Source organism: Triticum aestivum, chromosome 1B, assembly GCF_018294505.1.
Source record: "Triticum aestivum cultivar Chinese Spring chromosome 1B, IWGSC CS RefSeq v2.1, whole genome shotgun sequence".
In the NCBI taxonomy this organism is placed as follows: Eukaryota; Viridiplantae; Streptophyta; class Magnoliopsida; order Poales; family Poaceae; genus Triticum; species Triticum aestivum.
The window spans coordinates 627,153,670-627,225,758 of record NC_057795.1 but is presented as its reverse complement, the minus strand read 5'-3'; the positions used below and the strand labels follow the sequence as shown (position 1 = coordinate 627,225,758).

General features: G+C 46.2%; 1 protein-coding gene and 1 long non-coding RNA gene across 6 annotated transcripts; one reads left to right on the top strand and one right to left on the bottom strand.

Annotated features, from left to right (window-relative positions):
- Positions 1-37,252: 37,252 nt before the first annotated feature.
- Positions 37,253-37,997, top strand: LOC123143251 (histone H2B.2-like). The gene has a single exon (XM_044562109.1). The coding sequence runs from the start codon at positions 37,335-37,337 to the stop codon at positions 37,794-37,796; it is 462 nt and encodes a 153-aa protein (XP_044418044.1). The 5' UTR covers positions 37,253-37,334; the 3' UTR covers positions 37,797-37,997.
- A 150-nt stretch (positions 37,998-38,147) lies between these two features.
- Positions 38,148-41,270, bottom strand: LOC123143258 (uncharacterized). 5 transcript variants are annotated; one of them, XR_006470768.1, is made up of 7 exons: positions 41,026-41,270; positions 40,647-40,940; positions 39,941-40,184; positions 39,622-39,727; positions 39,066-39,173; positions 38,544-38,709; positions 38,148-38,436 (listed from the first exon to the last, which is right to left on the bottom strand). It is a non-coding gene; the product is annotated as an uncharacterized lncRNA (long non-coding RNA). The 5 variants fall into 5 exon arrangements; XR_006470762.1 differs by having other exon boundaries at positions 39,605-39,727; positions 39,941-40,940; XR_006470761.1 differs by having other exon boundaries at positions 39,941-40,940.
- Positions 41,271-72,089: the final 30,819 nt, after the last annotated feature.

Here is a 72,089-nt window from a genome sequence, read left to right as displayed (position 1 = left end):
GCCTTTTAACCAGCTATCCCTTGGGCAGGAGTGGATAGCGCTAGCAAAACTGATACGGTGTCCGGCCCCCCTCCCTGAGACCACGCAGGATCCCGTGCTAATTAAAATGTTGGAGGTTGCGCCCTCGGAGGAGAGAGAAGGGGGGCACAGGGGAACTACCACCTCTGCCAAGGAGGCTTTCAGTAAGGGAGGAATCGAGAGTCCCTCCTTCCAGGGGGAGAAGAGGACAGCTTCCAAAGACCCGGAGGCCAAGGCCTCGAAGCGGGGAAAGAAATCTGTACTGGAAGGTCCTGTGCCAGGAAGAGTCCTGGCCGCACTATCTCCTCGGAGGAATCAGCCCTCCAGCGAGCCGTAAGTAGAAAAGGAGGAATTTTGTAATAGTGGATACCCCTGCTTAATTTTTAAGAGTAACCGAAGTTTTCATCTTGTAGTTCGGATCTCAGCCCGTCTCAGCACATCTCATCTTCGGGAGACCTTCGTCCGGAGATGGTGGAGAGTGAAACGCCTCCATCTGCCGCCCCATCGTGCAGGGCGGACAACCCTGAGGTGTCGTCACGGAGGGTCTCCCCGAGTTCGGCGGGGCCAGAGAGTTCGGCACCCATTGGAATACGGCCGGTGGAGCTGCAGGATTTACTTAAGAGGGCGTCCATCTCGGAAGATCACCGCACATTAATGAGTACAGTTATTGAAAGGATCTCGTCCGCCGAGAGCGGGTTGTATGAGGCCGTCAGAAGCTTGCTGACGGGCTTTGAGGTGTGCAAAAAATGACATACCTTTTGACAGTTTTGCACATGAAGTGCGCCCTGTATAGATAGTAGCCCCTGAGACTTGGTATGCTGTCGAAAGCGATAGCGTGCCAAGGATCATAATCTTAGTTATAGAATGTCGCCTTTCCTATGCAGGTGGCGGATCGTCCGGTGGCCAGCCGGACTGATGGATTTTCCGAGCTGAGAAGGCAACTCGACGTTGCGGATGCGGACATCTCGCTGGTCAATAAACGACTTGATGAGTCACAAGGTACATGGTTGCTCCGCGGTCGCCTAGTAAGGGAGCTGACGCCCATGCCTTACAATTTGTATGCTTGATGCAGATGGTGCTGCTGCTATGGAAGGCCTTCGAGCAGAACTTGCTCGGGCCAAGGAGCAAGCCAGAAAAAGCGAGGCGGCTGCCTCGAAGGCAGCGGAAGAGCTAGAACCCGAGAAGGCTGCTCACTGCCGAAGCAGGGAGGAGATGGCCGGAATGGCCGTGAAATTAAAAGTTGCTACCGACCGCCAGGAGGTTCTTGAAAGAGAACGCCGAGCGGAGCAAGAGGACCTGAAGAAGGCCGACGCCGAAGCCAAGGATGCCCGTAGTGCGATGCGGGCTATGAAGGAGGAACTGCATCAGGTCCGAGACATTGTGGCTAGAAAGCCCTTTATGCTGCGCAGGAAGTTCACGGATCCGAAGTATGCTCAGCTGGACCGATTGTATGGTGCTGAGGATCCTTATCTGGACTTGGCAGCGAGTGCGGCGGACGCAGTCGTGCACTTCCGAAGCCAAAAGGATCACGAAATGGAAGAGCTTTTCTGGTCTCAATTCCATAGTCTGGAGCGTCAACTTCCGCTGAGTGATCGGCTGGTTGAGTGGGCTGAGCTAAATAGATTGTCCAGACTTGCCATGACGGATGTGGTCGCTCATCTGTGGCCGGGAAGGCCCAAGCCGAAGAGTTATTTTGGCTTGTTGCAGCAATTCCTTGGGGCGGTGCCGCGTATTGGGGCGATGAAGCGATCGGCATGTATAGAAGGTGCGCGGATGGCTCTCGCCCATGGTAAGACATACTGGGCTGAGATGGATGCCATCGCTGTTGCATCTCGGGGTTCGGATAAAAGCCGGTTCCCCACCGAGCACTATTTTGAGGAAGTCCTGCAGGGCGCTCGTTTAATAGAGTCGCAGTGCTCAAAAAATGTTATGTTTGAATGACATGTATGATCTCTGAGATCATGTTTATAATACAATAGCTTTTTATACTTGTGCGTTCAAGTATTGAACTATCTCCTGTGCGGCCGTATGTTTATGTATAATCTGAAAGATGGCAGTCTTTGGCTTCATCCCCCACGCACATGGTGCGGGGGTGTTTGCAAAAAGAAAAACGCTTCTTCACACTTAATCCAATGTCTTGGTCCTTTTAAGGAGGTGATAGCGTAGCAAACTAGGCAACCGGACTATAATGCTTTATCACTTTCACTTAGCCATAGGAGCTCGAATGTGGGGCTACTATATAGCCCCTGGCGGCACCGCTCATCTCCGAACTCGGGGTGCGTATGTGCCTGACCGAGAAGCGGTCCTTCATCAAAGCGGAGGAATTCTAAACATTCCAATGGTCGATCGAGTGGTTGACCAGTCTCTCGCTATATCATGACAGTCAGTTTTCGGCTTTCTCTACTGAGGTGCTCGCCCGGCCGAACCGGGGCACAATTGCAGTAGTTCTCCTGGTGCCGCGTTAGCCGATGATACAGAACGTAAGGCAGCAAAACACAGGAGCCGGGCAAACCCAACATTTGACCAAAGACATGATTCGGAGCTGATGCATATAAGGCCTAACTCGAGATGCTGAACACTCCCTGAGGTGTTCGGTCTTTATGATACCGGGCAGAACAATGCCCTAAGCCCCTAGTGTCCAGGTACAGACGGGAACTTCTAACGCGGCCGATGCCAAAACGCCAGCCTCCTCCTCGGCTATGGTAGGAAATCGGGGGATGTGTATCAACAAGAGACAGTAAGAAAGGTTTACGCAGGGTCTTAATCTGAAAAGAATCCTTGCAACGGGTCCCTGCTGCACGTTTGCGCTTGTGTCTTCGTTGTGCTGTGTCCTGGACGGGTGTAGCACGTGCTTCATCTGTAAAAGAGAAGGACTTAGTTTCTAAGAAATATCATGCAAAAGTTGTGCTAAAATAAAGTATACTTTGGTAGATAAAGAAAGTTGAGCTTTATTGGCTCTCATCGTTGAAACGCGCGGCCCCTTATAAAGGGGGTATGCGGCTGGGAAGCCCCTTGTTTATTTACGCCGGACTCGCCTAACTGTGTCCGGGGTCTGAATGACCTGTGTTTAGGGGGCCCACGCTCTCCATGGTCGAGGAACACTTGTATTCACTCTTTAATGAGATTATGCCGTGTGGACCGGGCATTGTAAGTATAGGAGACGTGTAGTGTGGTATGGCGTTAAAGCGGGCGAAAGCTTTGCGTCCCAGCAGTGCTTGATGGCCACTGTATAATGGGGCGCGATGAAGGGTGAGCCTTTCGCGACGGCGGTTGTCAGATGAACCTAACACAACCTCTAGTGGTACAGAGCCCGTATAATTGGCTTAAAGGCCTGGCGTCGCTCCTTTAAAGGGAGCGCTGTTATGGCGCATGTTGGTAGGGTCTATCCCCATTCTGCGGACAGTGTCCTGATATGGCAGGAGCCGCGCTGTGTTGTCGTGTTATCACATGAAGTGAGTTCACTGTTTTGACTTCTAGTGGGAAAGTCTTCTGTTTTCCAGAGTGCTACTTTTGGGGTTTGTCACTTTCTCTTGGTGTATCGAGCCCCTTGTGTTCAGCATTAAGTCGGCCGGACTGCTTGAAGACCCAACAATCTCTGTGGGTATGGTTTGCAGGCTTTCCGGAGGTACCATGTATTTGACATAGCCTGTCTAGAATCTTGTTTAGGTTGGATAGCTCATCACTGTTGTCCTTGAGGGACAGCGTTTTGTTGTTCGGCCGCGAGTTTTTGAATCCGGCGTTGACCGCCATACTGTTTGGGCCATTTTCCTTATTCCGGCGCTAGTCCTTTCTGCGTCGAGATTTCCCATTTCCATCCCTGACTTCGGATGTACTCGGGTCGCTGGTGCTGCATCTAGCCAGCCAACTGTCTTCCCCCGCGCAAAAGCGGGTCATGAGGCTTGTTAGTGTGGCCATTGTTCTTGGTTTTTCCTGGCCGAGGTGTCTGGCGAGCCATTCGTCTCGGACGTTGTGTTTAAAGGCTGCTAAGGCTTCAGCGTCCGGACAGTCGACTATTTGGTTCTTTTTAGTGAGGAACCTGTTCCAAAATTTGCGTGCTGACTCTCCGGGCTATTGAGTTATGTGACTTAAATCGTCTGCATCCGGAGGGCGGACATAGGTCCCCTGAAAATTTGCTCGAAACGCATCCTCAAGCTCTTCCCAACTTCCAATGGTATTTTCTGGGAGGCTTTTAAGCCAATGCCGAGCTGGCCCTTTGAGCTTGAGGGGTAGGTATTTTATGGCATGGAGATCGTCTCCTCTGGCCATATGTATGTGTAGGATGTAATCCTCAATCCAGACTTCGGGGTCTGTTGTTCCGTCATATGCTTCTATGTTTACGGGTTTGAATCCCGCTGGAAATCCATGATCTAGTACCTCGTCGGTGAAACATAGTGGGTGTGCGGCGCCCCTGTATTTGGGTGTGCCATTGTCTTCAAATGCTCTGCGGGTTATGTTGCTTCCTGGAGTCTTCTTTTTTGGCCCATAAATGGATCTGACTGGGTCGTCCTTTTTCCGAGGATCTTTATGCTGATCGTGTGCCGGTTTATGTGCGGCGCCCCTTGTTGCTCTTGGCCTGTCATCTGGTCGTCTATCCAGCCAGGCGGCTTCTTTCTTTTTTGACTGCGGGGGCTCTAAGGCCTCCTCGTCGAATTCGGGCAACAGCTTGCACTTCGGGTAGCTCTTTGTCTGGTGACTAGCGCCATGTTTATCTGCGTTGTTGAGTACTTTGCTCCATCTCATTCTGAGTGCGTCCTCCGCTGTTTTGAGCTTCCGCTTTTGCTTCTTCAAACTTCTTGCTGTGGCGACGAGCCTTTTATGAAGATTCATATGCTCTGGTGATGTGAGATCATCTTCGCCAGGGATGGGTTGCCTGTCCAGTTCATCATGTTCGGATGGCTGCTTGGTGGCATGTGCGTCGTCCACTGCTTCGCCCTGCTCTAAGGCCGGGTCCGCATGGGTGCCGTTTTTATCGAGGCCGGTCTTCGGGCGGCGCTTGCGTTGCCGTTTTGGATGTTTGTTGGGGGAGTTGTCCTTCGCCACGTCCCGTTTTTCCTCATTATCGCTTCCCTTTGGTGTATCCACCATGTATACGTCATGAGTTGGGGTGGCTTTCCCGTGCCCGGTAGGCGCTGGTTCTTGGTCGTCTCCAGCATCGTTGTCCATACCGTCGATGTCTTCGGAGTCATAGTTTAGCATGTCGGTTAGATCGTCGACAGCGGCTACCAAGTGGGTGGTGGGTGGGCTTTGAATTTCTTCATCGTCCGCATCCCAACCGTCCTGACCGCAGTCCGGCCAGGGCTCTCCTGATAACGAGAGATATTTTAGCGACCTCAAGATGTCGCCAAAAGGTGAGAGTTGAAAGATGTCCGCTGTGGTGAACTCCATGATCGGTGCCCAACCGGATTCGATTGGTGAGGGCGCGGGAGGTTCGGAGTCCGGCAAGGAGTCCGGCACCTCGGAATCATGAGCTATGTGAGGGACAAGATCAGTGTTCGGCTCTATCGCCATAGAGGTTGCAGCCCCCGAGGCGATGTCTAGCCATCCGTCCTCGATCTGCGCAACCGGCTCCGAATTGAAGATCGGAGAGGGCTTGAGTGTGGCCTCCAGGGTACTGTCCGGCAGCAGAGCTAAATCATGCCCATCGTGATAGTGTGGCACGCTCGGCTGTGGCTCGAATCCATCGAGGATCAAGTCCCCACGGATGTCGGCCATGAAGTTCAAACTTCCAAATCTGACCTGATGGCCAGGGGCGTAGCTTTCGATCTGCTCTAGATGGCCAAGCGAATTGGCCCGCAGTGCAAAGCCACCGAATACAAAGATCTGCCCGGGGAGGAAGGTCTCACCCTGGACTGCGTCATTGATGATGATCGAAGAAGCCATCGAGCCTATTGGCGACGACACAGAGGAACTCTCAATGAAAGCACCAATGTCGGTGTCAAAACCGGCGGATCTCGGGTAGGGGGCCGAACTGTGCGTCTAGGCGGATGGTAACAGGAGACAAGGGACATGATGTTTTACCCAGGTTCGGGCCCCTTGATGGAGGTAAAACCCTACGTCCTGCTTGATTAATATTGATGATGTGTGTTACAAGAGTAGATCTACCATGAGATCAAGGAGGCTAAACCCTAGAAGCTAGCCTATGGTATGATTGTTGTTCGTCCTACGGACTAAAGCCATCCGGTTTATATAGACACCGGAGAGGGCTAGGGTTACACAGAGTCGGTTACAATGGTAGGAGATCTACATATCTGTATCGCCAAGCTTGCCTTCCACGCCAAGGAAAGTCCCATCCGGACACGGGACGAAGTCTTCAATCTTGTATCTTCATAGTCTTGGAGTCCGACCGATGATGATAGTTCGGCTATCCGGACACCCCCTAGTTCGGAACTCCCTCAGTTGGCCAACCCTGTTGTCGTGCCAAAAAAGGGAGGAAAGGAACGCATGTGTGTCGACTTCACCAACCTCAACAAGGCCTGCCCGCAGGATCCATTTTCGCTCCCTCGCATCAACCAGATCGTCGACTCTACCACTGAGTGTGACCTATTGTGCTTCCTGGATGCATTCTCGAGCTATCACCAGATCAAGATGGCAGTAGAAGACGTGGACAAAACGGCTTTACTGACCCCATGCGGAGTGTACTGCTATACCTGCATGCCGTTTGGGCTGCGCAATGCAGGAGCGACCTTTCAGCGGCTGATGCACGTCACTTGGGCCAGCAGCTCGGGAGAAATGTTGAAGCTTACGTCGATGACATTGTGGTGAAGTCTCGGGAGGCAAAAACCCTGATACGGGACCTGGAAGAAACCTTCGCAAGCCTCCGTGAAGTAGATCTTCGGCTCAATCCGAAGAAGTGCGTATTTGGGGTCCCTTCGGGCAAGCTCTTGGGCTTCCTCGTGTCCCACAGGGGCATCGAAGCCAACCTAGAGAAGGTCAAGGAAGTCGAAGACATGAGCCCACTGAAGACCCTTAGAGAAATGCAGAAGCTCACCGGGCGTGTAACCGTGCTAGGACGCTTCATCTCCAGGCTGGGGGAGCGGGCACTGCCCTTCTTCAAGCTGATGAAGAAGAAGGGCCCGTTCGAGTGGACTGAAGAGGCCGACAGGGCATTCCAAGATCTCAAGAAGTACCTTACCAGTCCTCCGGTGATGGTGGCTCTGCGGCCTCGGGAGCCCCTGGTGCTTTACCTTGCATCCACCCCTATTCCGCTAGCGCATCCCTTGTGGTGGTTAGAGAGGAGCGCCGGACCAAGGCCGCAGCTGCCATCCCAGCCGAAGCAGAGCAAGGCCAAGAAGGCCTCGCGAAGACCACGACCGCAGCACAAAAGGATCAACCTCAGCAAGGGAGCACACCCAGAGCGGAGGAGGCCTCTCCCAGTGACCAAGCGCTGGGGGTTCCGTCGTCTCAGGAGGCGCCTCAACCTCCGGAGGACGCGGGCTGCGCTGGCACCCTCAACCTCGTCGAGCACCCTATCTACTTCATCAGCATGGTGCTACGGGACGCGAGGGCGCGGTACCCCATGCCCCAAAAGCTCGTCCCCGCACTGTTAGTGCCCTCGCGCAAGCTGTGGCACTACTTTCAAGGCCATCCCATCAAGGTCGTCTCAGCATACCCCTTGGAAAGGGTACTCAGGAGCCCCAACTCAGCTGGGAGGGTCGCTGAATGGAACATCGAACTACAAGTGTTTCAGCTAGAATTCAGCACGACCAGGGTCATTAAGGGAGCCTCACTTGCAGATTTTGTTGCGGAATGGACAGAGGCGTCGGGGCTCAAAACGAGCGAGGACCGGTCGCTTTCCCTGGGAAGTGAAGCGCCGGACGACTGGGTCATGTACTTCGACAGAGTGTTCTCACGACAGGGCGCGGGGGCTGGCGCAGTGCTCATATCCCCCACTCAGGACAAGCTCTACTATGTTGTGCAGCTCTGCTTCCAGTATGGAGAGAAGGTCTCCAACAACATAGCGGAGTACGAAGGCCTGATAGCGGGCTTGAAAGCTGCAGTTGCCTTGGGGGTAAAGCGCCTCACAATCAACGGTGATTCACAACTCGTTGTCAACTTCTCAAACAAAGTATACGAGCCGAAGGACAAGCACATGGAAGCGTATCTCGCGGAGGTCCGCAAGATGGAGAAACAGTTTTCAGGGCTGGAGTTGCAACACGTGCCTCGCGGCACCAATCAAGAGGCTGATGACATCGCCAAGAGGGCATCCAGGCGGCTGCCTCAGGAGCCTGGCGTCTTCGAGGAGCGACTCTTCAAACCCTCGGTGGCGCCATCACTATCAAGCACAGCACAGCCTAGGGAGGAGCTCCCTCGGCCGCCTACCTTGGGAGCCCCGGCCAGTGACCCAACCTCACGGGCACGCTTGCTCCTAGCGCTGGAGCCTCGGGAGGGATGTTGGACCACAGTGTTCAGGGATTACTTGACGCAAGGGACCCTGTCGGAGAAGGAGGAGGACGCGGAGCGCGTGGCGCGGCAGGCCACGGCCTACTGCATCCAAGACGGAGAGCTCTACCGAAAGCGGCCGAATGACGTTACTCTACGATGCATCTCCAGGGAGCAAGGAAAAGAGCTGCTGGCAGACATTCACGGTGGAGATTGCGGGCACCACTCGTCTTTGCGCACACTCATCGGCAAGGCGTTTCGCAGCGGTTTCTATTGGCCAACAGCACTCAATGACGCAACCGAGCTAGTGAAGGCTTGTGAAGCCTAGCAGTCCCATGCCAAGCAGATTCACCAGCTAGCTCAGGGCCTCTAGACCATTCCCCTCTCATGGACGTTCGCTATTTGGGGCTAGACATCCTAGGCCCATTTCCTCGGGCGCCAGGGGGCTATCGCTACCTTTACGTTGCCATCGACAAATTCACTAAGTGGGCCGAAGTGGAAGTTGTCCGCACCATCCCGGCTGGCTCAGCAATCAAGTTCATCAGGGGCCTCATGAGCCGGTTTGGGGTACCCAATCGAATCATCACCGACAACGGTTTGCAGTTCACCAGCAATCTCTTCAGAACATATTGTGCTAACCTTGGAACGCAGATATGCTTCACTTCGGTGGCACACCCTTGGAGCAACGACCAAGCTGAGCGCGCCAACGCGGAGGTCCTGAAGGGCCTCAAGACCCGAACCTTCAAGAATAAGCTGGTGGCCTGCGGTAGAGGCTGGCACGATGAGATGCAGTCCGTGCTATGGCCCATTCGTACTACCGCTTCCAAGTCGACCGGCAAAACCCCGTTCTTCCTCGTCTACGGTGCTGAGGTGGTCCTTCCTCACGAGGTCAGGCACCGCTCCGCACGGGTCCTGGCTTTCAACGAAGCACAGCAGGACGCCATGCGGGGGGTGGACCGCGTGCTTGGGGAGGAACGTCGATGGGAGGCTGCGCTTCGGGCTGCGAGATACCAACAAGCGCTGCGGCGGTACCACTGCTGTAACACCCCAAAAATTTAACCATGATTTGATTGTTAAAATTTGGCCAGGAAATTAAATTTTTTTATTTCTGGTGTTATCTTTTGACTTCAGAGCTAATCTTTCACTTTAATATTGTGGAGTTTTTCCCCTAGTGAAAACTTTCCAAAATATTATTGGGCTTGTATACCCTCTCAAGAATAACAATTCTTTTGTTAGTGGATTTATTTGCATAATTGTTTTTCCTGAGCTTTATTCTTTTAAAATGATTCTTCGTAAGTTTTAGGGCCTCTTTTGCACTGCAACCATTTGAAAAATGCATTCAAAATTTTCACAAAAATTTGGGGGTGACATATGATGTCCCTAAATCACTTTTATGCAAAGATATCCTTTAGTCATTTGGAGATTTTGAGCTTTACCCCAAGTTTTCAAATCTGATCTAGTTGCACTTTTGGACTACAACCTATTTAAATATTTCTTTAAAACTTCCATCAAATTTAGGGGATGTCAGTAGGAGTATATAATTCAACTTTGTGCAAAAATCCATTTATGTTCTTTGAAAAATCTGAGCAAACCATCCTCTATTGCTCTCTGGTCCAGTTTGGCACTTTCTACTGCAACCCCATTTCATTTTGCTCTGTTGGCCCAACGGAAGTTTCCTTCGTGGGGAAATCTATGCCAACTCCGCTTATGGCCATAGAAGTTGATGCATATGAAGCACTTGCTCGCCTTCGATTTGCGGTACCCTATGCCAGCGATCGGGGGTATTATTACTTTTCGAGTCACGCAACACCTGGAGAAGTAGCATCTTTTCCCGGTGGACGAATTGAGAGAGACCCAGTACTGGCTGATATGTCTCCGTCGTATCTATAGTTTTTTATTGTTCCATGCCAATATTATTCAACTTTTATATACTTTTGGTAACTTTTTATACTATTTTTTGGGACTAACATATTGATCCAGTGCCCAGTGCCAGTTCATGTCTGTTGCGTGTTTTTTGTTTCGCAGAAACCCAATATCAAACTGAGTCCAAACGGGGTAAAAATGGACGGAGATTTATTTTTGGAATATTAATGATTTTTGGGAAGTAAAATCAACGCGAAACAGTGTCCGGGGTGGCCACGAGATAGGGGGTCGTGCCCCAGGGAGGCACGCGCTCCCTGGCCTCTCGTGGGCCACCCATGAGGCGGTTGACGCCCTTCTTTTGGTGCAAGAAAGCTAATTTTATGAGAAAGATCTGGGCGAAAGATTCACCCCAATCGGAGTTACGGATCTCTAGATATAAAGGAAACGGTGAAGGGGCAGAAACAGGGAACGCAGAAACAGAGAGATAGATCCAATCTCGGAGGGGCTTTCGCTCCTCCCACGCCATGGGAGCCAAGGACCAGAGGGGAAACCCTTCTCCCATCTAGGGAGAAGGTCAAGGAAGAAGAAGAAGAAGGGGGGCTCTCTCCCCCTTGCTTCCGGTGGTGCCGGAACACCGCTGGGGGCCATCATCATCACCGCGATCTTTACCAACACCGCTGTCATCTTCACCAACATCTCCATCACCTTCCCCCTTCTATATCCAGCGGTCCACTCTCCCGCATCCCGCTGTACCCTCTACTTGAACATGGTGCTTTATGATTCATATTATTATCCAATGATGTGTTGCCATCCTATGATGTCTGAGTAGATTTCCATTGTCCTATCGGTGATTGATGAATTGCTATGATTGGTTTGAGTTGCATATTTTATTATTGGTGCTGTCCTATTGTGCCCTCCGTGTCGCGCAAGCATGAGGGATTCCCGTTGTAGGGTTTGCAATATGTTTATGATTTGCTTATGGTGAGTGGCGTGAGTGACAGAAGCACAGACCCGAGTAAGTAGGTTGTTTGCGTATGGGATAAAGGGGACTTGATGCTTTAATGCTATGGTTGAGTTTTACCTTAATGAATCTTTAGTAGTTGCGGATGCTTGCTAGAGTTCCAATCATAAGTGCATATGATCCAAGTAGAGAAAGTATGTTAGCTTATGCCTCTCCCTCAAATAGAATTGCAATAATGATTACCGGTCTAGTAACATAGTCAAGTGCCTAGGGACAATTCCACAACTCCTACCACCACTTTTCCACACTCGCTATATTTACTTTTTTTCCTCTTTATCTTAACAGCCCCTAGTTTATGTTTACGTGCTCTTTATTCTCTTGCAAACCTATCCTTTCACACCTACAAAGTACTTCTAGTTTCATACTTGTTCTAGGTAAAGCGAACGTCAAGCGTGCGTAGAGTTGTATCGGTGGTCGATAGAACTTGAGGGAATATTTATTCTACCTTTAGCTCCTCATTGGGTTCGACACTCTTACTTATCGAAAACCGTTGCGATCCCCTGCACTTGTGGGTTATCAAGACCTTTTTCTGGCGCCGTTGCCGGGGAGTCATAGTGTGGGGTGAATATTCTCATGTTTGCTTGTTTGCTTTATCACTAAGTAATTTTTATTTGCTGTTCTTAGTTGTTCTCTATCTTTAGTTATGGATATGGAACACAAAATACCAAAAAAATTAGAGGTACTTGCTACTCATGTAGATGGGGTAACTCCTAAAACCCCCAACTCTCATTATGTGAGAGATATTATGTACTACTTTGATAATCCTAAGAAAATCCCATTCAACTTTATAATGGGAGACACGTTGGATCAACGTGAATACTTTAGGGATTATTGCTCGACACAAAAAGGGAAACTATTATGGGATCAATTTATTATGTTGCATTGGTATGCCTGGAATCTATGCTTGAGATATGATATTACTTGTTGCTCTAGGATGGAGGCTCCACACCTTCCCTTTTCATGCAAATTTAATGATAATGAAACCTTAGCTTCTTATGCTAATAGTATATATGATTACTATGATGTGGAACAAATCGAAGAATTTGTTGCTTTTAAGGTTGCTTATGAAATTGAAGCTTTGTTTGAAAAGTATGAAGCTTTTGATGATGATGGTTATAGGCCTGAAAATCTTGCTATACTTAGATATTGCTATGAAAATTATGAATACAATTATTATGTTAATGCTTTTATGAAGAAAGTCAACGCTGTCCAAGAAGAGACTAATATTTTGCAGGAAGCTATGGAATAAGAAATTGATGAAACTGTGAGCTCATTGGATGAAAAAGATGATGAGGAGAGCGAAGAACAAAAGGAGGAAGAGTGGATCAGCTACTCGTGCCCACCTTCTAATGAGAGTAACTCTTCAACTCATACATTGTTTAACTCCCCTTCATGCTTACCGAAGGATGATTACTATGATGATTGCTATGATGATTGTTATGATCCCGTTGATTCTCTTGAAATATCCCTTTTTGATGATGCTTGCTATGCTTGTGTCCAAGATGCCATTATGAATTATGCTTATGGAGATGAACTTGCTATAGTTCCTTATGTTAAACATGAAATTGTTACTATTGCACCCACGCATGATAGTCCTATTATCTTTTTGAATTCTCCCTACTACACTATATCGGAGAAGTTTGTGCTTATTAAGGATTATATTGATGGGTTGCCTTTTACCATTGCACATGATGATTTTGATGAATGTGATATGCATGTTCTTTCTGCTTGTACTTGCAATTATTATGAGAGAGGAACTACATCTCCGCCTCTCTATGTTTCCAATACGATAGAATTGCAAGAATATGTTTATACTATGCATTGTCCCTTACTTGGTGTGCATGAATTGTCCTTTTATGACATGCCGATGCATTGGAAGAGAGTTAGACTTTGTTGTTGCATGATATATGTTACTTTGTGCTCACTATTAAATTACAAATCATTGTTAATTAAAATTGGCTTTGATATACCTTGGGATTCGGGTGGATCCATTACTTGAGCACTATATGCCTAGCTTAATGGCTTTAAAGAAAGCGCTGCCAGGGAGACAACCCGGAAGTTTTAGAGAGTCATTTATTTCTGTTGAGTGCTTTTATATAGTTTAAAAACTAAAAAAATAAAGAGGGGAACCTAAAAACTTTTCAAAAAGGAAAGTGAAAGTAAGAAAGACAAGCATTGTTGAAGTGGGAGAGCTCCTTGAACTTTGTTCATGCTCACGGAAACTTTGTGAATCTTGATTACAGAAACTTTTCATCAAAAATAATTATCCCCTTGTACAATTCCATTGTATTATAAAAATAATGTGCCAAGGTTTGCCTTTAGGATGTTTACAATGCTTGTTGGTTTGTATGGTGCAGGACCGAAACTTTGGCTGTAGTGTGAGATTTTACATTTTTAAGTGGAAAGTAATTTGGTTCTTATTCTTTTTGCACTGTCTTGATGTACAACTTGTTTATTTTTCCTAATTTTGGTAGAATTTTTGGGGTACCAGAAGTATGGTGAATGTTCAGATTGCTACAGACTGTCCTGTTTTTGACAGATTCTGTTTTTGATGCATAGTTTGCTTGATTTGATGAATCTATCAATTTATATTAGTGGATTAAGCCATGAAAAATTTATATTACAGTAGACACAATGAAAAAACAAAATATGAATTGGTTTTCTACAGAACTTAGAGTGGTGATTTTCTTTATTATACTAACAGATCTTACCGAGTTTTCTGTTGAAGTGTTGTGTGGATGTAGTGTCTAATCGAGGATGTCCCGATATGAGGAAAAGGAAGAGAGGCAAGAGCTCAAGCTTGGGGATGCCCAAGGCACCCCAAGTAAATATTCAAGGAGACTCAAGCGTCTAAGCTTGGGGATGCCCCGGAAGGCCTCCCCTCTTTCTTCAACAAGTATTGGTATGTTTTCGAATTCGTTTCGTTCATGCATTATGTGCAAGTCTTGGAGCATCTTTTGCATTTAGTTTTCATTTTTCTTTTACGCACCATGATGGTATGAGATAGTCCTTGGTTGATTTATAGAATTCTCTTTGCACTTCACTTATATCTTTTGAGTATGGCTTTATAGAATGCTTCATGTGCTTCACTTATATCATTTGAAGTCTGGATTGCATGTTTCTCTTCGCATAGAAAACCGCTATTTGTAGAATGCTCTTTTTCTTCACTTATATTTGTTAGAGCGTGGGCATATCTTTTGTAGAAAGAATTAAACTCTCTTGCTTCACTTATATCTATTTAGAGAGATGACAGGAATTGGTCATTCACATGGTTAGTCATAAAATCCTACATAAAACTTGTAGATCGCTGAATATGATATGTTTGATTCCTTGCAATAGTTTTGCGATATAAAGATGGTGATATTAGAGTCATGCTAGTGGGTGGTTGTGGATTATACAGACACTTGTGTTGAGGTTTGCAAGTCCCGTAGCATGCACGTATGGTAACCGTTGTGTGACAAATTTGAAGCATGAGGTGTTTCTTTGATTGTCTTCCTTATGAGTGGCAGTCGGGGACGAGCGATGGTCTTTTCCTACCAATCTATCCCCCTAGGGGCATGCGTAGTAGTACTTTGCTTCGAGGGCTAATAAATTCTTGCAATAAGTATATGAGTTCTTTATGATTAATGTGAGTCCATGGATTATACGCACTTTTACCTTTCCATCATTGCCAGCCTCTTCGGTACCGTGCATTGCCCTTTCTCACCTCGAGAGTTGGTGCAAACTTCGCTGGTGCATCCAAACCCCGTGATACGATACGCTTTATCACACATAAGCCTCATTATATCTTCCTCAAAACAGCCACCATACCTACCTATCATGGCATTTCCATAGCCATTCCGAGATATATTGCCATGCAACTTCCATCATCATCATATTCATGACTTGAGCATTCATTGTCATATTGCCTTCCATGATCGTAAGATAGCTAGCATGATGTTTTCATGGATTGTCCGTTTTTTCTGTCATTGCTACGCTAGATCATTGCACATCCCGGTACACTGCCGGAAGCATTCATATAGAGTCATATATTTGTTCTAGTATCGAGTTGTAATATTGAGTTGTAAGTAAATAAAAGTGTGATGATCATCATTATAGAGCATTGCCCCATGAAAAAAAAGGAAAAAAAAGGAAAGTCCAAAGAAGCCTAAATAAAAAAGGGGGCCAAAGAATCCCACCCAAAAAAAGAAAAAAAAGAAAAAAAAGAAAAGGGGCAATGTTACTATCCTTTTTCCACACTTGTGCTTCAAAGTAGCACCATGTTCTTCATATAGATTGTCTCTTATGTTGTCACTTTCATATACTAGTGGGAATTTTCATTATAGAACTTGGCTTGTATATTCCAATGATGGGCTTCCTCAACTGCCCTAGGTCTTCATGAGCAAGCAAGTTGGATGCACACCCACTTAGTTTCTTTTGTTGAGCTTTCATACACTTATAGCTCTAGTGCATCCGTTGCATGGCAATCCCTACTCCTCACATTGACATCAATTGATGGGCCTCTCCATAGCCCGTTGATTAGCCGCGTCGATGTGAGACTTTCTCCCTTTTTGTCTTCTCCATATAAACCTCCACCATTATATTCTATTCCACCTATAGTGCTATATCCATGCCTTGCGCTCATGTATTGTGTGAGGGTTGAAAAAGCTGAAGCGCGTTAAAAAGTATGAACCAATTGGCCGGCTCGTCATCGGGGTTGTGCATGATGGGAGCATTTTTGTGTGACGAAGATGAAGCATGGCCAAACTGTATGATTTTGTAGGGATAAGCTTGCTTTGGCCTTGTTGTTTTGAAAAGACATGATTGCTTTATTGGTACGCTCGAAGTATTATTGTTTTTATGTCAAATGATAGACTATTGCTTTGAATCACTCGTGTCTTAATATTCATGCCATGATTAGACATATGATCAAGATTATGCTAGGTAGCATTCCACATCAAAAATTATCTTTTTTATCATTTACCTACTCGAGGACGAGCAGGAATTAAGCTTGGGGATGCTGATACGTCTCCGTCGTATCTATAATTTTTGGTTGTTCCATGCCAATATTATTCAACTTTTATATACTTTTGGCAACTTTTTATACTATTTTTTGGGACTAACATATTGATCCAGTGCCCAGTGCCAGTTCCTGTCTGTTGCATGTTTTTTGTTTCGCAGAAACCCAAATCAAACGGAGTCCAAACAGGATAAAAATGAACGGAGATTTTTTTTGGAATATTTATGATTTTTGGGAAGTAAAATCAATGCGAAATGGAGGAAAAGGAAGGAGAAGGAGAAGCAGGGGCAGGTGTGAGGAAGAAGAAAGGAGCACCTCGGTCATTTTATAGCTCGAGATCGGTGTACGGTGGGCGAAGTCCACCAGCGCCGCTCGTCGCCCGATCGCCGGTGTTCGGAGGCGAATCCGCGAGCAGTGCCGACAGCGCACTGGCCCGCGAGGTGAGTGCACGCTGCGCCGGCAGCTAGCACGCCGCGCACTACCGTGGTACGGCCTAGATGCCCTACGCGCTAGCAGTTGCCGGTGGAGAAAGCGCGGGAAAACGCGTGAGAGAGAGGGAGAAGAGAGAGCCGGAGGTAGAAGAAGAGGCCGACAGTGGGCCTCGGGTCCACCTATCAGCCAGAGTGAGCACTGTACTCTCGGGTACGACCAGCGTATTTTGGTAATTTAGATTTTTAACCAAGATTTTTACTGTAACTAATAGTGGAGTTTTTTTCGTAGATTTTTCCCCGCAACACCAGTATTTCACACTGTAGTTTTACACCATTAATTGCCCACTTACTGTAGCCACGTTTTAATTTCATAAGAATGATGGTTATTTTGGTGATTTTATTTTTAAGATAGTAGAAGTATTTTTCTTTTCAAAACAGCCTTTAGCAAATCTCGAGGGCGAGATTTTTTCTTATGGGGGGTGGTGTTGTAACACCCCAAAAATTTAACCATGATTTGATTATTAAAATTTGGCCAAGAAATTAAATTTTTTATTTCTGGATTTATCTTTTAACTTCAGAGCTAATCTTTCACTTTAATATTGTGGAGTTTTTCCCCTAGTGAAAACTTTCCAAAATATTATTGGGCTTGTATACCCTCTCAAGAAAAAAAATCTTTTGTTAGTGGATTTATTTGCATAATTGTTTTTCCTGAGCTTTATTCTTTTAAAATGATTCTTCATAAGTTTTAGGCCCTCTTTTGCACTGCAACCATTTGAAAAATGCATTCAAAATTTTCACCAAAATTTGGGGGTGACATATGATGTCCCTAAATCACTTGTATGCAAATATATCCTTTAGTCATTTGGAGATTTTGAGCTTTACCCCAAGTTTTCAAATCTGATCCAGTTGCACTTTTGCACTACAACCTATTTAAATATTTCTTTAAATCTTCCACCAAATTTAGGGGATGTCAGTAGGAGTATATAATTCAACTTTGTGCAAAAATCCATTTATGTTCTTTGAAAAATTTGAGAAAACCATCCTCTTTTGCTCTCTGGTCCAGTTTGGCACTTTCTACTGCAACCCCATTTTATTTTGCTCTATTGGCCATGGTTCTTTTTCCTGCTTATAGTCCACCCTACAAAACCCTTAAGTCCAGGAGAGTGGACCCACTAGAGTATTTTTGATCCATGAAGTGATAGCCTCTAGTTTCTGTCCAGAATTGGTTTTCTCAAAAACTTGCATTATCAAGTTTCTAGTCTTGACCAACTAACCTTGCCACCATCACCTACATCTAAAGAGACTAGGATCTAGTGTTTTTGGCCACCCCAAGAATTGCCTAGATGCCCTTGGCATTCTGTCAAACACCTTGAGTGCATGAACAGTTTTGGCATGGGTTTTAGTTTATGTTGTGGACTTAATCCCCTGACTAAACCAACATGTCCACTAAGTCTCTAGACTACCCTAACCTAGTCATGTTAAACCCCAGCTCCACCCAAGCCTCCTGGCATGCCCTGGCATTTTGCCGAACACCTCGCGTGCGTGCTCTGGGCGCACGTTTTGCACGCGCGCGCACTGAGCCACCGCGTCTCACTGCCGCCTCCCCGCGCTCATTCTGGCCTTTCCCCTCTCACAGCTAGCACGGCCGCCCCCTCCCTCGCTGCAGAGCCATCCCTGTAGCTCCACAGCGCCGCCGTCAGGTCGGCCGCGGCCACTAGCGGCCGGCCACAGCAGGCTCCTTCCCTGGACGGCGCCGCCCGAGCCACCCGCGCGTGCCAGCTCGTCCCTGGAGCAGTACCCGCTTGTCCGCTAGCCCCTACCGCCATCCCCAGCCTTGACACGTCGCTCTGCGAGCTACAGAACGGCGGTTCACCGGCATTCTTATCCACGGCCGCGGAACCAACCTAACCACGCTATAAAAGGAACCCCCGAGCATGTTCGACCCTCACGCAACCTCGTATCATCCCACTATTGCACCCCACGGCCAGCAAACGACGGCGGGAAGCTTCTTCCTTGCCTCCGGCCAGTTCGGCCGCCGCCACTCTCCGGTTCAGTTAGTCGCGAGCAGGCCCTCCCCCGTCCATCCAGCACCACCACTCGACTCCCCTTGACCGTGCGGAGCTGCCCAGCCTCTCAGACGCGACCAGGAACCACCATAGCCCGAACCCCCAATTCCTCCCGAAGCCATCTCCGCCGCGGAGCTCGCCGCTGGTGACTCCCTTAGTCTCCGCCAGCCTATCAACCACCAGGAGGACCGCCCTGGACTGGCGGATCCATCCCTGCCCTTTGGAGCCCGCGAGGAGCCGCCAATCACCGGCGATGATCGCCGGAGCTCCGCCTCTGTTCGGCCAGAGGAGGAAGGAGGCGGGGGCGACCGGTCAAACCTGACCAGTGGCCCCCTAGACACACTGTCAGTGACCCCCGCGTCGGTCCGCATGGTTTAAGTGGAGGCGTAAACTCAAAGTACGGCTTCGACGTGTATCCATTCGAAACGTTTTTCTTTTTTTGTTTTATTTTAAAAATAGAGTTTGACTGAAACTTTGACTGGCTATATATTTTTAAATAAAACTCCAAATGAGTTGATTCTTTTTCCTACCTCTCTCAAATTTCATCTAGTTTATTTTAAGATTTATTTCAGAAATAATTAGGAAAACTTTTTGTACTGTTTTTTAAAGTTTGTGTTGATTTGAATTTTTTTAAATAGGATTTTGGAGAGAGAAGAAAACTTTCAAAGTTTTGGAATGCACCCTGCCTCTCCACAACTTGAAGGCAAGCATTCTGAACCCTGGCATAATATTGTCGTGAGTTGTTTGATACGGTTACAACACCCCCTTGTCTCGGAGTTTCATTATTTTATGCGATGATATGATCATGCTCATAAGTGCATATTGATGATTCCGTGCTATTGGAATTGATACGTTGTGATAGTAATCACCATCATATGCCTTTCATGCATACCGGAAGGAAGCCGGGAAAGTCTCTGTCTTGGGTAGACACGAGCTTGTCTCTAGTTCCTCGTTGAGACGAGTGTGTCCGGCATGGCATGAGGAGGTATGATGAGAGGTGATTCTGTCTGTTGGTTGAAATACATTGGTCATGCTAATCATGCAGGGAATACTTAAACCTCCTGAGTTGACCGTAGATCGAGTCTTGTTCCAGTAACCCCCATACTTGTTTTGTACTACCACTAGTCCCTGCCACAGGTGGGGTACGGTTCAGTAAGTTGTCAACCCCTTTCTAGCACACACCGTACATAGAGGCCATGGTGGAAGATATCGGTTGCATCCGGTAGGCATGCCACCTGGTCCGAGGGCATGGGTGTTTTCGGTTGTAGCCGAGGGGGTAGCTCCCCCAGTTTGCGCGCGATATAAATTTTGTGATCCCATGCTAATCGAGGTTGTAGCCTCCCCACTTAGAGTTTTGCTTAACTAGTGTCGTGGGTGATTCCAGACACCGGTAAGTCAGGCTGGTGTGTGCGGTCAGGTGTGTTTTCAATTAAAAGATCGTAGACGGAATTAGTCCCGAGGGACTAACGGAATCTATTACTCGTGGGTAAAGAGTACACCCTCTGCAGAGATTATATCTATTCGAATAGCCGTGTCCATGGTTAAGGACTACAGTCTGGGATGGGTCAAGTGCCGGTCTTAGTGTCGGTCTTCAGAGGAAAAACTGCTAAACCAGAACATGGATTATGACTTGTGACTCATGATGATTATGTTATTATTAGTATTATGGACTAACCATTTATATTATTTGAATTATTGAGTACCCCTGGAACGGTTCTACCTCCTGGATATTCACTGTTATTTATTTACTTTATAAGCCCTTTATGTGGTGTCGCTGAGACGCCCGACTGTGGCATGCTTGTTATTTATTTACTATATAAGCCCTTTATGTGGTGTCGCTGAGACGCCCGGCTGTGGCATGCTTGTTATTTATTTATTTTATAAGCCCTTTATGTGGTGTCGCTGAGACGCCCGACTGTGGCATGCTTGTTATTTATTTACTTTATAAGCCCTTTATGTGGTGTCGCTGAGACACCCGACTGTGGCATGCTGGTTATTTTCTTTACTTTATAAGCCCTTTATGTGTTGTCGCTCAGACGCCCGACTGAGGCATGCTTGTTATTTACTATCCTTTCGAGGCGTCGCTTCAGACACCTGATCGGTGCATTTTATTTCCACTCTGTTATTGCATATTCATGTTGTATATAATAACCTGCTTGCATGCATCAGGGATCTTTTTTTATGACTGACGTTGTGATCATAGAATATTTCAGAGCATGACTATCATTTGTTATATTATACCCGTGTTCAAAGTGTTTGCGAGTACATTCAAAATTACTCACTGGCTTGTCCTTGGCTATTGTCTTGGCCAGATTTCTTGCTTGGAGAGGAGCGTTGCGATGACAGCCCTAGAACCTAAGCAATGGTGATAGCAGCCTCGCGAAGATAGGAGTTATCCTGGTCAGCTGTTCCTGTGGGAAATGGAGTCCCATAGACGCCGATGAACCACAAACCGCTTCCGCCATCAACCACTAGCAACCTTGTGTTATACTCATAGGCCAGAATGGTCTTGTACTACATATTATGTATTTTTCTTGGAGTTTCTGTATCAAGTTGGTGTCTCGTCAGCTAACAGTAATCCTGGGGCTGGTGAGCACAAGGGCCATTTTCTGGGAAATTAATACCCCGAAAACCCGGTCCTGACAGCTGCCGCAGCATCCGCCCCAGGACCCTCGAGGTAGGTGACCGCGTGCTCAGATGGGTGCTCTCCAGGGAGGGGTTGCACAAGCTCTCGCCCATGTGGGAGGGCCTATTCAAGGTTGTTCGTGTCTCTAGGCCCGGCGCAGCATGCTTGGAGACTCAGGAGGGGGTGCCCATCCCGAACGCGTGGAACATCCAGCATCTCCGGAGGTTCTACCCTTGAAGAAAGGCCCAAAGCCTGTAAACAAGGCCCAGCGCCTGTGAAGCTAGACGAACCAAAAAAGGCCCCGTGCCTGTGAAGAAGGCCAATGCCTATGAAGCTAGACGAACCAAAAAAGGCCCGGTGCCTGTGAAGAAGGCCAACGCCTGTGAATCTAGACGAACCAAGAAAGGCCCAGTGCCTGTGAAGAAGGCCAACGCCTGTGAAGCCCATTTCCCCCGAGAAAGGCCTGGAGCCTATGAAGAAGGCCAATGCCTGTGAAGCTCGCCGCCCGTGACACTCTCACGTAATAATGAGTTGGGGTTGTACACGCCCCAGAGTTTCCGGAGAGCCGCCCTCGGGCCTCGGGAGCTCCCGCCCACGCCCAGTGGCAGCACTTAGCTCTGCGCTGGTGAGAAGACGTCGAAGACTAGATTAGGTGCCGGACGCGGCTTTTTCATTTGCTTTCTGCAGTTGGCTTGTTCGTTCCTATGTGAAGTTTTATTGGAGTTGTTGCCATCTTTAGCTGGTGACTCTTTGTCTTTTTTTTGCCCACTTGCCTCGTTTTCTCACACGCAAGTCTCACGAGGGGGCTACGTGGGCGCCCTCGCAAGTGTTTTCTGCCCCAGTTGTTTGAGGTTTTCCTATCCGAGTCCACTACAGGAGCACCCCTCCCAGTCCGTGCCCCACGGGCATCGCGACGCGAACGCAGGACCTGAGTCGGTTGCCTCCGCAACTGAGACCAAAAGCTACCCCTCCTGACTAATCCTTGCAGGACATGAAGCGCGCGGCAAGGCCTCGGCCTTGGGAAGCGAAGACCGCGACAAGTCCCCCCGAGCTAAGTAATTCCTGCACACGGGCATGCGGCCCAAAAACACAGCACCAAAACGGCGGAAGCAGCATGGTAATTAACAAGAATAGTCCAACACGCCCCCACGGGGCCCTACACTACTTTATCTTTGTGCAGGGAAGGGAGAAAAACAAAATAGACGCGACTTGCTCGGCACCAACTCGCCGCGAGAGCTCATACTGCCTCCGGAGCTCAATCAGACTCCTCCTCACGCTTCACCGAGGCGCGACGGTGAGCTGACCTGCTGCCTCCCTCAAGGCGGACGCGATGGCGTGGAGGCTAGTCGCGGCCGCCACTGGAGGAGCTGCTATCCGAAGGAGAGCCGCCGAAGCTTGGTGAGCCACGAGCGCCGCCGACCGCGCGCCTGCCGTCATCTTCATCCAGATCATCGCCAGGGCCGGGTACCCGGCCGCGGTCATCGTCTTCGGGGCAGCACCCAGCGCGGCGACCGTCTTCTCCGAACATCCTCACATAGAGGGTGGCGTCGCCATCAAACTTGAAGTGGAGGGTGCAACACTGGCTCAGGCCACGCGCGCGAGCAAACGTTTGCCAGCCGCGGGTCAGGGCCACATTCCCGGCAACGGGGACCTCCATCGAAGCCCAGGAGGCCCTGCTGCAGCAATCGTCCGCTTGAAGCCAGAGGCTGCCCGGAGCGCCAGCCGGAAGTTCACCTGCAAAGAAGCGGGGAAGCTGGAGCCAGGTGCTGGTCGGGTCCGCCGACCACACGACAAACTCTGGCAGCACCTTTGCCGAGTGGAAGCGCGGCCTGGGAGGCCGCACAGTAACGGCACGCCACCCCTCGACAATCTGGCGCCCATCGCCGTGCAGGGGGTCGCCTCTACGACCACGGGAAGCCACCACGGCAACCACAGGATGCTTGTGTGGACGGCCTCGGCCGCGCTTGGCCGAGGGAGAGTTAGGTCCTTCTCGACTAGCCTTCCCCTTTTCTGCGGCCGAGAACCTCTTCGGCGGCGCCATGGGAGATGGCGAGTAGCTGGGATGGGGAGAAAGGAGGAGGCAAGGGGGAGATGCACGGCGGAGGCCTACGCCCTCCAGCATTTATAACCGGAAGAAAACCAACCGTCGGCCTCCATGTTTGCAGGTAATCGTGAATCGTTTCTGCATGCAGGGACTTGTCAAGTCGTGCAGTTGTCGAGGCAGCGCGGGGAAGCGGAGACGCCCACGTCCAATCAGTCGCCACGTGGCACCCAAGGCCGCAGGCTGATGGGGCCCGTGGTGCTCCGCACTTGCCCCTTCGCTTCTCCGCTAAGCCAAGTCCGAGCGCGCCATGGGCCCGGGGGCTACTATCGGCATTCTGGGAACGGGGGTCCCTAGACTTGCCTGCCTGTGGCCTGTGGCGTGGCTCAAGTGGTGGCCCAGTACGGCCTGTCTTCATCAGTACAAGACTCAGGACCCTCGCGAGGGGCCAAGCCTCGCGGGGCAGACGACACAAGGCTTCCTCAGGGGCGGCCTCGCCAGGCAGGCTCGCGAGGAGGCGGAGAGATCAAGGCAGGGTACCTCGCGAGGTGCTCATGACGCAAGCCATGACGATCGAGACCAGGCGGGCGCCGGCCTGCGCAGTGTCCTTATTTCCTCTTTGGTGCAAAGGGGGCAAGCACAGACGTGGAGTACCGAGGCATCAGGCAAAGGTTGCCATTTCAGTGCAATGAGACCAAGACCAGCGGAGCGGCAAGATGGAGGTCACCGTGGAGCCCAAGACGACGTCATCACCAGTGCTTTTGGCAGCCGAAGACCAATTCTAGTCAGGATAACTTGTACTAGATGTTCCCCTTCGAAATGGCCGTTGTTGGCGCCCTTCCCGCTCAATATTTGGGAAGAGTCCCAGGGCCTCTATAAATAGATCTAGCCACCATAGAGTAGAGGGATCCAGATTTTGGGGAGACTAGAGAGAGAGAGAGGCGATCAAACTCACCCAAGCAGTTCATCGCACCAGCTCAAGAACACCTCTCGCGAGGCCGTTCTCTCCCTGTACTATACATCATTAGCCCCTGAGGCAATCCACCACGCCACAAACTAGAGTAGGGTATTACACCACAACGGTGGACTGAACTAGTATAAACCTTGTGTCCCTTGTGTTGTTCATTGTTTCCAGCTTAGATCTCACGAGATGATTGGACGTGCATAGATAGGAGAGAGATCTTCGCGCGCACCCCAGAGTTTGAACCTCAAGGGTCTGCCAGAACCCGAAATCCGACAGATTCATATTACAAAACAAAGATTTAATAGGGGGCACATCAATAACTTTTAGATCTTCATCATTATTTTCATGGAAACTAGAAGAACACGCTTTTACAAAGCAATCTTTCTTAGCACGCATCCTAGCGGTTCTTTCTTTGCACTCATCAATGGAAATTATCATGGATTTTAGAGACTCATTGATATCATGCTTAGGAGGAATAGATCTAAGTTTCAAAGAATCAACATCAAGCGAAAGTCTATCAACATTCCTAGCCAATTCATCAACTTTAAGCAATTTTTCTTCAAGAAAAGCATTGAAATTCTTTTGCGGGATCATAAATTCTTTAACACTATTCTCAAAATCAGAGGGCATCTTATTAAAATTTCCATAAGAGTTGTTGTAGGAATTACCATAATTATTAGATGAATTACTAGGAAACGGCCTAGGAAAGTTTCCTCTATAAGCATTGTTACCAAAATTATTCCTACCAACAAAATTCACATCCATAGATTCATTATTATTCTCAATCAAAGTAGACAAAGGCATATCATTGGGGTCAATAGGAGCACTCTTAGTATCAAATAATTTCATAAGTTCATCCATCTTTCCACTCAAAACATTAATCTCTTCTATCGCATGAACTTTTTTACTAGTAGATCTTTCGATGTGCCATTGAGAATAATTAATCATAATATTATCAAGGAGTTTAGTAGCTTCACCTAAAGTGATTTCCATAAAAGTGCCTCCCGTGGCCGAATCTAAAAGATTTCTAGAAGCAAAATTCAATCTGCCATAAATTTTTTGTATGATCATCCATAAATTAAAACCATGAGTAGGGCAATTGTGAATCATTAATTTCATTCTTTCCCAAGATTGGGTAACATGCTCATGATCAAGTTGTTTAAAATTCATAATATCGTTTCTAAGAGAGATGATCTTAGCGGGAGGAAAATACTTAGAGATAAAATCATCTTTGCACTTATTCCATGCATCAATACTATTTTTAGGCAAAGAGGAAAACCAAGTTTTAGCACGATCTCTAAGTGAAAACAAAAATAACTTCAATTTAACAATATCATTATTCGTATCTTTCTTCTTTTGCATATCACACAAATCAACAAAGTTGTTTAGATGAGTAGCAGCATCTTCATTAGGAAGGCCGGAGAATTGATCTTTCATAACAAGATTCAACAAAGCAGCATTGATTTCACAAGATTCAGCATCATTAAGAGGAGCAATCAGAGTGCTAAGGAAATCCTTATTATTGGTATTGGAAAAGTCACACAATTTGGTATTATCTTGCGCCATCGTGACAAGCAATCCAACACACAAGCACACAAAAAAGGCAAGCGAAAGAGAGGGGAGAATGGGAAAGAGAGGGCGAATAAAATGGCAAGGGTGAAGTGGGGAGAGGAAAACGAGAGGCAAATGGCAAATAATGTAATGCAAGGGAGATGAGTTTGTGATGGGTACTTAGTATGTCTTGACTTGAGCGAAGACCTCCCTGGCAATGGCGCCAGAAATCCTTCTCGTTACCTCTTGAGTACTGTGTTGGTTTTCCCTTGAAGAGCAAAGGGTGGTGCAGCAAAGTAGCGCAAGTATTTCCCTCAGTTTTTGAGAACCAAGGTATCAATCCAGTAGGAGGCTCACCAAAAGTCCCTCGTACCTACACAAACAAACAAGAACCTCACAACCAACGCGATAAAGGGGTTGTCAATCCCTTCACGGTAACTTGCAAAAGTGAGATCTGAAAGAGATAATAATATAAGATAAATATTTTTGGTATTTTTATGATATAGATTGGAAAATAAAGATTGAAAATAAAAGTAGATTGGAAACTTATATGATAAAAGATAGACCCGGGGGCCATAGGTTTCACTAGTGGCTTCTCTCAAGATAGCATAAGTATTACGGTGGGTGAACAAATTACTGTCGAGCAATTGATAGAATAGCGCATAGTTATGAGAATATCTAGGCATGATCATGTATATAGGCATCACGTCCGCAACAAGTAGATCGAAATGATTCTGCATCTACTACTATTACTCCACACATCGACCGACTCCTGCCTGCATCTAGAGTATTAAGTTCATAAGAACAGAGTAACGCATTAAGCAAGATGACATGATGTAGAGGGATAAACTCAAGCAATATGATATAAACCCCATCTTTTTATCCTCGATGGCAACAATACAATACGTGCCTTTCTGCCCCTGCTGTCATTGGGAAAGGACACCGCAAGATTGAACCCAAAGCTAAGCACTTCTCCCATTGCAAGAAAGATCAATCTAGTAGGCCAAACCAAACTGATAATTCGAAGAGACTTGCAAAGATAACCAATCACACATAAAAGAATTCAGAGGAGATTCAATTATTTCTCATAGATAAACTTGATCATAAACCCACAATTCATTGGATCTCAACAAACACACCGCAAAAAGAGTTACATCGAATAGATCTCCAAGAAGATCGAGGAGAACTTGGTATTGAGATTCACAAAGAGAGAAGAAGCCATCTAGCTAATAACTATGGACCCAAAGGTCTGTGGTAAACTACTCACAACTCATCGGAGAGGCCTTGGAGATGATGTAAAGGCCCTCCATGGTCGATTCCCCCTCTGGCAGAGCACCGACGAAGGCTCCAAGATGGGATCTCGCGGATACAGAAGGTTGCGGCGGTGGAAATAGTTTTTCGTGGTGCTCCTGGATGTTTTCAGGGTACGAGAGTATATATAGGCGAAGGAGGTAGGTCAGGGGAGCCACGAGGGGCCCACAAGGGTGGGGGTGCACCCTCCTGCCTCGTGGCCGCCTCGACAGCTTCTTGACGTCCACTCCAAGTCTCATGTATTGCGTTTGTTCCAAAAAGATCGCTCCCGAAGGTTTCATTCCGTTTGGACTCCATTTGATATTCCTTTTCTTCGAAACACTAAAATAGGCAAAAAAAACAACAATTGGGTTGGGCCTCCGGTTAGTAGGTTAGTCCCAAAAATGATATAGAAGTGTAAAGTAAAGCCCATAAACATCCAAAACAGGTAATATAATAGCATGGAACAATAAAAAATTATAGATACGTTGGAGATGTATCAGATGGCGTTCAAAAGCACCTCCTGCATCGCGTCGGGTCGGATGAGAAGGTGCGCAGCAGCGAAATACAAAGACCAAAGACTCACCAGGGGCGCCGGATTCGAGTGGTTATACGGCGGCTTGCCGAACCGCTAGTCATCCCGCAAGTTGGCCTTGGAGATGTCGTTGACCTGGTGCGTGATCTGGTCCGCCGCCAGGCGTGTCGCCCCCATACGGTTGGGTCCTGTAGGCCGGTCATCTCACTGATGAGGCAGGTGCGCCACTGTAGTAGAAGGACCCGGTGCGTGACAAATGCGGCGATGAGGTCGAAGCCACTGAGCCCCTCCCGCGCCTTCATCACCGATACCCACTCGCAGAGATTGAGAATCTCCCGCGACGGGTTCCTGGGGCAATAACCCCAGTTCATCTTCGCCCGCGGCGACGCGATGGCTAAGGCCAGCAGGTTGATGCAGTCTGCGCCAAGGTTGCGGACATAGAAGAAGGAATTCTACCATTTCTTGGCAGAATCCTCCAGCGGAATCTTGGGGAAGTCAGCCCCCGATCGCTTCAAGATGACGGCGACGCCGCAGTCAAAGAACTCCCCGGCCGTTGGACCCTGCTGCTTTAAGGAGAAGAAGCACGCCCAGAGGTAGATCGTGGGCTCGACCCCAAGGTACCCCTCGCAGAGGGTGACGAAGCCCGACAGCTGGACAATGGCGCCGGCGCCAAGATGATGGGGCTAGAGCCCGAAGAAATCCAGGGATGTGCGAAAGAAGGTGCTTGCCGGCAGCCCGAACCCGCGCTCGAAGTGCGGGAGGAAGACCACGCGCTCCGTGCCCTGGGGCTGCGGCCTCTGCTCGCCCCGCGACAAGCACACGGCGACCTTCGTTTCCCTCGGCAAGCACCGGGAGGAGCGAAGATAGGAGATGTCTTCGACGGTGACGGTCGAGCCCATCCACGAGCCCGACGACAGCGCCATCGACGAAGACGGGAGAAAGGGAGAAAGATTGACGATGGTGGAGCCCCGCTTGAAGCGGCGGGCGTCGTAGCGCGGCGGTCGCAAGAAGCACAGAAAGATGAAGAGGCAGGGGAGCGCGAGCGAGAATGATGTCTGCCGCCCCCCTAGACCCAATTTATAAGCCTCGGTTTGAACGGGGGGGAGTGGGATCGTTTGCGCTCGCCTTTCCCACTACCCTGCAATAAGTGCGCACGTACGCGCGCAATAACTGCATGGGAAAGAGCAACCGACCCCCGGACGCCGCAATAAATCCGCACGTGTGGGCCAAGGGCACGCGGCGGTGGGCCCCAGCACGTCACCCAGTCCCGTCACGCGCGTGGCCTGTCAGGTCCCTCCGACTTCCAAGCATCACGTGGTGCCCGCATGAAGCCTGAGGGATTGCCCCAAGATTCGATGGACTCCTCGGTTCCCACCACCACCGGGATGCCGCGATCGGGTTTCCAAAAATCAGCACATAGTGGGTGTTGCCGGACCTGGTGCTTGCAGGATTTGCCTTTTCAAAGGGGGAAACTGCGAAGGCCCTCCCATCCGAAGATGGCGGACCTTCACAACTTCGGGGACTACTGTAGCGGGGATAAACCCCAGGCAGGCAACGGAACCCGAATCCTTTTCAAAAACAACGTGGCCGGCGTCGCCCCTCAAGTCGACACGCGCTTGGCTGGGTCGCTCGACCCGGCCAGGCTCCTCGACTCGGCCGAACTCTCTGACCCGCCCAGGCCGCTCGACTTGATAACCAGCATGAGACAGCCAAACCTGGCACGACCAAGGCTTCCCCAACAAGCCAGCTCCGCCCCTGGTGTGTTCCTCAACCCAGCCACGGGTCAGCTCCCATCCCATCCAGGCCATACGATGGGACGAGTCTTCATCCACCAGATGACTAAGGCAACAGTACCCTGCCCATGCCTCTGGTCAACCGGAGCGTGGCAACAGTGCCCCTCACCTACCCGCTGACCAGGGTCGGTGTGGCAATAGTGCCCCCATCGTCATCGCTAACGCCAGCAAGCGGCGACCTGACGGAGCACCACTGTACCCGACTCGACTCGGCCACTCCCTGACGATCGACAAGATGGTGCACAGTTCCCCTAGGCACGCGGGGCCCGCACCTAGGGGAACCCGGCGAACCATAGGCCCCCGGCGGGTCCCAGCCCGGGTCTCCAGACGCTGATGACCCGACCCTACAGTCTTGTAACGTTACCATTGTACCCCTGGGGGGTTGGCCTATAAAACCCCCAAGGAGCCCTTGCGTATATGGGCAAGTAAGCAAGGATAGAGAGGCAGTAAGCACATAGGAACTAGCCACTGATCAGTAGAACACACCTAGGGAGAAGGAGTAGCCTAAGCCTTGGGCAGTCTTCCTTCTTCCTCCATACAGCTCCAGGAGCAACCTTGTACTATTGCATATCAACCACACTCGGCAGGACTAGGGGTGTTATCTCTCCGGAGAGCCCCGAACCTGGGTATATCTTGCGTCCCGCGCTCTCTCATGCCAACCCCGCCTCTGGAGCCCACCAGTGCCCTCGAGCCTCCTCCTCTCTTTAGCCATCCCATGGCATCTGCCGTGCGCCCACCACGACATTCTAGGTTGAGTCTTTTTAGTGAAATCAACAATGTATAGATCACCTCTACATATACCGATAAAGACCATATTATGATTATCTCTTCTAAACACTTGGCAATCTACTTCAGTAAATAAGACATTGAAACTGAAATCGGCTAGTCTAGATACGAAAAGTAAATTATAGCCAAGAGATTCAACGAGCATAACATTTTGTATGGAGCTGTCATGTGAGATGGCCACCTTACCAAGGCCAACCACCTTACCCTTTGAGTTATCACCAAAAGTGACATACTTTCGAGGGTCATCGTTTTCAGCAAGCTCACGAAACATATCCTTGTCTCCGGTCATGTGAATGGTACATCCACTATCAAGAACCCATTCCTTTCCTCCAACCATGTAACTGCGAAGGTTGGTCATAAGACCAAAGTGCCTCATAGACTCATCGATATCGAAGTCACTATCATCATCCTCATCATAGTATCCATGTTCAACATCGTATTGTGATTGATCATAACCTAGAGAGAGTGATTCATCAGATTTATGATCATGACAATGTGCATCTTTATGAATTCTAATGACTTTAGAGATGATGTTACTAATGGTTCCAACATCTCCTTTGGCATGCATAAGGTTACAAAGCTCAAGTAGACAATCACCAAAATTAGGATCATTAGGATTCATCTTATTTAAAGCAATGGACTTTTGAAGAATCTCATCTAATTTTTTGAAGGAATAGTTTGGAAAGCGTTGCACAAGATATCTCCATATGGTGTAAGCACATTCAAGAGTAGGCAAGCATACAATCAAATTTCTAGGCAATCCTCTAATGATAAGATTGATAGTTTTAAGATTGCAAATCATGTCAAGAGATTCAATGGGGGTAGGATGCAATGGATCAATAAGGGGCGCACAAGGGCTAGTAATGTACTTGTTCAATTGATATTCATTGAAAATCCCAAGCATCTCATTTTTCCAAGCATTATAGAACTCTCCATTAAGCATAGGCACTCTACGTCTAAAACTCCCCATCATAGACTCATCCATCTTCCTCCAGTGGTGATTAAACCAAAGAAATGGAGACCAATGCTCTGATACCAATTGAAAGGATCAAGAAGAGGTGTCTAGAGGGGGTGATTAGACACTCAACTAGCAAAAGTAGCAGTTTTTAAGTTCTTCAAGTTTAGGTGGAGATTTTGCATAAGTTTAAGCATTCACAATACATTTCAAGCAAGCATGGCAAGAGTATATGAGCAGCGAAAAGTAAAGCATGCCATTTGCAAGAAAGTAAAGGGATAGGATTGGAGTGTGCAAACGCAATTGGAGACACATAGAGTTTTGGCGTGGTTCCGATAGGTGGTGCTATCGTACATCCACGTTGGTGGAGACTTCAACCCATGAAGGGTAATGGTTGCGCGAGTCCACGGAGGGCTCCACCCATGAAGGGTCCATGAAGAAGCAACCTTGTCTATCACACCATGGCCATCGCCCATGAAGGACTTGCCTCACTTGGGTAGATCTTCATGAAGTAGGCAATTTCCTTGCCCTTACAAACTACTTGGTTCAACTCCATAATCTTGACGGAGACTCCCAAGTGACATCTAACCAATCTAGGAGACACCACTCTCAAAAAAGTTAATGGATGGTGTGTTGGTGATGAACTCCTTGCTCTTGTGCTTCAAATGCTAGTCTCCCCAACACTCAACTCTCTCTCACATATTTGGATATGGTGGAAAGATGATTTGAGTGGAAAGCAACTTGGGGAAGGCTAGAGATCAAGATTCTTGTGGTAGGTTTGGAATGTCTTGGTCTCAACACATAAGTAGGTGGTTCTCTCTTAGAAAATGAGTAGTGAAAGTGTAGGCACGTTCTGATGGCTCTCTCACAAATGGATAAGGGGGTGGAGGGGTATATATAGCCTCCACACAAAATCTAACTATCACACACAATTTACCAAACTCGGTGAGACCGAATAGTGAAACTTGGTGAGACCGATCTGGTTCAAAATGTGAATGTTAGGATTTTTGGTGGGACTGACATGATCAACTCGGTGGGACCGATGTGCTAGGGTTAAGGCAAAACCTCATCTCGGTGAGACCGATTACATGAACTCGATGAGACCGATTTCAGCAATGGGCAAACAGAGAGTTAGTTAGGCAAACTCGGTGTGACCGATTGCACATCTCAGTGAGACCGAAATAATTGCAACAGGCAACAGAGAGTTTGCAAGGCCATCTCGGTGAGACCGAGATCCTCGGTGAGATCGAACTGATTAGGGTTTCTGGCAATGGCTATGTCAATGAACTCGGTGGTGCCGGATAGATCAAATTGGTGGGGTCGAGTTTTACTTTAGGTTTTGGACATATTTGGAATTGAGAAAGTGGTTGAGGGCTTTGGAGCATATCACTAAGCACTTCGAGCAAGTAGACCATTAAGCAACATCTCATCCCCTTTTAATAGTATTGGCTTTTCATATGGACTCAATGTGATCTTGGATCACTAAAATAGAAATGAAGAGTCTTGAGGTTTTGCCAATATTTGTCCTTAGCATCTTGAAGGGGTTCCACATCCTCTTGTCCATGCCACGCCTTTGTTGAACTCTCTGAAATATACTAGATGAAAATATTAGTCCAACAAGAGATATGTTGACATTAATTACCAAAATCACCCAAGGAGCACTTGTGCTTTCAATATCCTCTCTCCCAGGGCTTGCCTGCGGGAGGTTAGAGTTACAGTTAGAGGGCCATGCTATGAGTGAGGTTTGTTGTACTAACATCCAAGGTGTGGGTAAAGTGTACGACCTCTACAGAGTGTGTGTTGAAACTATTTGAATAGTCGAGTCTTCGACAATGGGACACTGTTCGCGTTAAGTCACACTATTTTGGCCAGGCACCTAATTTCATTTACTTTAAGTTTTAGTGCTTTAGTAGACTACTATTCACCTTGGTAAGCCAAATGATCGAGAGTCATGCTGGAAGAAGGTCCACTGGATGCTAAACAAGTAGATTAAATTCATGCAATAGTAATGTTAGCTTTATTTATGAAAGTCTTTACTTAGTTGCTTTACTTGTGCACCTTGTTCTTGCTTGCTTGCTTTTGGTTTGTTTGTGAGCTTGCGAGTACATTCCAAGCACTCCCCTGGCTTATCATGCCACATGTAGGAAAAGCCTAGTAGAAGGACGTCGAGAGCGAGAGCTAGATTGTGTCCCAGTAGTGTCCCTTTGGATTGGAGTCCTACTAGTGTCCCACCTTCCACTATGCCATAACCCCTACCCTACTTCATCACCTTCTATGAGTCTTTCCTCGAGACAACTCCTCATTTTGAGTTGTTCCAGCACTTTTTCTGGGTCTGCGTCCAAATGAGTGGCGCACCGTCCGCCAGTTCATCCCTACTCCAAGTTTTTCACCACCAATCTCTTGAAATCTGTTCGAGAGTAGCACAAATCTTGGTTTTACGTGCAAGGGCTTGGTGACGGCCTATCTGCCTTGTGAACAAGCCCCCATAGAAACTGCGGGCATGGGCTCCGCTGACCAAGCTGTCGTCGGAGGCCAAGGTGCTACCAGACACCCCACCCACCTAAAAAAGCGGACTGACGTGCGGACACATCGGGGAGCCAAGGAGTTCGCGGCACCATTGGGAACTGGTGACAAGGTCCTACAACGGCTCTGGCTTGCTCTGTGGACTGCGGGAGGTGGGGCTCTTAGTAGAGCCCCATTTTAAGGCAAGCTTTATGCCCTGTAAGTGTTAGTAGCCCCCGGGACCGAGTATGGCCGCGCTGGTGGAGCTGTACTTGGTCCTTGTAAGTTTTGCAGTTCTTTAGATAGTTGTTTGGATGCTTGTCGCTTGTTGCAGGCTCTTATTGAGATGAACTATGACCTCACGACCAAGGTTGCTAACCTGCATAAGCAAATGGTTTCTTGGTGCCAAGGTGTCGATGGCCTGCATAGTTTGCATGACAACGCCATATGTGAGTGCCACCCCTGCTTATTTATGTTATTTTAGCTTGGCATACACCCCTTGCAGTTTTTTGGTCTTGGACCTTGAGTTCTTTGCCCTTTGCAGACCCTAAGGAGGTCAATGCCATCCCCCACGATCTTAGTGAGGCCACTAAGGCTCGCACGGAGGCTGAGGAGGCCATGTGGACTGCAAAGTGCGAGCTGGACGACATGTTGTCGATGAACATGACCTGGAGGCCTCCCTTCTGAAGGACTAGGAAGCCTACCGTACCCCCCGCAACGATCTGCAGGGTGGCAAGGATCACTAGGGCACGCTTGGTTGGGAGCTTGGGGCTTTAAAGACGAAGCTTGCACATCATACTTCTTTGGACTAGGGGCACAAAGAGAAGGTTGTGTGCCTCTAGAAGGATAATGAGGAGGTGTCTTTGCAGCTGGCGGAGGCACATAAACATTGCCGAGACTGGTGGTCATAGCTAAAGGTAAGTGGTCGTCTTTTCCATCCTTCTTCTTCCTGTTGGGTGAATCCCGTCTCATGTATTTTGGTACCCACGTGCCGCAGCCCCGCTCGCTGACATTCAAGACGATGATGTGGAGGCCCGGCTTCGAGAGGTCGTAGTGACGACGAAGAGGATGCGCGGTGCGCTTGGGGTTGCTGTTGGCATGCTCTTTCATGGCAACCAACGGTCCCGCTCCGACCTTGAGACCGTGGTTGTCTTTACTTGGGCAGTCTGCGAGCAGATGGAGGATTGGCTCTACTTTGCGGTGTTTGAAGGAGCCCGCCAGGGTTTTGTCAGTGTGCAGGCACACCATCCCCACATGAATCTATGGCCGCCGGTGTGCACCATGCCTATAAGCCATGACCCTAAACCGATCACGCTGGCAAAAATCAAAGTCATACAAGACCAAAGCCATGCCTAGGTGGAGGGAGAAAAAACCCAAAGGAATGAAGACAACAGTTGAAGATATACAACACCGATGATCGTTGCTAACCATCTCTTGACAATGAAAGGACTACGGGAAGGGTTCACCCAAAGCGACATCTCTAGGAAGGGAACGACGTACAAGCGTCGCCGTCGCCGTATCCAACCACCAAAAGTCAGATCATGGGTTTCACCACGAAGATCAAATCCGAGCAATGCCATCATCATGGTAACAACGCAAAGAACGCCGCCATTGCCAGGTATTACCAACCAGGACCAGAGCAAATTTTTCACTCCGGAGCTCAAGACTGGGTACTCGAGTAGTGCCACCAAGTCGAAGTCAACTTATGTTGTCTCCTTTACTTGCCTCGATCACAATAGTTGCATATGGGCTTGGTCCTTATGGTGTGCGATGACCAACGAGACTCGACAAGAGCCACTTGCCACCACTGTAAGAAGTCTTTGACGGGGAGAAAGTAGTGACACCGCCAAATCCAGAGTTCAAAACAATCCAGAGACCCTGCACCGTCCTCCCAAGTGCCAATCGAGGCTGATCTGCTAAGACGACAACACCACTCACAACCACTATCTTCGCCGTCCTCGCTTATGAACACGGATTATACAGATTCCCATCCCAGGTGACCACCATTGGTTGATGACCGCTCATCAACATGTTGGCCAGATTCATGTCGCCACCCAAGCTTGCGCCTGAGCACAAGAGAAAGATCACCATGATCGCGCTTCCTTGTTAGAGATGCGGGAGTCGCCCGTGATAATTGCGCTTGGCCACTGCCACAACCTGCCACGCCCCGATCCAAAGATCCATCCCAAGGGCAACAACCATGTCATGAGTGCGCTCCCAGGTTGGATTTCCACACCCTATTCATGCGCCCACTAGGCTGCCCGGATGGAGGATTCCACCTGAGGCGGCCATTCCCGATGAGCACGGGCAAATCTCCATTCCATGGCGGGGAAGAGTAGCGCGGTTCATGTGCTCGTCCCGAGGAATTGACGGCGCCGCAGGTGGCTGCTTTCGTTGGTGAACATGGCATTCATGAGTGACGACGGGCAACACATTGGTGTCGATATAGCCACCCAATAGCTACACAACCGCCGGATTGAGCCCCATGTGGAGCGCCACCGCCGTCGCTGCAACTTCCACCTTCACAACATCCAAGTTGTCGTGTGCATCTCGCCAAACGCCGTCCAAATTGCCACGAGAATGAAACCCTGCTGCCGCCGTCAGCCACGCGGGTGAGCCCGACGACGGCAAGGGAAGGTGCATGGGGAACTGTAAAAAAAAGGGATCCGAATCGCCGCCCGAGTTGATCATGCGGATGACGCGGGGCTGTTCGTTACGGAGCTGCATCTCTTTTGTGGCCAGCTTACTGTTCTCACTCCTTCCAAAATGTTAATATCTACTCCTTCCGCCCCGAATTACTTGTCGTAGAAATGGATAAAAATGGATGTATCTAGAACTAAAATATGTCTACATATATTCATTTCTGCGACAAGTAATTCCGGACAGATGGAGTACAATATATCCTGCAAATGAAAAACATACAATATAGAGTCCTTTACAATGAACGAGCAGACGATATTTTTCCTTTCAAAAACAAGGTATCCCGCTTGGCTTGCATCGACTCCAGGCCAAGATGTACAAGCACACATGACTGCTGGCCTACGATCGGATCGTGATCAAGTTTGTATCACTGGCAGCTACTCCCTCCGTCTGAAAATACTTGTCGGAAAAATGCAGTAAAATGAATATATCTAGAATTAAAAAACATCTAGATACATCCATTCTTTCGACGAGTATTTCCGGACGGAGGGAGTAGGACCCAAGTGCAGTACCCGGAGAACCACAGAATTCCCGTCAGCCACGGAGAAAATTTCCAGTTGCCCACCATTTCGCCCACGTCATCGATCCGCGCCAAAGCGCATCCGGCCCGTCCATCCCGAGCAGCATCGAACGGTTGATATCACTTTACCGTATCGATCCGTGGCACCGGCCTCTCCACCAATCAGCGCGCACCTCCTCCACACCATATAATCTCGCCGCCCCCAGCCTCATTTCACATCTGCAATTCCCCACCTCCGAGCCAAACACCTCGTCCCTCACTCCCACTTCCACCTTCGAAGCTCCAGCGGCAGCCATGGCCCCCAAGGCAGACAAGAAGCCGGCCGCCGAGAACAAGGTCGAGAAAGCGGCGGAGAAGACCCCCGCGGGCAAGAAGCCCAAGGCCGAGAAGCGGCTGCCGGCAGGCAAGACGGCGTCCAAGGAGGCCGGCGGCGAGGCCAAGACGAGGGGCCGGAAGAAGGGCAGCAAGGCCAAGAAGGGCGTGGAGACGTACAAGATCTACATCTTCAAGGTGCTGAAGCAGGTGCACCCGGACATCGGCATCTCCTCCAAGGCCATGTCCATCATGAACTCCTTCATCAACGACATCTTCGAGAAGCTCGCCGGCGAGTCCGCCAAGCTCGCCCGCTACAACAAGAAGCCCACCATCACCTCCAGGGAGATCCAGACCTCCGTTCGCCTGGTCCTCCCCGGCGAGCTCGCCAAGCACGCCGTCTCTGAGGGCACCAAGGCTGTCACCAAGTTCACCTCCTCTTAGACTGACGCTGCGTCGCTTGTTATGACAGATGTAGTTGGCTGCTGTTTTCTTCTGTTAGTGGTCGCTGACTCTGCTTATGTATCTCCGACTAGTGGTAGGAATGGTCCTCTCTGTGCTGGATGATTGCCAACGCTTCGTTGGCTCGTTGGTTGTGAGAACTGAAGTTGCTAATCTATCTGAATGTTATTGTTTCAAGTAGTACTTTTGCTGAATTTAATGGGAATCGCTGAATGCTTTGCTGACGCTTAAGTTCATGATTCAGAAATAATGATGCATTTTTGTATTAGTGTTTTTGATTTCATATACTGTAACAATACAAGTAAGTTTGCAGATTCTTGATCCTCCATTAGGTTCTGTTTTGAAATAAGTTGCAGATCCTAGTTTTCTTCAATCGACATAGTCTTGTCCAGTCCTCCATCATGAACTTAGCATGTCAGCAACAGTTTGGTGTTACACATGAGCATGTTACTCTGAAAATTTGCACCTCAGATCATATCGGGTTTTAATGAAGGTAGCCTAAACCCACTACTGGAAGCTAAGTAAATTTCCTTATGTGCAGTGACTCTACCGCCACTTTGGTTTGTTTGCTTGTGTGGGTGTTGATTTGCTTCAGAAGTGAGATAAGCCTTTCTTCAGACACCTACAGACCAGCAAATGCAATGTTAAATGCAATGTTTTTACAAGTAACTTCTACCGAATATTTGACATACGAGAGAGGAATGTGCCACGTATCTATTACGGTATTACCTTTTCAGATGTTTCACTAATTAGAAGAGCATACCCTGCGCTTCCTTGATCATCATGTCGAACACCATTTTCTCGGCAGGTGCCTCAGGCATCACAGCTCGCAACACCTGCCTGGCTGTCTCCAAGATGGTTGGGACGATTTTTCAGTCGATGCCGTCAGTCCAAGCTGTAATGCATACACAAATTACTACACATATCTCATATGCTTGTCAAATTTCGAGGTGACTAGTTCATAATGAAGTTGTCATACAGCACTCGCGTATGTACAGATCTACAGTATTGCAATTCCTGTCACAACTGTTCGGGGATGAATGGCAAGCATGAAAGAACAAACTTTTGCACAATGTCCGTTCTCAAAAGTTGGAACTCTTCGCCCAGATGGATAGGGGTACATATAGACCAGTGTGCAACACATGTAATCAAAAAATATAAGGTAAAATTCTACTCACCATATTTGGGTCGCAAAATCAATTTCAACAGTACAATCAAATAGTAGAGGGTAACATATAGAAGAGTGTTTACCTCTTGTCTCATGTCTTTGTTGACACCATTGCCATTTCCAAAATCTTCCTGCAGCCTTTCATTTATGTGATCGTTATAAATACACCTCAAATCCGATCTTATCACAAACTGTAGAAAATAAAATGAGCAGATAAGCATCACATTCCAACCATAATCCATCAAACTTTAATAAGCAGTATGAAAGAGACATATTGCCCACACAATCTTAGCATATACCTGCACAAATAAGCTATAAAAACTATTTTGTTAATTCAGCGAAACCACGAAAGAAACATTACTGGATGAGGTAATAAAGAACAGCTAAATGATGCAACAATGGGAACATATTTAGATTTAAGAATACAATAAGTTTGAGGCTCGTATTAAAAAGGAACTGGTATGCCCTTCGTTTGCTTTTGCTTGAGAATGTTTCAAGGGATTTCTGAAGAACTTAACTGTTTCTAACTAAATTGCAAGGTTAGTTTGGAAAGCCAAATATCAAATTACCATTGAAAAGAATACATATAGATTACACGTTTGCACTTAGTTTATGTACATACCCTGCACCAGGGTATACCTTCATGTGATCGAAGGCTGATTTAGGAGAACCAAGAGTTACGCGACCATACACATGTTGTGGAGTATCTATATCTCGTATACTAAGCCAAAGTATCTTGTCAAACCTGAAATTTACAGCATGAAAATACTACTACGATCATAATAATAAAAATTAAGCCGATGTGTCTAGTCAAATCTGCAATTTACAGCATGAAAAGACCACAATATCACTCTAGTGTACACTGTCTGAAAGTCTGACAGGAATAAAAATCAGGGTTGCACACTATCGTTTTCCCCTGCCAACGTACACAAATACAGAAATTCAAAAGGAAATATACCTTTCACTTTACCACTCCCTGCCTTCCCCTTTGCCATTGCTGGCACCATATTCTTCATGTCCATCTTCTAGGTAGCCCTCTCGCAACAGCAGCAAGCCACTGGCCATCTCGCCACACTGCCATGTGCCTCTTGCCTACCATCTGCTGCCTGCAGATATGCCTCATATCCGCTGCCCCAGCGACGCAGTCACCTGTCTGCTCAAGGCCTCCCCCCTGCACACCGCTATGCTAGCAGCTTGTGCTTCTATGAAATTCAGAAGGATCCAACATAACTGTAATGCATGTGGAACAGGGCAAATATGCATTGCTATCTATGCTTAACATTGTCCAGGATAGTTCTTGACCGTCGCCGTCGCCGGAACAAGTCACTTAAGATAGCTTGACTAAAATACATTAACAAGAAAATAAGGTGGTAGGTTGAACTTCTTTGTCTGAAGCTGATATATCATATTTCATATAGAATGAATGTCACAGATTTACAATGAACCTGTTACATTCCGATTTATAAGTTAGAAATAAAGTGTTATTACAATGCAATATATGAACTGCATGTGAAATTGAGACATAACATTCAGAAATGGGATATTGTGCAATAGACGTGTGAAGTAAACAGAAGATGATACACAGATAGAATAAACATTGGCACTATCGTACATTTACAATTGAAAAATCACATTTGATTCAAATAAATTGTTACATTTGTCACCTGATCCTCTTCAGTCGCGGGGCAGGGGCATGGATTAGTGGTGGAGCTGGATTGTTTAAGGCAACGGGAGAGCGGTGCTGGGCAGGCGGTGGGCGTGGCCAGCACAGGGACTCAGACACGGAGGGGCGGCTGCGCTGGCTGGGGAGGTGGGGCAGATGCGCAGTGCTGCTAGGCGAGGCAGAAATGAAAGGTGGCGGGGCAGATCCGGTCGTCCCCGTCGTCGATCTGGTCGTGAAGAAGGCCGGCAGTCGCGAGCGAAAGTCCGACGGAGCTTTAATCCGTGGCCATGGCGTCCTGCAGCTCGGGAACGGAAAGAAGAAGAGAGATTAGTGAGGAGAGGGATAGGGAATGGAGGAGGAGTGCGCTGGGCGCGGCTGACCTGCAGAGGAGGCCGTAGGCGGCTTGCAAGAGCGCGGGCGGCCACCGGAGGCAGGGTAACTCGGGGCAGATTCGGAGGTAGGGGAAGGGAGAAGCGATGGTGGATCCGTTCTTTCTTTTTCTTGAGGGAATTAGGGGCATGGAGAAAGAAGAATCGGGGAATGAATCATGATTAGTTGCAATCCATCCGAGAAATCAGGGAATGGGCGGGGCCGCGTAGAAGGAAGCGGAGCGGCAGGACGTCTGCTCGGCAGAACATTCAATCTGAGACGTTCATTTCAATATCAGACTATCGATATAATATGGACAGTAGGATATGTCTAAGTTGACTTGATCGGAAGGTTCTGGTTATCCTGTGTATAATTTGTTGTGTGGCTTTAGGATAATTCATGCTTGCTTTTTTAATAGTAGTATAGAATATAGATGGACGGGACGCAGCTTCAGTGACTTCATGAAGCCAAGTCTCTTCGTAACTGAACCCCCTCTATCAACCGTCCATTAAAGATCCGACGTATCGGATTGATCCATATTTCAAATGAATTTTGTCAAAGTGTTCAGAAAAATTAAAAAAACCCAATAAATCATAAATATTTCGACTAGTATTCCGTGAAAATTTCAATCCATTTGGATGTATCGCTTACAAATACACATTTTTTATTTATTGAAGCTCAAAAGGCTATTTAATCACAAACCATACATCCAAATGGGTTGAAACTTTCCTAGAATACAAAATGAAACATTTATGATTTATTGGAATTTTTTCAATTTTTTCTAAATACTTTAAAATTTTCAGTATGAAAAATAGGTCAATCTCGTACGTCGGATCTTTAATAAACGGCTGATAAAAGGGACTTAGTTATGGTGAGACTTAGCTTTATAAAGTCACTGAAGCTGCGTCCCAGTGGACGTGCCTAGCTGAACCTGCCCTGTTCCCTTAAGAAGAAAAAAAGAGCTAAATCTGTCATGTTAGATGTTGCAATGTATCTGCTCACCTTTTGTGTCGTTCCGAGTGTGCACCGACAGTGACCGGCAAGGACACACAAATTCGTTTTCACAATCAGATACCACTCTGTGGAGTGGGTGCTCCCATGATGATGTTCGCATCGCCGTGTGGACTCTTGTAAATTTTGTTCTCCTCTTCTATAAAAATACGGTACACAATTGCGTGTTTAAAAAAAAACATTCAGATACCATTTTTTTTAAACGGATGCAAAAATTTAGCCCAATCTATTAAATAAGGAGAGAATAGAGTTTGCTACAACGCACACCCAAAGTGCCACATGAATGATAACTCGCGCAAAAGACTGGCCCTAACTTCTTCTCCCCGGCTTAGACCCAAAGGTTCGCCTCGACTGTGATAGTGTTTAGCAAGATTAGTGACGGGGCGCTCTTATGCCGCAAAACTCATGTGTTTCTCTCATTCCAAACCGCCCATGACACAAGCATGGTAAGTGAAACCTTGGCTTTTCCGTTGAGGGTGCCCACGACGCTTGTGCTTGCCCACCACTCCTCAGTTGGTTAAATCAAATGCCATGAAGAGGTGTCCATGTCAACAATGTGGATTTTTCAATAACCAAGTTTTGAAGCCTCGGGGTGTAGAGGCAAGAGAAGAAAAGACGAAGCCCACATTCTTGCACCCTCGTGTGCACAGGGGGCAAGGACCAGAATTTAGCCAACCGCATTTGAACAATCTATCAACAATCCAAATTATGTCCTGAAGAGCCAACCAAGTAAAAAAAACTTGACTTTTGGAGGGGTCCAAACTTTCCAAATCATTTGGTCCATATGGGGGAGAGCACCAAGCCGAGAAACTGTGCCTTATAGATGGAGGCCGCCGAGTAGAGCCCACTTATCGTATGTTTCCAAGAAATATCATCCTCAGCGAGATCATCAAGATGGACCTCATGCAAAAGCATCCAAATGGTGAAAAAAATGTCGAATGTGCTCAAAGGAAACAACGGCGGAAGGTCTGATCTTAAGGATCCATGCGTTATTTTTGAGGGCCTCCGACACCTTCCAAATTTTCTGCAAAGAGGCCTTATGGATGAGAGGAATAATGCAGTTGGGCTTGCGCCCAAGAGCCAAGGAGAATCCCAACAGGGGGTGTTCGTGCCGTTTCCAATGGTGATAGTGGTTGAGGCATAAAAAAAGTTTAGATCCTCCTCATCACACAGGTTTCCCGTTTCGAACCACATCTTCGTCAGCTCCTTCCACTCATACGCATGCCATCCCAAACCAAAGCACATGCGAACTTGTTAGTGTTGAGGATCCCAAGCCCACCATATTCTTGTGGTCGACAAACAATCTCCCAATTAACCTTACATCCCCCCCCATTGTCTTATCTGATACGGCCCAAAGGAAAGCCTTCTCGAGAATGTTTATGATGCGGATGGTGCTTGGTGGAATGACAAGAGGTGTGATTAAGTAGACCACTTGGGAAGTAGTCACAAACTTGACAAGGGTCACACGCCCAATGGTGGTGATGTTTTGACACTCGTAAATTGTCAATTTGCTCGCCACTTTATCCACAAGGAATTGCAAGTCAACCAACTTGACTTGCCAAACGGAGAAGGGGAGCACCAAGTGGCGCAGCAGGAAGGAAGCTCTAGATGTACCAACAAACTTTGGGTGATGTGCATCAAGTCAAGGTGGTTGCGACGAATGGTGACCATCAAACTTTTAAGGAAGGTGGTGCAAAGGCCCAAGACCTCCCCAAAGTCTGTCAGAATAACCGTAAGATTATCGACATCTCTTTTGATCAGAGCCATGAACACGACCGCGTCGTCCGTGTAAGTAGAGGTCCGCACCATGATCCCCTTCCTCGGATCTTATGGAGAAAACCCTTTCTCGTCGGCACATCGAGGATTTGTTGTAACGGGTCCATGGTAGTGACGAACATAAGAGGGGAGATGAGCGTCTTCCTGCCGCAGCCCACGTCCATGCTTGATTGGGGAATCCTCAAAGACGAGGAACACAGAAGAGTCGCGGTCCACTCCTGTCGTGGTTTTAACACGGCAGATGCCCTAGTGAAAGGACTAAGGTGCAAGGCCATCACTATAGTGATTAGCTTGTAGAGGTTGAGCGGGATGAGAGACACGAGTTTACCCATGTTCGGCCCCTCACGATCGAGGTAAAAGCCTACGTCCTGCTTTGTGTTGTGTTGCTTGAGTATCGATTACAAGAGAGCAGATTCGCTTGACCTAGCTATCGATTGATTGTAACCTAACTTTACCCCCCGTAGGGACTCGCCTTTATATACACAGGTCGAGGCACTAGGCTTCACAAGAGTCTGGGTCGGGTCATGCTCCGAGACCGATCTCGGCTCTGAGTCGCCTTGCCTTCTTCAGTAAGTCGCCATGAGGCGGCTTACACTTCTGGGCCACACGCCGACTTCTATCGTTGGGCGTCTATCCGGTCCATCTCGTAAGTCACCTTCCTGGCCCTGCATCTTGATCGCTTGGGCCTTTCTAAGGCCTAACTGTTAAGTCGCCAACAGCCTAACCCGGTCACTCTAGGGCGGGTTACACTGTGGGATTATATCCCCAACATTAGGCCCCAGATTGATTTGAACTTGTTCATGTCAATCTTCAATCCTTCTGGTTGGCGAACCTTCTTTGATTCTTCTGAATGCTTAACCTTGAACAACTCTTCATAACCCGCCATAAGAAAAGATGATGTCACTTTTGTAAATTCAGAAAAATCCTCATGACGTCATAGCGGATCTTTGTATAAATCCACCATTCCAAAAATCGAGGCATCCTTTTGCTGCGGAATTTGTTGCGCCTCCTTGGTCTTCGCATGTGACTTTACCGTTCCCTCCTTTTCCTTATAAATAGGCATGGGGGTCCGCCTATTTCACTTTTACCTCGTCGCCTCCACTTCTTCTTCTTCCTCACACGTCCGTCGCAGCCAAAGCTCCGCCACATCCATCGAACCATGCTTGCCTTTTTCAGTCAAAGTCATAGTACTGCCTTGTCACCGTTGAGATCCAGCGGCATGCCTCCGCTTTTCTCCACCTCAACCAAGTACTATTTTACTCCTTTCTCAGATCTGCATTAGGTCACTTGAGTTCATAGAGTTCGTTGGAGTTCATTGTAGTTCATCATATCCTTCGAACAAAAGCTATTTTTGATCCGAAAATATCAGAGAGGTATTGCGGTAGCAGTTTTAGCGCCATCTCAAATTTAAACAACCTTTGTTTCCTTCTAGAAACAATGAATATCTTGCCAGTTCTTCCACCACAACTTTTTAAGTTTAGTAATTCTTTTTCTTTTCTGAACCACCTTCAGATCCGTAAATATAACTGCTCCACACTGAATCTTGTTTGCTCCATACTTGGTAAAATTCTAGCAATCCTGAATCTTAATTGACCCACCCATTGCTTTTTGGGCGACTCACCAATATATTTATAACTCGCCAAAGTTCCAGAAATTGCCTCGTTTTAATTAACTCACCACTATTTGGGCGACTTATCTTCATGTTTATTAAATAATTCGCCTTTCTATTGTCTTTTAGGCAACTCAATATGGCAAAGACCACTCTTTGCAATTGGGGCCTTCCTTGATCATTGAACAAATGCTTAAGGACTATGTAGATTAAGGTCTTTTGGCAGTTCAAGAGGAGATAGGCTGGCTACTCAGCCGAGGAGAAAATGTCCCAAATCCTGCTGAAGGAGAGGTGATAGTTTTTACTGATCATATCCTCAGAGGCTTTACTCCGCGTGGGTCGAAATTTTTTCGCGACGTCTTACACTATTGCAATCTCCATCCTCGAGACATAGGCCTGAATTCAATAACAAACCTTTGCCACTTCCAAATCTTTTGCGAAGTTTATTTGCAAGTACAGCCCACTGTTGCTCTCTTCAAGGAATTCTTCTACTTAAACCGCCAGACTGAGTGCTCTAATGGTCCGATGATGACCCACAAGTATAGGGGATCTATCGTAGTCCTTTCGATAAGTAAGAGTGTCAAACCCAACGAGGAGCAGAAGGAAATGACAAGCGGTTTTTGGTAAGGTATTCTCTGCAAGCACTGAAATTATCGGTAACAGATAGTTTTGTGATAAGGTAGTTTGTAACGGGTAACAAGTAACAAAAGTAACAAGGTGCAGCAAGGTGGCCCAATCCTTTTTGTAGCAAAGGAAAATCCTGGACAAACTCTTATATAAAGCAAAGCGCTCCCGAGGACACATGGGAATCATCGTCAAGCTAGTTTTCATCATGCTCATATGATTCGCGTTCGTTACTTTGATAATTTGATATGTGGGTGGACCGGTGCTTGGGTACTGCCCTTCCTTGGACAAGCATCCCACTTATGATTAACCCCTCTCGCAAGCATCCGCAACTACGAAAGGAATTAAGGTAAACCTAACGATAACGTGAAACATATGGATCCAAATCAGCCCCTTATGAAGCAACACATAAACTAGGGTTTAAGCTTCTGTCAATCTAGCAACCCATCATCTACTTATTACTTCACAATGCCTTCCCCTAGGCCCAAATAATGGTGAAGTGTCATGTAGTCGACGTTGATACGTCTTCGTCATATCTACTTTTCCAAACACTCTTGCCCTTGTTTTGGACTCTAACTTGCATGATTTGAATGGAACTAACCCGGACTGACGCTGTTTTCACTAGAACTGCCATGGTGTTATTTTTTTGCAGAAATAAAAGTTCCCGGAATGACCTGAAAATCGCCGAGCAGCTTTTCAGAATTAATAAAAAATACTGGCGAAAGAATCAGCACCAGGGGGCCCATACCCTATCCACGAGGGTGGGGGCGCGCCCCCTGCCTCATGGGCCCCCTGGACCTTCACCGACCTCAACTCCAACTCCATATATTTGCGTTCGCGGAGAAAAAAATTAAAGAGAAAGTTTCATCGTGTTTTACGATACGGAGCTGCCGCCAAGCCCTAATCTCTCTCGGGAGGGCTGATCTGGAGTCCGTTCGGGGCTCCGGAGAGGGGGATTCGTCGTCGTCGTCATCATCAACCATCCTCCATCACCAATTTCATGATGCTTACTGCCGTGCGTGAGTAATTCCATCGTAGGCTTGCTGGACGATGATGGGTTGGATGATATTTACCATGTAATCAAGTTAGTTTTGTTAGGGTTTGATCCCTATTATCCATTATGTTCTGAGATTGATGTTGCTATGACTTTGCTATGCTTAATGCTTGTCACTAGGGCCCGAGTGCCATGATTTCAGATCTGAACCTATTATGTTTTCATGAATATATGTGAGTTCTTGATCCTATCTTGCAAGTCTATAGTCACCTATTATGTGTTATGATCTGACAACCCCAAAGTGACAATAATTGGGATACTTCTCGGTGATGACCGTAGTTTGAGGAGTTCATGTATTCACTAAGTGCTAATGCTTTGGTCCGGTACTCTATTAAAAGGAGGCCTTAATATCCCTTAGTTTCCAATAGGACCCCGCTGCCACAGGAGGGTAGGACAAAATATGTCATGGAAGTTCTTTGCCATAAGCATGTATGACTATATTCGGAATACATGCCTACATTACATTGATGAACTGGAGTTAGTTCTGTGTCACCCTATGTTATAACTGTTACATGATGAACCGCATCCGACATAATTATCCATCACTAATCCAATGCATACGAGCTTTTCACATATTGTGCTTTGCTTATTTACTTTACCGTTGCCACTGTTACAATTACTACAAAACTGCTACTATTACTTTTGCCATTGTTACCATTACTTCCATACTACTTTGCTACTAAATACCTTGCTGCAGATATTAAGTTATCCAGGTGTGGTTGAATTGACAACTCAACTGCTAATACTTGAGAATATTCTTTGGCTCCCCTTGTGTTGAATCAATAAATTTGGGTTGAATATTCTACCCTCGAAAGCTGTTGCGATCCCCTACACTTGTGGGTTATCAAGACTAATTTCTAGCGCCGTTGCTGGGGAGCATAGCTCTATTCTCTGAGTCACTTGGGATTTATATCTGTTGATCACTATGAAGAACTTGAAAGACGCTAAGACCAAGATTTATCCCTCAACTACGAGGGAAGGTAAGGAACTACCATCTAGCTCTGCACTAGATTCTCCTTCCGTTATTAGTAAGCTTGCGACACCTAAACCTGCTACTGCTATGAATTCTGATATGTTGCATGTTATTGATGATGCCACTTCTGCTATGCATGATGAAACTACTTCTGTGCATGATACTACTTTGCCATTAGGTGAATTTCTTGATGAACAACTTGCTAGAGTTAGGGGGAATGAAAATATTGAAGATGCTAGTGATGATAGTGATGATGAACGTTCCCCCAATGATTATCTTTTACCTGTTGTTCCTAAGGGTTATGTTATGAATGAAAAAGCTGCTATGGAAATTCTTGCTTGCAATGATAGATCTGATCTTAAGAAATTATTAGCTAAATGGAAGCAGCAGTGTCTTAATGCTAGAATGAAACCCGATCCTACTTCTGCTACTTCACCTATCTGTGTTACTGATAAGGATTATGAATTCTCTGTTGATCCTGATATTATTACTTTAGTTGAATCTGATCCTTTTTATGGCCTTGAATCTGAAACTGTTGTGGCACATCTTACAAAGTTGAATGATATAGCTACCCTATTTACTCATGATGAGAAGTCTCGCTATTTATATATCCTTAAGATATTTCCGTTCTCATTAAAGGGTGATGCTAAGACTTGGTATAATTCTCTTGCTCCTGGTTGTGTGCGTAGTCCCCAGGATATGATTTATTACTTCTCTGCTAAATATTTCCCTGCTCATAAGAAACAAGCTGCCTTGCGGGAAATATATAATTTTGTGCAAATCAAAGAAGAGAGTCTCCCACAAGCTTGGAGGAGGCTTCTCCGGTTACTTTATGCTTTGCCTGATCATTCTCTTAAGAAAAATGAAATACTTGATATCTTTTATAATGGACTAACCGATGCTTCCAAGGACCACTTGGATAGTTGTGCTGGTTGTGTTTTCAGGGAAAGAACAGTCGACGAAGCTGAAATACTATTGAATAATATGTTGACTAGTGAAAATAATTGGACTCTTCCCGAGCCAGTTCCTAAAGTAATTCCTGAACCAATTGAGCCAACTCCTGAGCCTATTCCTAAACCCACTCCGAAGAAGAGAGGTGTTTTATTTCTCAGTCCTGAAGATATGCAAGAGGCAAAGAAATGAATGAAAGAAACAGGTATTAAAGCTGAAGATGTTAAGAATTTACCACCTATTGAAGAAATACATGGTCTTAATATACCGCCTAAAGAACTACATGTTGGGGAACGTTGCAGAAAATTAAAATTTTTCCTACGGTTTCACCAAGATCCATCTATGAGTTCATCTAAGCAACGAGTCAGGGGAGATGCATCTACATACCACTTTGTAGATCGCGAGCGGAAGCGTTCAAAAGAACGGAGTTGGAGTAGTCGTTCTCGTTGTGATCCTATCACCGGAGATCCTAGCGCCGAACGGACGGCACCTCCGCGTTCAACACACGTACGGAGCGGATGATGTCTCCCCCTTCTTGATCCCACAAGGGGGAAGGAGAGGTTGATGATGATGGCTCCAGCAACAGCACAACGACGTGGTGGTGGTGGAGCAGCAGCACTCCGGCAGGGCTTCGCCAAGCGCGTGACGGAGGAGGAAGAGGTGTAGCAGGGGGAGGGGGCGCCAGGACTTTAGGGTGCGGCTGCCCCCTTCCCCACTCCCTTTATATAGGCCCCTAGGGGGGGCGCCGGCCCTGGGAGATCCAATCTCCCAAGGGGGCGGCGGCCAAGGGGGGTGGAGTGCCCCCCAAGGCAAGTGGGGCGCCCCCCACCCTAGGGTTTCAACCCTAGGCGCAGGGGGTGGGCCAAGGGGGGCGCACCAGCCCACTATGGGCTGGTTCCCCTCCCCACTTCGGCCCTTGGAGCCCTCCGAGATGGGTGGCCCCACCCGGTGGACCCCCGGGACCCTTTCGGTGGTCCCGTACAATACCGGGTGACCCCGAAACTTTCCCGATGGCCGAAATACCACTTCCTATATATAATTCTTTACCTCCGGACCATTCCGGAACTCCTCGTGACGTCCGGGATCTCATCCGGGACTCCAAACAACATTCGGTATGCTGCATACTCATATTCATACAACCCTAGCATCACCGAACCTTAAGTGTGTAGACCCTACGGGTTCGGGAGTCACGTAGACATGACCGAGACGGCTCTCGGGCAATAACCAACAGCGGGATCTGGATACCCATGTTGGCTCCCACATGCTCCTCGATGATCTCATCGGATGAACCACGATGTCGAGGATTCGAACAACCCCGTATACAATTCCCTTTGTCAATCGGTACATTACATGCCCGAGACTCGATCGTCGGTATCCCAATACCTCGTTCAGTCTCGTTACCGGCAAGTCACTTTACTCGTACCGTAATGCATGATCCCGTGACCAAACACTTGGTCACTTTGAGCTCATTATGATGATGCATTACCGAGTGGGCCCAGAGATACCTCTCCGTCATACAGAGTGACAAATCCCAGTCTCGATCCGTGTCAACCCAACAGACACTTTCGGAGATACCTGTAGTGCACCTTTATAGTCACCCAGTTACGTTGTGACGTTTGGTACACCCAAAGCACTCCTACGGCATCCGGGAGTTACACGATCTCATGGTCTAAGGAAGGGATACTTAACATTGAAAAAGCTCTAGCAAAACGAACTACACGATCTTGTGTTATGCTTAGGATTGGGTCTTGTCCGTCACATCATTCTCCTAATGATGTGATCCCGTTGTCAATGACATCTAATGTCCATAGTCAGGAAACCATGACTATCTGTTGACCAACGAGCTAGTCAACTAGAGGCTCATTAGGGACATATTGTGGTCTATGTATTCACACGTGTATTACGATTTCCGGATAATACAATTATAGCATGAATAAAAGACAATTATCATGAACAAGGAAATATAATAATAATGCTTTTATTATTGCCTCTAGGGCATATTTCCAACAGTCTCCCACTTGAACTAGAGTCAATAATCTAGTTACATTGTGATGAATCGAACACCCATAGAGTTCTGGTGTTGATCATGTTTTGCTCGCGAGAGAGGTTTAGTCAATGGATCTGCGACATTCAGATCCGCATGTACTTTGCAAATATCTATGTCTCCATCTTGAACATTTTCACGGATGGAGTTGAAACGACGCTTGATGTGCCTGGTCTTCTTGTGAAACCTGGGCTCCTTGGCAAGGGCAATAGCTCCAGTGTTGTCACAGAAGAGTTTGATCGGCCCCGACGCATTGGGTATGACTCCTAGGTCGGTGATGAACTCCTTCACCCAAATTGCTTCATGCGCTGCCTCCGAGGCTGCCATGTACTCCGCTTCACATGTAGATCCTGCCACGACGCTCTGCTTGCAGCTGCACCAGCTTACTGCTCCACCATTCAACATATACACGTATCCGGTTTGTGACTTAGAGTCATCTAGATCTGTGTCGAAGCTAGCGTCAACGTAACCCTTTACGACGAGCTCTTCGTCACCTCCATAAACGAGAAACATGTCCTTCGTACTTTTTAGGTACTTTAGGATATTCTTGACCGCTTTCCAGTGTTCCTTGCCGGGATTACTTTGGTACCTTCCTACCAAACTTACGGCAAGGTTTACATCAGGTCTGGTACACAGCATGACATACATAATAGATCCTATGGCTGAGGCATAGGGGATGACGCTCATCTCTTCTTTATCTTTTGCCGTGGTCGGGCATTGAGCCGAGCTCAATCTCACACCTTGCAATACAGGCAAGAACCCCTTCTTGGACTGATCCATTTTGAACTTCTTCAAAATCTTATCAAGGTATGTGCTTTGTGAAAGACCTATGAGGCGTCGCGATCTATCTCTATAGATCTTGATGCCTAATATATAAGCAGCTTCTCCAAGGTCCTTCATTGAAAAACACTTATTCAAGTAGGCCTTAATGCTGTCCAAGAATTCTATATCATTTCCCATCGAAAGTATGTCATCTAGATATAATATGAGAAATGCTACAGAGCTCCCACTCACTTTCTTGTAAACGCAGGCTTCTCCATAAGTCTGCATAAACCCAAACGCTTTGATCATTTCATCAAAGCGAATGTTCCAACTCCGAGATGCTTGCACCAGCCCATAAATGGATCGCTGGAGCTTGCATACTTTGTTAGCATTCTTAGGATCGACAAAACCCTCCGGCTGCATCATATACAGTTCTTCCTTAAGATGCCCATTAAGGAATGCCGTTTTGACGTCCATCTGCCATATCTCATAATCATAGTATGCGGCAATTGCTAACATGATTCAGACGGACTTAAGCTTCGCTACGGGAGAGAAAGTCTCATCGTAGTCAATCCCTTGAACTTGCCGATAACCTTTAGCGACAAGTCGAGCTTTATAGATGGTAACATTACCATCCGCATCCGTCTTCTTCTTAAAGATCCATTTGTTTTCTATCGCTCGCCGATCATCGGGCAAGTCAGTCAAAGTCCATACTTTGTTTTCATACATGGATTCTATCTCGGATTTCATGGCTTCTAGCCATTTGTTGGAATCTAGGCCCGCCATCGCTTCTTCATAGTTCGAAGGTTCACCGTTGTCTAACAACATGATTTCCAGGACAGGGTTGCCGTACCACTCTGGTGAGGAACGTGTCCTTGTGGACCTACGAAGTTCAGTAGCAACTTGATCCGAAGTACCTTGATCATCATCATTATTTTCCTCTTCAGTTGGTGTAGGCATCACAGGAACATTTTCCTGAGCTGCACTACTTTCCCGTTCAAGAGGTAGTACTTCATCGAGTTCTACTTTCCTCCCACTTACTTCTTTCGAGAGAAACTCTTTTTCCAGAAAGGATCCGTTCTTGGCAACAAAGATCTTGCCCTCGGATCTTAAGTAGAAGGTATACCCAATGGTTTCTTTGGGGTATCCTATGAAGACGCATTTTTCCGACTTGGGTTCGAGCTTTTCAGGTTGAAGTTTCTTGACATAAGCATCGCATCCCCAAACTTTTAGAAACGACATCTTAGGTTTCTTCCCAAACCATAATTCATACGGTGTCGTCTCAACGGATTTAGACGATGCCCTATTTAAAGTGAATGTAGCTGTCTCTAGAGCGTATCCCCAAAATGATAGCGGTAAATCGGTAAGAGACATCATAGATCGCACCATATCTAATAGAGTGCGATTATGACGTTCGGACACACCGTTTCGCTGAGGTGTTCCAGGCGGCGTGAGTTGTGAAACGATTCCACATTTTCTTAAGTGTGTACCAAATTTGTGACTTAAATATTCTCCTCCACGATCCGATCGTAAGAATTTTATCTTTCGGTCACGTTGATTCTCTACTTCATTCTGAAATTCCTTGAACTTTTCAAAGGTCTCAGACTTATGTTTCATCAAGTAGACATACCCATATCTACTCAAGTCATCTGTGAGAGTGAGAACATAACGATATCCTCCGCGAGCCTCAACACTCATTGGACCGCACACATCGGTATGTATGATTTCCAACAAGTTGGTTGCTCGCTCCATTGTTCCGGAGAACGGAGTCTTGGTCATTTTGCCCATGAGGCATGGTTCGCATGTGTCAAATGATTCATAATCAAGAGACTCTAAAAGTCCATCAGCATGGAGCTTCTTCATGCGCTTGACACCAATGTGACCAAGGCGGCAGTGCCACAAGTATGTGGGACTACCGTTATCAACTTTGCATCTTTTGGTATTCACGCTATGAATATGTGTAACACTACGTTCGAGATTCATTAAGAATAAACCATTGACCATCGGGGCATGACCATAAAACATATCTCTCATATAAATAGAACAACCATTATTCTCGGATTTAAATGAGTAGCCATCTCGTATCAAACGAGATCCAGATACAATGTTCATGCTCAAACTTGGCACCAAATAACAATTATTAAGGTTCAAAACTAATCCCGTAGGTAAATGTAGAGGTAGCATGCCGACGGCGATCACATCGACTCTGGAACCATTCCCGACGCGCATCGCCACCTCGTCCTTCGCCAGTCTCTGCTTATTCCGCAGCTCCTGCTGTGAGTTACAAATATGAGCAACGACACCGGTATCAAATACCCAGGAGTTACTACGAGTACTGGTAAGGTACACATAAATTACATGTATATCAAATATACCTTTGGTGTTGCCGGCCTTCTTATCCGCTAAGTATTTGGGGCAGTTCCGCTTCCAGTGACCCTTCCCCTTGTAGTGAAAGAACTCAGTCTCAGGCTTGGGTCCATTCTTTGACTTCTTCCTGGCAACTGGCTTACCGGGCGCGGCAACATCTTTGTCGTCCTTCTTGAAGTTCTTCTTACCCTTGCCCCTTTTGAACTTAGTGGTCTTATTGACCATCAACACTTGATGTTCTTTCTTGATTTCAACCTCTGCTGACTTCAGCATTGAAAATACTTCAGGAATGGTCTTCACCATCACCTGCATATTGTAGTTCATCACAAAGCTCTTGTAGCTTGGCCGGAGCGACTGAAGGATTCTGTCAATGACCGCCTCATCCGGGAGGTTAATGTCCAGCTGGGGCAGGCGGTTGTGCAACCCAGACATTTTGAGTATGTGCTCACTGACAGAACTATTTTCCTCCATCTTACAACTATAGAACTTGTCAGAGACTTCATATCTCTCGACCCGGGCATGAGCTTGGAAAACTAGTTTCAGCTCCTCGAACATCTCATATGCTCCGTGTTGCTCAAAACGCTTTTGGAGCCCCGGTTCTAAGCTGTAAAGCATGCCGCACTGAACGAGGGAGTAATCATCAGCATGAGACTGCCAAGCATTCATAATGTCTTGGTTCTCTGGGACGGGAGCGTCACCTAGCGGTCCTTCTAGGACATATTGTTTCCTGGCAGCTATGAGGATGATCCTCAGGTTTCGGACCCAGTCCGTATAGTTGCTGCCATCATCTTTCAACTTTGTTTTCTCTAGGAACGCGTTGAAGTTCATGTTGACATGAGCGTTGGCCATTTGATCTACAAGACATATTATGCAAAAAGTTTTAGACTAAGTTCATGATAATTAAGTTCATCTAATCAAATTATTTTAATGAACTCCCACTCAGATTAGACATCCCTCTAGTCATCTAAGTATTACACGATCCGAGTCGACTAGGCCGTGTCCTATCATCACGTGAGACGGACTAGTCATCGTCGGTGAACATTCTCATGTTGATCGTATCTTCCATACGACTCGTGTTCGACCTTTCGGTCTCCGTGTTCCGAGGCCATGTCTGTACATGCTAGGCTCGTCAAGTTAACCCTAAGTGTTTTGCATGTGTAAAACTGTCTTACACCCGTTGTATGTGAACGTAAGGATCTATCACACCCGATCATCACGTGGTGCTTTGAAACGACGAACTTTAGCAACGGTGCACAGTTAGGGGAGAACACTTCTTGAAATTGTTGTAAGGGATCATCTTATTTACTACTGTCGTTCTAAGTAAACAAGATGCATAAACATAATAAACATCACATGTAATTATATAATAGTGACATGATATGGCCAATATCATATAGCTCCTTCGATCTCCATCTTCGGGGCTCCATGATCATCTTCGTCACCGGCATGACACCATGATCTCCATCATCATGATCTCCATCATCGTGTCTTCATGAAGTTGTCACGCCAACGACTACTTCTACTTCTATGGCTAACGCGTTTAGCAACAAAGTAAAGTAATTTACATGGCGTTCTTCAATGACACGCAGGTCATACAAAAATAAAGACAACTCCTATGGCTCCTGCTGGTTGTCATACTCATCGACATGCAAGTCGTGATTCCTATTACAAGAACATGATCTCATACATCACAATATATTATTCATCATTCATCACAACTTCTGGCCATATCACATCACATGACAATTGCTGCAAAAACAAGTTAGACGTCCTCTAATTGTTGTTGCATCTTTTACGTGGCTGCAATTGGGTTCTAGCAAGAACGTTTTCTTACCTACGAATAACCACAACGTGATCTTGTCAACTTCTATTTACCCTTCATAAGGACCCTTTTCATCGAATCCGCTTCAACTAAAGTGGGAGAGACAGACACCCGCCAGCCACCTTATGCAACTAGTGCATGTTAGTCGGTGGAACCGGTCTCACGTAAGCGTACGTGTAAGGTTGGTCCGGGCCGCTTCATCTCACAATACATCTAAAGCAAGATAAGACTAGTAGCGGCAAGCAAGTTGACAAAATCTACGCCCACAACAAAATTGTGTTCTACTCGTGCAATAGAGAACTACGCATAGACCTAGCTCATGATGCCACTGTTGGGGAACGTTGCAGAAAATTAAAATTTTTCCTACGGTTTCACCAAGATCCATCTATGAGTTCATCTAAGCAACGAGTCAGGGGAGATGCATCTACATACCACTTTGTAGATCGCGAGCGGAAGCGTTTAAAAGAACAGAGTTGAAGTAGTCGTTCTCGTTGTGATCCTATCACCGGAGATCCTAGCGCCAAACGGACGGCACCTCCGCGTTCAACACACGTACGGAGCGGATGACGTCTCCTCCTTCTTCATCCAGCAAGGGGGAAGGAGAGGTTGATGATGATGGCTCCAACAGCAGCACAACGGCGTGGTGGTGGTGGAGCAGCAGCACTCCGGCAGGGCTTCGCCAAGCGCGTGACGGAGGAGGAAGAGGTGTAGCAGGGGGAGGGGGCGCCAGGACTTCAGGGTGCGGCTGCCCCCTTCCCCCCTCCATTTATATAGGCCCCCAGGGGGGGGGGGCGCCGGCCCTGGGAGATCCAATCTCCTAAGGGGGCAGCGGCCAAGGGGGGTGGAGTGCCCCCCAAGGCAAGTGGGGCGCCCCCCCACCCTAGGGTTTCAACCCTAGGCGCAGGGGGTGGGCCAAGGGGGGCGCACCAGCCCACTATGGGCTGGTTCCCCTCCCCACTTCGTCCCTTGGAGCCCTCCGGGATGGGTGGCCCCACCCGGTGGACCCTCGGGACCCTTTCGGTGGTCCCGGTACAATACCGGGTGACCCCGAAACTTTCCCGATGGCCGAAATACCACTTCCTATATATAATTCTTTACCTCCGGACCATTCCGGAACTCCTCGTGATGTACAGGATCTCATCCGGGACTCCGAACAACATTCAGTATGCTGCATACTCATATTCATACAACCCTAGCGTCACCGAACCTTAAGTGTGTAGACCCTACGGGTTCGGGAGTCACGTAGACATGACCGAGACGGCTCTCGGGCAATAACCAACAGCGGGATCTGGATACCCATGTTGGCTCCCACATGCTCCTTGATGATCTCATCGGATGAACCACGATGTCGAGGATTCGAACAACCCCGTATACAATTCCCTTTGTCAATCGGTACGTTACATGCCCGAGACTCGATCGTCGGTATCCCAATACCTCGTTCAGTCTCGTTACCGGCAAGTCACTTTACTCGTACCGTAATGCATGATCCCGTGACCAAACACTTGGTCACTTTGAGCTCATTATGATGATGCATTACCGAGTGGGCCCAGAGATACCTCTCCGTCATACGGAGTGACAAATCCCAGTCTCGATCCGTGTCAACCCAACAGACACTTTCGGAGATACCTGTAGTGCACCTTTATAGTCACCCAGTTACGTTGTGACGTTTGGTACACCCAAAGCACTCCTACGACATCTGGGAGTTACACGATCTCATGGTCTAAGGAAGAGATACTTAACATTGAAAAAGCTCTAGCAAAACGAACTACACGATCTTGTGCTATGCTTAGGATTGGGTCTTGTCCATCACATCATTCTCCTAATGATGTGATCCCGTTGTCAATGACATCTAATGTCCATAGTCAGGAAACCATGACTATCTGTTGACCAACGAGCTAGTCAACTAGAGGCTCACTAGGGACATATTGTGGTCTATGTATTCACACGTGTATTACGATTTCCGGATAATACAATTATAGCATGAATAAAAGACAATTATCATGAACAAGGAAATATAATAATAATGCTTTTATTATTGCCTATAGGGCATATTTCCAACACTACATTGTCTTGATAACCCTACACAGGTAGTAAACGTAAATTCTCTCTATAGATATGATGAAGTTGAAATACCCTCTACTAAATTTCATAGCCCATGCTTAGATGAATGTGATGACTTTATGGCTAGACAAGAAAGTTTTAATGCTTATGTTGGTAGAGAGTTAAAGAATAATGCTTTCGAGATAGGACGCGTAGGTGATAATCTGGCTAGAGTTAAAGATGAACTTCACCGCGTTAGCAAATATGCTTCTATGGTTGCTACTCAAGCTGAGCAAGTACTCAAAGCTCAAAACGATTTGCTTGATGAATTGAATAATAAAAATGACTTTGCTGTTAGAGTGGCTACTAGAACTGGTAGAATGACTCAGGAACCTTTGTATCCTGAAGGCCACCCTAAGAGAATCGAGCAAGATTCTCAGAGAAATAATATAGATGTTCCTAGTTCTTCTAAGAAGAAGAAGAAAAAGAATAATGATAGGATTTTGCATGCTTCTAGTGAACCTAATGTTGAAACACCTGAGAATCCCAATGATATTTCTATTTCTGATGCTGAAACGCAATCAGGTGATGAACATGAACCTAGTGATAATGTTAATGATAATGTTCATGTTGATGCTCAACCTAGCAAAGACAATGATGTAGAGATTGAACCTGCTGTTGATCTTGATAACCCACAATCAAAGAATCAATGTTATGATAAGAGAGATTTTGTTGCTAGGAAGCACGGTAAAGAAAGAGAACCATGGGTTCAGAAACCCATGCCCTTTCCTCCTAAACCATCCAAGTCAAAGGATGATGAGGATTTTGAGCGTTTTGCTGAAATGATTAGACCTATTTTCTTACGTATGCGCTTAACTGATATGCTTAAAGCAAATCCTTATGCTAAATATATGAAGGATATCATCACAAATAAAAGAAAGATACCGGAAGCTGAAATTTCCACCATGCTTGCTAATTACACTTTTAAGGGTGGAATACCAAAGAAACTTGGAGATCCGGGTGTACCAACTATACCATGCTCTATTAAAAGAAATTATGTTAGAACTGCTTTATGTGATCTCGGAGCCGGTGTTAGTGTTAATCCTCTCTCTTTATATCATAGACTTGAATTGAATAAGTTGACACCTATTGAAATATCTTTGCAAATGGCTGATAAATCAACTGCTATACCTGTCGGTATTTGTGAGGATGTGCCTGTTGTGGTTGCAAATGTCACTATCTTAACGAACTTTGTCATTCTTGATATTCCCGAGGACAATAGTATGTCTATTATCCTTGGTAGACCTTTTCTTAATACTGCAGGGGCTGTTATTGATTGCAACAAAGGCAATGTCACTTTTCATGTTAATGGTAATGAGAATATGGTACGCTTTCCGAGGAAACAATCTCAAGTTCATAGCATCAATTCTATTGAAAAAGTTCCAACTATCATTTTTGGAGGTTTTGAATTTCCTCTCCCTACTGTCAAGAAAAAGTATGATATTCTTATTGTTGGGGATTTTCATATCCCCGTTGAGGTAACTTAGTGTTTTTCGAAATTTCTCCGTTTCCGTGTTATTCGGAATGAGTTTGTTAACAAGACTTGATCAACCTTGTTAGCGGGTTCGTTTTGATGATCACGAGATGGATGAAACTAGAAGGCACAACCTTCTGTACCCTCTTTTTACTTTCTGTCATTTAGAATAAATAAAGCAAAAATAGTATTATCTGTCTGTTTTCCAATTTATCCATGCAATAAAAAATAGTCCGAAAATAAAAGTGCTCCAAATGCCCTGCAAATTTAGTATGATTTTTTCTAGAATATTTGAGGATTTTAGGCACTGAAAACACTGCAAGAGGGCCAAGCACCAGGCCACGAGACAGGAGGGCGCCCCCCCTGTAGGGCGCGCCCCCTATCTCGTGGCCCCCTGGTGACTCCCCTCCACTTATGCCAACACGCACACACTCCATCTTCTACCCAAAAAAATCCTCATCCAGTTCATGCTCGAGTTCTAGCTCGTTTTGCTGCAATTTTCGATCTCTTAGCTCAAAGCTCCATTCACAAAACTGCTTTGGGATATTGTTGCTTGGTATGTGACTCCTCCATTGGTCCAAATAGTTTTTGTTCTAGTGCTTTATTCATTGTAAATTTTTGCTGCTTAGGTGACCATGTTCTTGAGCTTGCATGTTAAATTTTTGAGGTCCCAAGCAATTCCAATGCATGATATAGGCTCTAGGCACTTGTAGGAGTAGTTGCTATCAATCTTGTTTAGTTTTATCCACTTTTATTTTGAAGTTACTAAAATTTCAGAAATTTTCAGAAAAAGAAATATGCTTAGAAGAATGTACCAAGGTGGTTCCTCGGCAAAGAAAGGGCCAAGGATTGCTATACGAGAGCAAGACATTAAATTGCCGAGGGATGCATATGTACGGGCTTGTGAGTGGCCATCCGATGATTTTATGGTCGAAGCAGGCTTCAAGGAGGAATTTGACGCGTATGTGCGTACTGCCGAGCTGGAGGACTTCTTACAAGATAAGTGTCCTCAATATTATCATTTGACTGATTCCTTCGTGTCGAGGTTCGAATATATTTCTTCGCGTAATTATCCTAGTGTTATGTTTGATATTTATGATACATCTTATACCATGGATTTAGAGGATTTCACAACTGCTTGCAAACTCCCTCAGTGGGGTAATATCAATGATCCTCGCAAATCTGAATTTAGAGATTTTCTTGCTAGTATTACTATGGGAGAATCTAGGGACATAGCACAAGCTACCATAGGGAGCATTCATTTTCCTGCTATACATTACTTTGCGCTCTTTATTGGTAAATGCATTAACGGTAAGGACGAAGTAAGTCACTTGTGTGCTCCTGATCTTTGTGTCCTCAAGAGTGTTGTGTCTGGTTACAGAGGTTATAACTTGGGGGCAATAGTTGCACGTAGGTTGCATAATAATAGTAAAAAGGGAAATTTCTTTGGAGGAATTTATGCAACCCGTGTGGCAAATTTTCTTAATATAGCTCCACGAGAGGGGGATATGATTGTACCTCCTGCTTATTTAGATAAAGAAGCTATGTTTGATCATCAATTTCTTGAGAGGAATGACCAATTCCTCCATTATCGACTAATCTATGATAGACGCAACGTCGTCCCTGTTACTCTTCCTGCTCCCTACCTTTTTGATTATCAGGCAAGAGGAAGATATGTTATCACCAAGGAAGAAGCCACTGAATATGAGAGGGGAATGGAGGCAGCTCGCCAACACGCTGCTGCCCAGGAGGCTGTTGCCTCTGCATCTCAGTACAACCCTAGTTTCACTTATGGATATCAGCCAGGCGGTCCTTGGTATTAGACCAACTTAGGCCAAAAGCCTAAGCTTGGGGGAGTATGTATTTCTCACTGACTTTACATTCACGTTCACACACTAGTCATCAGTGCTCATACTCTTTCATTGTATTATCCATGCTAGTTTAAATTTCTTTTTCTAGTTTTCTTCTTGTGTGTTTGATAAATCTTAAGAAAAAAACCAAAAAAATAGTTAGTTTAATTTCCTTGCTTGTAGTAGAAATTAAAATGAAAACCCAAAAAGATTTCTCGTTCTTCTTTTACTTGTTGGGAGCTTTCCCGTGTAAATAGTTTTATTTTCTTTTCTTTCTTCTGGGCATCGAGAAGACCGTATTGAAAATGCTTAGTGGCTCTCTTATGCATGATTGATTATTTATATTTAGAGCCCATATTACTTGTCTTCTCTCTTGAGTTGAATGCTTGCAGATTCCAGCTTAGTCCAATGCACGTGCACTCTTATTATTATATTCGTTCAGTCGTGCGAGTGAAAGGCAATAATGACGATATATGATGGACTTATTGGGATGAGAAAAGCTGGTATGAACTCGACCTTTCTTGTTTTTGTAAATATGATGATTCATCGTTCCTGAGTCAGCTATTATGAAGTAAACATATTTGCAATGACATTTAGAGATTATAGTTACTTGTGCCATGCTTGATTAGCTATGAGTTATAATGGTTTACCTTGCGTGCCAACATGCTATTAGAATGATTATGATGTGATATGATGGGATGGTATCCTCCTTTGAATGTATTAAGTGACTCGACTTGGCACATGTTCACACATGTAGTTAAATCAAATCAACATAGCCTTTACGATATTTATGTTCATGGTGGATTATATCCTACTCATGCTTGTATCCTGTATGAATTAATTTTAATGCATGCTTCTGACTGTTGTCGCTCTCTCAGTTGGTCGCTTCCTAGTCTTTTGCTAGCCTTCACCTGTACTAAGCGGGAATACTGCTTGTGCATCCAAACTCCTTAAACCCCAAAGTTGTTCCATATGAGTCCACTATACCTTCCTATATGCGGTATCTACCTGCCGTTCCAAGTAAATTTGTATGTGCCAAACTCCAAACCTTCAAATGAAATTCTGTTTTGTATGCTCGAGCAGCTCATGTTACAACTAGTGCTGCCTTTATCTTTCATGCTAGGTGTGTTATTCTCAGAGGAGTGGACTCCGCTCCTCATTCACGAGAAAGGGACGGTAACCGGGATGCCCAATCCCATGATCCAAAAGATCAAAGCAAATAAAAATAATTAAACAAAACTCCCCCAGGGCTGTTGTATGTTGGAGGCACTCGTTGTTTCGAGCAAGCCATGGATTGATGCTTGTTGGTGGTTGGGGGAGTATAAACCTTTACCATTCTGTTTGGGAACTGCCTATAATGCATGTAGTATGGAAGATACAACCATCTCATAGTTGTTGCGTTGACAGCGGAAGTATGCCGCTCAAAATGTTATTTAATCTCTATTTTAAAATCGAGCTCTGGCACCTCTACAAATCCCTGCTTCCCTCTGCGAATGGTCTATCTATTTACTTTCATGTTGAGTCATCATCCTTCTTATTAAAAGCACCCGCTGGAGAGCACACTGTCATTTGCATTCATTATTACTGGTTTATATTGGGTATGACTTGACTGGATCTCTTTTACCATGAATTACAATGTTTAGTCAGTCCTTGATCTTTAAAGGTGCTTTGCATTTATGTTTTGCGGTCTCAGAAAGGGCTAGCAGATACCATTTTGTTATATCATGTTATGATTATTTTGAGAAAGTGTTGTCATCCGAGTTCTATTATTATGACTTGCTAGCTGATTATGCTATTGATATGAGTAATTGTGAGACCTATGTGTTATTGTGAGTATGGTTAGTTCATAATATTTGCTGAAACTTGAATGCTGGCTTTCCATGTTTACAACAACAAGAGCAAACAGAGTTTGTAAAAGTTTTTCTTTATCACTTTCAGTTTGTCAACTGAATTGCTTGAGGACAAGCAAAGGTTTAAGCTTGGGGGAGTTGATACGTCTCCAACGTATCTACTTTTCCAAACACTTTTGCCCTTGTTTTGGACTCTAACTTGCATGATTTGAATGAAACTAACCCGGATTGACGCTGTTTTCAGCAGAACTACCATGATGTTGTTTTATGTGTAGAAAAGAAAAATTCTCGGAATGTCCTGGAAATCCACGAAGGCACTTTTCAGAATTAATAAGAATTTTTGGCGAAAGAATGAAGGTCAGGGGGCCGCCGCCAAGCCCTAATATACCGTCTCGGGGAGAAAAAAAATCAAGGAGAAAGTTTCATCGCGTTTCACGACACGGAGCCGCCGCCAAGCCCTAATCTCTCGGGAGGGCTGATCTGGAGTCCGTTTGTGGCTCCGGAGAGGGGGATTCGTTGCCGTCGTCATCATCAACCATCCTCCATCAAGGCCTACTCGAATAAGTGTTTTTCAATGAAGGACCTTGGAGAAGCTGCTTACATATTAGGCATCAAGATCTATAGGGATAGATCAAGACGCCTCATAGGTCTTTCACAAAGCACATACCTTGATAAGATATTGAAGAAGTCCAATATGGATCAGTCCAAGAAGGGGTTCTTGCCTGTGTTACAAGGTGTGAAATTGAGCTTGGCTCAATGCCCGACCACGGCGGAAGATAGAGAAAAGATGAGTGTCATCCCCTATGCCTCAGCTATAGGGTCTATTATGTATGCCATGCTGTGTACCAGACCTGATGTAAACCTTGCCGTAAGTTTGGTAGGAAGGTACCAAAGTAATCCCGACATGGAACACTAGACAACAGTCAAGAATATCCTGAAGTACCTGAAAAGGACTAAGGATATGTTTCTCGTTTATGGAGGTGACGAAGAGCTCGTCGTAAAGGGTTACGTCGATGCTAGCTTCGACACAGATCTGGATGACTCTAAGTCACAAACCGGATACGTGTATATTTTGAATGGTGGGGCAGTAAGCTGGTGCAGTTGCAAGCAAAGTGTCATGGCGGGATCTACATGTGAAGCGGAGTACATGGCAGCCTCGGAGGCAGCGCATGAAGCAATATGGATGGAGGAGTTCATCACCGACCTAGGAGTCATACCCAATGCGTTGGGGCCGATCACTCTCTTCTGTGACAACACTGGAGCTATTGCCCTTGCCAAGGAGCCCAGGTTTCACAAGAAGACCAGGCACATCAAGCGTCGCTTCAACTCCATTCGTGAAAATGTTCAAGATGGAGATATAGATATTTGCAAAGTGCATATGGATCTGAATGTCGCAGATCCGTTGACTAAACCTCTTCCGCGAGCAAAACATGATCAACACCAGAACTCTATGGGTGTTCGATTCATCACAATGTAACTAGATTATTGACTCTAGTGCAAGTGGGAGACTATTGGAAATATGCCCTAGAGGCAATAATAAAATGATTATTATTATATTTCCTTGTTCATGATAATGTCTATTATTCATGCTATAATTGTGTTATCCGGAAATCATAATACATGTGTGAATACATAAACCCCAACATGTCCCTAGTAAGGCTCTAGTTGACTAGCTCGTTGATCAACAGATAGTCATGGTTTCCTGACTATGTACATTGGATGTCGTTGATAACGGGATCACATCATTAGGAGAATGATGTGATGGACAAGACCCAATCCTAAGCATAGCACAAGATCGTGTAGTTCGTTTGCTAGAGCTTTTCTAATGTCAAGTATCATTTCCTTAGACCATGAGATCGTGTAACTCCCGGATACCGTAGGAGTGCTTTGGGTGTACCAAACGTCACAACGTAACTGGGTAACTATAAAGGTATACTATGGGTATCCCCAAAAGTATCTGTTGGGTTGACACGGATCGAGACTGGGATTTGTCACTCCGTATGACGGAGAGGTATCTCTAGGCCCACTCGGTAATGCATCATCATAATGAGCTCAATGTGACCAAGTGTTTGGTCATGGGATCATGCATGACGGTACGAGTAAAGTGACTTGCCGGTAACGAGATTGAACAAGGTATTGGGATACCGACGATCGAATCTCGGGCAAGTAACATACCGATTGACAAAGGGAATTGTATACGGGATTACTTGAATCCTCGACATCGTGGTTCATCCAATGAGATCATCATGGAACATGTGGGAGCCAACATGGGTATCCAGATCCCGCTGTTGGTTATTGGCCAGAGAGCTGTCTCGGTCATGTCTGCGTGATTCTCGAACCCATAGGGTCTACACACTTAAGGTTCAGTGACGCTAGGGTTGTAGAGATATTAGTATATGGTAACCCGAAAGTTGTTCGGAGTCCCGAATGAGATCCCGGACGTCATGAGGAGTTCCGAAAAGGTACGGAGGTGAAGAATTCTATATAGGAAGTCCAGTTTCTGAAGGAAATATGCCCTGGAGGCAATATTAAAGTTATTATTTATTTCCTTATATCATGATAAATGTTTATTATTCATGCTAGAATTGTATTAACCGGAAACATAATACTTGTGTGAATACATAGACAAACAGAGTGTCACTAGTATGCCTCTACTTGACTAGCTCGTTGATCAAAGATGGTTATGTTTCCTGACCATAGACATGTGTTGTCATTTGATTAACGGGATCACATCATTAGGAGAATGATGTGATTGACTTGACCCATTCCGTTAGCTTAGCACTTGGTCGTTTAGTTTTCTGCTATTGCTTTCTTCATGACTTATACATGTTCCTATGACTATGAGATTATGCAACTCCTGTTTACCGGAGGAACACTTTGTGTGCTACCAAACGTCACAACGTAACTGGGTGATTATAAAGGTGCTCTACAGGTGTATCCAAAGGTACTTGTTGGGTTGGCGTATTTCAAGATTAGGATTTGTCACTCCGATTGTCGGAGAGGTATCTCTGGGCCCTCTCGATAATGCACATCACTTAAGCCTTGCAAGCATTTCAACTAATGAGTTAGTTGTGAGATGATGTATTATGGAACGAGTAAAGAGACTTGCTGGTAATGAGATTGAACTAGGTATTGAGACACCGACGATCAAATCTCGGGCAAGTAACATACCGATGACAAAGGGAACTACGTATGTTGTTATGCGGTCAGACCGATAAAGATCTTCGTAGAATATGTAGGAGCCAATATGAACATCCAGGTTCCACTATTAGTTATTGACCGGAAACAGTTCTAGGTCATGTCTACATAGTTCTCAAACCCGTAGGGTCCGCACGCTTAACGTTACGATGACAATTTTATTATGAGTTTAAAGTTTTGATGTACCGAAGGTTGTTCGAAGTCCCGGATATGATCACGGACATGACGAGGAGTCTCGAAATGGTGGAGACATAAAGATTAATATATTGGAAGCCTATATTTGGATATCGGAATCGTTCCGGGTGAAATCGGGATTTTACGGGAATACCGGGGGGTTGCCGGAACCCCCCCGGGGGTTAATGGGCCTACATGGGCCCTAAGGGAGAAGAGGAGGGCCGGCAAGGGCATGTCGCGCGCCCCCTCCCCCCTAGTCCGAATAGGATAAGGAAGGGGGGGGGGGCGGTGCCCCCCTTTCCTCTTTCCCCTTCCCCCTTTCCTTCTCCTACATGGCAAGAGGGGGGAGTCCTACTCCCGGTGGGAGTAGGACTCCTCCAGGCGCACCCCTAGGGGCCGGCCGCACCTACCCCCTCCCTCCTTTATATACGGGGGCAGGGGGCACCCCATAACACACAAGTTGATCTTTGTGATCGTTCCTTAGCCGTGTGCGGTGCCCCTCTCCACCATATTCCACCTCGGTCATATCATTGCGGTGCTTAGGTGAAGCCCTGCGTCGGTATAACATCATCATCATCACCACGCCGTCGTGCTGACGGAACTCATCCCCGACACCCTGCTGGATCAGAGTCTGGGGATCATCATCGAGCTGAACGTGTGCTGAACTCGGAGGTGCCGTACGTTCGGTACTTGGATCGGTCGGATCGTGAAGACGTACGACTACATAAACCGCGTTGTCATAACGCTTCCGCTTTCGGTCTATGAGGGTACATGGACAATACTCTCCCCTCTCGTTGCTATGCATCTCCATGATCTTGCGTGTGCGTAGGATTTTTTTTCAAATTACTACGTTCCCCAACAGTGGCATCCGAGCCAGGTTTTATGCGTAGATGTCATATGCACGAGTAGAACATAAGTGAGTTGTGGGCGATATAAGTCATACTGCTTACCAACATGTCATACTTGGTTCAGCGGTATTGTGAGATGAAGCGGCCCGAACCGACATTACGCATATGCTTACGCGAGACTGGTTTCACCATTACGAGCACTCGTGCTTAAAGGTGACTGGCGGGTGTCTGTCTCTCTCACTTTAGTTGAACCGAGTGTGGCTACGCCCGGTCCTTGCGAAGGTTAAAACAACACCAACTTGACAAACTATCGTTGTGGTTTTGATGCATAGATAAGAATAGTTCTTGCTAAGCCCGTAGCAGCCACGTAAAACTTGCAACAACAAAGTAGAGGACGTCTAACTTGTTTTTGCAGGGCATGTTGTGATGTGATATGGTCAAGATGTGATGCTATATTTTATTGTATGAGATGATCATGTTTTGTAACCGAAGTTATCGGCAACTAGCAGGAGCCATATGGTTGTCGCTTTATTGTACAAAATGCAAACACCTTGTAATTGCTTTACTTTATCACTAAGCGCTAGCGATAGTCATAGAAGCAATAGACGACGTAAACGACAATGATGCTACGATGGAGATCAAGGTGTCGCGCCGGTGACGATGGTGATCATGGAGGTGCTTCGGAGATGGAGATCACAAGCACAAGATGATGATGGCCATATCATATCACTTATATTGATTGCATGTGATGTTTATCCTTTATGCATCTTATCTTGCTTTCATTGACGGTAGCATTTTAAGATGATCTCTCACTAAAATTATCAAGAAGTGTTTCCCTGAGTATGCACCATTGCGAAAGTTCTTCGTGCTGAGACACCATGTGATGATCGGGTGTGATAGGCTCTATGTTCAAATACAACGGGTGCAAAACAGTTGCACACGCGGAATACTCAGGTTAAACTTGACGAGCCTAGCATATAACAGATATGGCCTCAGAACACGGAGACCGAAAGGTCGAGCGTGAATCATATAGTAGATATGCTCAACATATTGATGTTCACCGTTGAAACTACTCCATCTCACGTGATGATCGGACATGGTGTAGTTGATATGGATCACATAATCAATTAGAGGATTAGAGGGATGTCTATCTAAGTGGGAGTTCTTAAGTAATATGATTAATTAAACTTAAATTTATCATGAACTTAGTACCTGATAGTATCTTGCTTGTCTATGTTGATTGTAGATAGATGGCCCGTGCTGTTGTTCCGTTAAATTTTAATGCGTTCCTTGAGAAAGCAAAGTTGAAAGATGATGGTAGCAATTACACGGACTGGGTCCGTAACTTGAGGATTATCCTCATTGCTGCACAGAAGAATTACGTCCTAGAAGCACCGCTAGGTGCCAGGCATGCTGCTGGAGCAACACCAGATGTTATGAACGTCTGGCAGAGCAAAGCTGATGACTACTCTATAGTTTAGTGTGCCATGCTTTACGGCTTAGAACTGGGTCTTCAACGATGTTTTGAACGTCATGGAGCATATGAGATGTTCCAGGAGTTGAAGTTAATATTTCAAGCAAATGCCCGGATTGAGAGATATGAAGTCTCCAATAAGTTCTACAGCTGCAAGATGGAGGAGAACAGTTCTGTCAGTGAGCATATACTCAAAATGTCTGGGTATAATAATCACCTGATTCAACTGGGAGTTAATCTTCCGGATGATAGCGTCATTGACAGAATTCTCCAATCACCGCCACCAAGCTACAAGAGCTTTGTGATGAACTGTAATATGCAAGGAATGGAAAAGACTATTCCCGAGCTCTTCGCAATGCTAAAAGCTGCGGAGGTAGAAATCAAGAAGGAGAATCAAGTGTTGATGGTTAACAAGACCACTAGTTTCAAGAAAAAGGGCAAAGGGAAGAAGAAGGGAAACTTCAAGAAGAACAACAAACATGTTGCTGCTCAGGAGAAGAAACCTAAGTCTGGACCTAAGCCTGAAACTGAGTGCTTCTACTGCAAACAGACTGGTCACTGGAAGCGGAACTGCCCCAAGTATTTGGCGGATAAGAAGGATGGCAAGGTGAACAAAGTTATATGTGATATACATGTTCTTGATGTGTACCTTACTAATGCTCGCAGTAGCACCTGGGTATTTGATACTGGTTCTGTTGCTAATATTTGCAACTCGAAATAGGGACTACGGATTAAGCGAAGATTAGCTAAGGACAAGGTGACGATGCATGTGGGAAATGGTTCCAAAGTCGATGTGATCGCGGTCGACACGCTACCTCTACATCTGCCTTTGGGATTAGTTTTAGACCTAAATAATTGTTATTTGGTGCCAGCGTTGAGCATGAACATTATATCTGGATCTTGTTTGATGCGAGACGATTATTCATTTAAATCAGAGAATAATGGTTGTTCTATTTATATGAGTAATATCTTTTATGGTCATGCACCCTTGAAGAGTGGTCTATTTTTATTGAATCTCGATAGTAGTGATACACATATTCATAATGTTGAAGCCAAATGATGCAGAGTTGATAATGATAGTGCAACTTATTTGTGGCACTGCCGTTTAGGTCATATCGGTGTAAAGCGCATGAAGAAACTCCATACTGATGGACTTTTGGAACAACTTGATTATGAATCACTTGGTACTTGCGAACCGTGCCTCATGGGCAAGATGACTAAAACACCGTTCTACGGTAGTATGGAGAGAGCAACTAATTTATTGGAGATCATACATACAGATGTATGTGGTCCGATGAATGTTGAGGCTCGTGGCGGATATCGTTATTTTCTCACCTTCACAGATGATTTGAGCAGATATGGTTATATCTACGTAATGAAGCATAAGTCTGAAACATTTGAAAAGTTCAAGGAATTTCAGAGTGAAGTTGAAAATCATCATAACAAGAAAATAAAGTTTCTAGGTTCAGATCGTGGAGGAGAATATTTGAGTTACGAGTTTGGTCTACATTTGAAACAATGCGGAATAGTTTCACAACTAACGCCACCCGGAAGACCACATCGTAATGGTGTGTCCGAACATCGTAATCGTACTTTACTAGATATGGTGCGATCTATGATGTCTCTTACAGATTTACCACTATCATTTTGGGGTTATGCTTTAGAGATGGCCGCATTCACGTTAAATAGGGCACCATCAAAATCTGTTGAGACGACGCCTTATGAACTGTGGTTTAGCAAGAAACCGAAGTTGTCGTTTCTGAAAGTTTGGGGCTGTGATGCTTATGTGAAAAATCTTCAACCTGATAAGCTCGAACCCAAATCGGAGAAATGTGTCTTCATAGGATACCCAAAGGAGACCATTGGGTACACCTTCTATCACAGATCTGAAGGCAAAACATTTGTAGCTAAGTTCGGAAACTTTCTGGAGAAGGAGTTTCTCTCGAAAGAAGTGAGTGGGAGGAAAGTAGAACTTGATGAGGTAACTGTACCTGCTCCCTTATTGGAAAGTAGTTCATCACAGAAATCTGTTCCTGTGACACCTACACCAATTAGTGAGGAAGTTAATGATGATGATCATGGAACTTCAGATCAAGTTGTTACTGAACCTCGTAGATCAACCAGAATAAAATCCGCACCAAAGTGGTACGGTAATCCTGTTTTGGAAGTCATGTTACTAGACCATGATGAACCTATGAACTATGAAGAAGCGATGGTGAGCCCAGATTCTGAAAAATGGCTTGAGGCCATGAAATATGAGATGGGATCCATGTATGAAAACAAAGTATGGACTTTGGTTGACTTGCCCAATGATTGGCAAGCAATTGAAAATAAATGGATCTTCAAGAAGAAGACTGACGCTGACGGTAATGTTACTGTCTACAAAGCTCGACTTGTGCGAAAAGTTTTCGACAAGTTCAAGGGGTTGACTACGATGAGACCTTCTCACCCATAGAGATGCTTAAGTCTGTCCGAATCATGTTAGCAGTTGCCGCATTTTATGATTATGAAATATGGCAGATGGATGTCAAAACTGCATTCCTGAATGGTTTTCCAGAAGAAGAGTTGTATATGATGCAACCGGAAGGTTTTGTCGATCCAAAGGGAGCTAACAAAGTGTGCAAGCTCCAGCGATCCATTTATGGACTGGTGCAAGCCTCTCGGAGTTGGAACAAATGCTTTGATAGTGTGATCAAAGCATTTGGTTTTATACAGACTTTTGGAGAAGCTTGTATTTACAAGAAAGTGAGTGGGATCTCTGTAGCATTTCTGATACTATATGTAGATGACATATTGCTGATCGGAAATGATATAGAATTTCTGGATAGCATAAAAGGATACTTGAATAAGTGTTTTTCAATGAAAGACCTCGGTGAAGCTGCTTACATATTGGGCATTAAGATCTATAGAGATAGATCAAGACGCTTAATTGGACTTTCACGAAGCACATACCTTGACAAAGTTTTGAAGAAGTTCAAAATGGATCAAGCAAACAAAGGGTTCTTGCCTGTGTTATAAGGTGTGAAGTTGAGTAAGACTCAAAGCCCGATCACTGCAGAAGATAGAGTGAAGATGAAAGATGTTCCCTATGCTTCAGCCATAGGCTCTATCATG

Coding starts and splice junctions, on each gene's coding strand:
- LOC123143251 (XM_044562109.1), top strand. CDS start 37,335: ATGGCCCCCAAGGCAGACAAGAAGCCGGCCGCCGAGAACAAGGTCGAG.